The sequence below is a fragment of the Rhinoraja longicauda genome, chromosome 15, assembly GCF_053455715.1.
Source record: "Rhinoraja longicauda isolate Sanriku21f chromosome 15, sRhiLon1.1, whole genome shotgun sequence".
In the NCBI taxonomy this organism is placed as follows: Eukaryota; Metazoa; Chordata; class Chondrichthyes; order Rajiformes; family Arhynchobatidae; genus Rhinoraja; species Rhinoraja longicauda.
Genome location: NC_135967.1, coordinates 41,582,326 through 41,635,625, shown reverse-complemented (window position 1 = coordinate 41,635,625; position 53,300 = coordinate 41,582,326). Strand labels below are relative to the sequence as shown.

Sequence of the window (53,300 nt, the reverse complement as noted above, 5' to 3'; positions counted from 1 at the left end):
CCAAGTCGGCCGACCTGAGGGACCTGGAGTTAGAGAGGGGGTTTAGAAGATTTTTGATGTAGGGGGGGGAGTGTCCATTTAGGGCTTTATAAGTGAATAGGAGGAGCTTGAAGTTGATTCTGTACCGTACAGGGAGCCAGTGGAGAGAGGCCAGAATCGGGGTGATGTGGTCCCTTTTACGGGTACCCGTCAGGAGTCTCGCTGCGGCGTTTTGGACCAGTTGCAGGCGGGACAGGGAAGATTGGCTGATCCCAGTGTATAGGGAGTTGCAGTAGTCTAGGCGGGAGGAAATGAAAGCGTGAATGATTTTTTCTGTGTCGTCGAATTGGAGGAAAGGTTTGATTTTAGCTATGGTTCGAAGTTGGAAGAAGCTGGCTTTTACCACAGCGTTGACTTGCTTATCAAATTTTAATGCAGAGTCAAATATCATGCAGTCTGAAGAAGGTCTCCTTGGTCCATTCCCTTCACAGATACGGCCTGACCCGCTGAGTTCCTCCAGCACTCTGTGATTTGCTCCAGATTCCAGCATGAAGAGTTCCTGGTCGGTGTCTCCATTTAACCTGGCATCATGTTCAGCCAAGATAGACACAAATTGCTGGAGTAAACTCAGCGGGACAGGCGGCATCTCTGGAGAGATGGAATGGGTGGCGTTTCGGGTCGAGAGCCTTCTTCAGACAGAATGGTGATGTGTGCTCAGTCTGAAGAAGGGTCTCGACCCGAAACGTCACCCACTCCTTCTCTCCTGAGATGCTGCCTGACCTGCTGAGTTACTCCAGCACTTTGTGAATAAATACCTCTGACGTTTAACACATTCTGTGGCCCCAGCGAGTTGCAAACGACGCCGACTTTCCACTTGTGTGTGTTGTGTGTGTGTTGTGTGTGTGTGTGTGTTGTGTGTGTGTGTGTTGTGTGTGTGTGTTGGTGTGTGTGTGTTGTGTGTGTGTGTGTTGTGTATGTGTGGTATGTGTGTGGTGTGTGTTGTATGTGGTGTGTGCTGTGTGTGTTGGTGTATGTGGTGTGTGTGTGTGTGTGTGTGGTGTGTGTTGTGTGTGTGTGGTATGTGTGTGGTGTGTGTTGTGTGTGTGTGGTATGTGTGTGGTGTGTGTTGTGTGTTGTATGTGGTGTGTGTTGTGTGTGTGTGTTGTGTGTGTGTGTTGTGTATGTGTGTGTGTGTGTGTGTGTGTGTTGTGTGTGTTGGTGTGTGTGTGTTGTGTGTGTGTGTGTGTGTGTGTGTGGCGAGGAGTTAGAGGGGTTGGATCAAGAGTCAGTCTCGATTGCAACTTGTCGCTTTCGCTTTGAGCAGCGGCTGCCGGAGCCACAGCTACAAGGGTCTGCGCGCAACGCCAGAGGGGGGGAGAATGGACCATCCAGTCTACCATGGAAAGATTAACAAAGAGACATGCGAGAGACTTCTGGGCAGGTGTGGCAAGGACGGCAGCTACCTGCTGAGAGACAGCGAGTCCATGCCCGGAGTGTTCTGCCTGTGTGTGCTGTGAGTACTGTTACCTGACTCCCCAAACTCGCTGTTGCATCCACCTGTAACATCTAGACTCCCTCTCCCTCTCTCTCCCCTGACTCTCTGTCTGGAGAAGGGTCTCCACCCATTCCTTCTCTCCAGAGATGTTGCCTGTCCCGCTGAGTTACTCCACCAGCACTTTGTGTCTATCTTTTCGGCGTGTAACCAGCATCTGCAGTTCCTTTTATTCACAAAATGCTGGAGTAACTCAGCAGGTCAGGCAGCATCTCGGGGGAGAAGGAGTGGGTGACGTTTCGGGTCGAGACCCTTCTTCAGCTGTTCCTTTCTACACACCCACCTGTACCAAATGGGCGAGAAATCACCCCTCTCAATACCTTTAATAGGCACCCTGCCGCTTGCACAAGAGCTCAAAACGTTGATTTATTCACAAAATGCTGGAGTAACTCAGCAGGTCAGGCCCTGCTGAGTTACTCCAGCATTTTGTGAATAAATCGATTTGTACCAGCATCTGCAGTTATTTTCTTATAGCTCAAAACGTTGACAGCGCTCATGTAACAACATATTTTTTCATAAATTCATAAGTTCTATTGCAGAATTAGCCCATCAAGTCTACTCCGCCATTCAATCAAGGCTGATCTATCTCTCCCTCCTAACCCCATTCTCCTGCCTTCTCCCCCTAATCCTTGACACCGGTACTAATCAAGAATCTGTCTATCTCTGCCTTAGAAAATGTCCACCGACAGCCTCCTGTGGCAATGGATTCCACAGATTCACCACCCTCTGACTTTTTTTTCCAAGGGTTTAAGAGGAAAGGGTAACAGCCTTCAATTATAGACAGTGTACTTTGCTAACTCAGACCCGAAGAAGGGTCCCGACCCGAAATGTCACCCATCCTTATTCTGCAGAGATACTGCCCGACCCGCTGAGTTACTCCAGCACCTACAGAAACAAGTAGAGAGGTACATGGATAGGACATGTTTAGAGGGGTATGGGCCAAACGCAGGCAGGTGGGACTAGTGTAGATGGGACATGGTGGCCGGTGTGGGCAAGTTGGGCCGAACTATCTGTTTCCACACTGTATGACTACCACACTTTGAGACTGTCTTTGGTGTAATTCAATGTCTGCAGTTCTGTGTTTCTGAAGATTTCAATTAGTTATGGTTCTTTCCCTTTAACTGGTGTGCCTGCAAAGTTTCACTGTACATTTAGATTTTCAAGTGAAGCAGTTCATTCACTTCATTCACGGTTGGTAGAGTTGCTGCCTTACAGTGAATGCAGCGCCGGAGACCCGGGTTCGATCCCGACTACGGGTGCTGTCTGTACGGAGTTTGTATGTTCTCCCCGTGACCTGCGTGGGTTTTCTCCGAGATTTTCGGTTTCGTCCCACACTCCAAAGACGTGCAAGTTTGTAGGTTAATTGGCTTGGTAAATGTAAAAATTGTCCCTTGTGGGTGCAGGATAGTGTTGATGTGTGGAGATCGCTGGTCGGCGCGGACTCGGTGGGCCGAAGGGCCTGTTTTCGCGCTGTATCTCCAAAGTAAAAAGTCCCTGGTCATTGCACTGGGACAGTTGGATTTGATGCTTCTTTGAGGTCTTTGCAATACGGTCCTAGTCAGATTACGTTTTACTGTAACAGGACTTATAGTTTGGTTCTAATTACAAAATAAATAGTGTTTGAAGTTACCCATTGAAACAGATGCAGACTCATCGGATCATAAGTTCATGAATTACAGGAGCAGAATTAGGCCATTTGGCCCATCAGTCTACTGTCATTCAATCATGGCTGATCTATTTTTCCCTCTCAACGCCATTGTTACATTAGGGAAAAAAGTATGTTTGGCCCGTTATGTTTGTGCTTTTTTCTGGAACATTCTGTCAACCCCTTTCTTCTATAATACACTTCGGTCTGCTTAAACAAAATATTACAATTGCTTTCGTGGAATTGTGTATTTAATGGAAATGTCAGATGAATAAAATAGGAACATGTTCCCAATGTTGGGGGAGTCTAGAACAAGGGGCCACAGTTTTAGAATAAGGGGTAGGCCATTTAGAACTGAGATGAGGAAAAACTTTTTCAGTCAGAGAGTTGTGAATCTGTGGAATTCTCTGCCTCAGAGGGCAGTGGAGGCCAATTCTCTGAATGCATTCAAGAGAGAGCTGGATAGAGCTCTTAAGGATAGCGGAGTCAGGGGGTATGGGGAGAAGGCAGGAATGGGGTACTGATTGAGAATGATCAGCCATGATCACATTGAATGGCGGTGCTGGCTCGAAGGGCCGAATGGCCTCCTCCTGCACCTATTGTCTATTGTCCATTGGAACTGAACTGGATTTTGAAGTATATTTGCGAAAATGTGACGATTTTCATTTAGTGTTGATGAGAAAGATTTGTAAGGTCTACAGTATTGAGATAAAGTGGAACATGTGTATTGGGGCTCAAAAGGACACAAAGTGCTGGAGTAACTCAGCAGATCAGGCAGCATCTCTGGAGAATATGGATAGGTGACGTTTTGGGTCAGGATCCTTTTTCAGACTTAGTCCCAACCCGAAACATCACCCATCCATGTTCTCCAGAGATGCTGCCTGACCCGCTGTTACTTCAGCACCTCTAGTCCTTTTGTGTAAACCAGCATCTGCAGTTCTTTATTTCTACAGCAGTAATTGGGCAAACTGATCTCCAGCAGAGCATGTTTTCAGTTTCAGAAGCCGACAGACTTGTTTTTCTAAGACTGTACATTAAAGGAGAAAAGATTTTTTGAAAAGCCGCATGTAGTTAGGCACGAGGTAATGGTAGAAGTCACCGAATGGCCAAAAAGATAACCAATCCATTTACACACCGAAGATAGAGTCAACACGCTGGAGTAACTCAGGGGGTTAGGCAGCATCTATGGAGGAAAAGAACAGGTGACGTTTCAGGTCGGAACCTTTCTTCAGACTGAAAGATAGAGGGGGTGTGGGGCAAGGGCGATGGGGGGGGGGGGGGGGGGGGGAGGGAATAAACTGGAGGCGAGAAAAAGCCACAACAAATCAAGGTCGGCAATAGATGACCTCTGGAAGGGTGGTGCCTGTAGTGGCCTATTGTTGGCTGGGAAGGTGTGATAACAAGGTGCAGGCAGCACAGTGGCACAATGGTATTGCTGCCTTACAGCGCCAGAGACCCGGGTTCGATCCTGACTACGTACAGAGTTTGTACATTCTCTGTGATGGCCTGGGTTTTCTGCGTCCGGGTGCTCCGGTTTCCTCCCACATAGCAAAGATGTGCAAGTTTGCAGGTTAATTGGATGCGGTAAAAATCGTAAATTGTCCCTAGTGTGTTGGATAATGCTGTTGTAAGGGGTGGTCGCTTGTTGGCGTGGACTCAGTGGGCCGAAGGGACTTGTATCCACGCTGTATCTCTACAGACTAACGACTAATCAAGAGGGACACAAGGATGGAACTGGCAGGAGCTTTACACCTCAACAGGAGCCCCAGCCATCATCCCCCCAGACCTGGGTTGACTTTAGATGCAAAGTGTTTGAAACCGAGATCCAAAGTCAAAAGATGGACACACAAGATAGACATAAAAAGCTGGAGTAACTCCGTGGGGCAGGCAGCATCTTCCGGTCGAGACCCTTCTTCAGACCCAAAACAGTGGAGTAACTCAGCTATGGAGGGCGTGCAGCGTAGGTTCACTAGGTTAATTCCCGGAATGGCGGGACTGTCGTATGTTGAAAGGCTGGAGCGATTGGGCTTGTATACACTGGAATTTAGAAGGATGAGGGGGGATCTTATTGAAACATATAAGATAATTAGGGGATTGGACACATTAGAGGCAGGAAACATGTTCCCAATGTTGGGGGAGTCCAGAACAAGGGGCCACAGTTTAAGAATAAGGGGTAGGCCATTTAGAACGGAGATGAGGAAGAACTTTTTCACTCAGAGAGTGGTGAAGGTGTGGAATTCTCTGCCTCAGAAGGCAGTGGAGGCCAGTTCGTTGGATGCTTTCAAGAGAGAGCTGGATAGAGTTCTTAAGGATAGTGGAGTGAGGGATATGGGGAGAAGGCAGGAACGGGGTACTAATTGAGAGTGATCAGCCATGATCGCATTGAATGGCGGTGCTGGCTCGAAGGGCTGAATGGCCTACTCCTGCACCTATTGTCTATTGTCTATTGTCTATTGTCAGGCAGCATCCCGCTGAGATACTCCAGCATTTTGAGTCTATCTTCGGTATAGACCAGCATCTGCAGTTCCTTCCTACACATTAAAAGTAAAACAAAATGAAAGAGTCATACAGTGCTGAAACAAAGTCAATCAACCCACCATGTTGTACTGACTTTCAAGTATCTATCTATACAAACCCCATTTGCTTGGTTTTGATCCTTAGCCTAGATTTTTAGATTTAGAGATACAGCGCGGAAACAGGCCCTTTGGCCCACCGGGTCCGCGCCGCCCAGCGATCCCCGCACATTAACACTATCCTACACCCACTAGGGACAATTTAAAAAAAAACATTTGCCCAGCAACTAGAATGTTCAGTCACTGTATGAAAGCACATCGTTTGGTGCAGGTTAAAGCCAACTAATGCAATCTAGTAAAATAGTTTATATTTTGAAGCTACCTTTTGCAAAATGTTATTTTCATTGATTTTTGTTTGCATGCTTGGTTGCTGTAGTCTTACCTGAAACAGTGGCCATGTTTACAATTTTGAACAATCTTTAAATTTAAAGATCATCCTTACAAAACAATATTTAGATTTTTGAGATCATGAAGCTTCACCTGCATTAATCTTCAATCGGGTACATGGATAAGAACAGTTGAGAGGGATATGTGTTAAACGTGGGCAAATGGGACTAGCTTAGATGGGGCATCTTAGTTGGCGTGAACGAGTTGGGCTGAAGGGCCTGTTTCCATGCTGTATGGCTCTATGACTATGATGCTGGTTTGGATTAGACACCCCCTGATCAGTCGTACAGAAAACATGCTGTAGACATGAGCACACTAACCTTTCATAGCAAGGGTCCTGACCTGAAACGTCACCCATCCATGTCCTCCAGGGATTCTGCCTGACCTGTTGACGTATTGCGCTTTGTGCCTTTTGTTTGTAAACCAGCATCTGCAGCTCCTAATTTCTACATTCTAAACTTTCATAGCGATTCACTTTTAAGTTTCACATTCATCGTTAACACTAACTTAACAAAATAGATCATAGGTTCACTCTCATGCTGAAAAGAAGTACATTTGCACTGCCTTAAAGAAATATATACAAGTATCAAAAAAAAAATTACACATGTAGTAAGTCTGCACGTCACTTCAGCTCTTGGATTTCCTAACATTCTTTTAAACATTTAGTTAAGTTTAGTTTATTAATAATTATAATAATAATAATAATAATAATAATGCATTACATTTATATAGCCCTTTTCTAAACACTCAAAGACGCTTTACAGGGTTTACTAAAACATAGAAAAGAAAGTAAATAGATAAATAAGTAAATGAACAGAAAAGGAAAAAGAAGGTGAGGTGACAGTCAGTGGTTGAAGGCGGTGCTGAACAGGTGAGACTTCAGTGATGTTTTGAATGTGGTGAGTGAGGAGGAGTCTCTGACGGTTTGGGGTAGTGAGTTCCAGAGTGTGGGAGCAGCGATGGAGAAAGCCCTGTCCCCCCAGGATCTGAGTTTGGTCCGGATGGGGAGGGACAGGAGGTTAGCAGCAGCAGAGCGGAGGGTACGGGTTGGAGTGTGTCTGTGGAGGAGGTCAGTCATTATTGTCACGTGTACTGAGCTACAGTGAAAAGCTTTTGTTGCATGCTAACCAGTCAGCGGAAAGACAATGCATGAATAGAGTCAAGCCATACACAGTGTACTAATTCATGATAAATGGCATAATGTGAATAATGTTTACTGCAAGATAAAGTCCAGTAAAGCCTGATCAAAGATAGCCTGAAGGTCTCCAATGAGGTAAATAGTAGCTCAGATCTGCTCTCTAGTTGTTGGTAAGATAACAATGGTAAGATGTTTTCAGTTAAGCCTGTGTGTGTATGTGTGTCACTGTGCACCTGCTTATGATCTGTCTAACGAATGTTCCTTTCGTTAAAAGTTGAGGACGAACTGTTTGATCTGTAGAACAAAGTGCCATGTTTCTAAATTTGTCAAAGATGCAAAAGCAGGTGGCAAGTTGAACTGTGAAGAACATGCAAGCAACTGGAAATTTAAATTGATCAGGTATCTCAGTCAACAAAGTCAATGGGGCTGACTTTCAGAAGTAGATTTGCTTCATTTATTTGCCACTAATACATTGTACGTTTGAGCTACCAAATAAAACGGAATTTCTGTCCACAAGAGGCTGCGTAATGTTAAATAAGCAGTTAAGAAAGTTGTTGAGAGAGTACAATGTGGGAAATGTGAGGTTGTTTAATTTGGTTGGAAGAACAGAAACAATAGGTAGATTTTCTTTAGAAGGTAGGAAGAAGAAGGGTCTCCATTCCTTCTTTCCCTGTGCCGCTGAGTTACTCCAGCATTTTGTGTCTATTTTCGAATGTGATTGTTGGTTGTGTTTGTTGTATTATAGCAGTGACTACACTACAGATGCATGATTCTGATCAGACAAAATCAACTAAACAAATCTTCTGCAACTATCAGAATTTACATGAAACATGTATATTAGTAAACAAAGTTCAATGGATTACTCATAAAGAATAAATCAGAAGATTTACAAGGATTTTGCCAGGACTAGAGTCTGGGCTATAGGGAGAGGTTGAGTAGACTGGCACTCTATTCCTTGAAGTGCAGGAGGATGAGGGATGATCTTATCGAGGTGTATAAGATCAAGAGAGGAATAGATCGGATTAGATGCAGAGAGTCTCTTGCCCAGAGTAGGTGAATCGGGGACCAGAGGACATAAGTTTAAGGTGAAGGTGGAAAGATTTAATAGTAATCTGAGGGGTAACTTTTTCACACAAAATGGGTGGTGGGTGTTTGGAACAAGCTGCCAGAGGAGGTAGTTTGAGGCAGGGGCTATCCCAAAGTTTAAGAAACAGTTAGACAGGTACATGGATAGGACAGGTTTGGAGGTATATGGGCCAAACGCAGGCAGGTGGGACTAGTGTAGCTGGGACATGTTGGCCGGTATGGGGAAGTGGGCCAAAAAGCCTGTTTCCATGCTGTGACTCTATCAAAGCTATCTTCAATTTTACTTCTACCGTTAACCTTTAGCCAAGATATCATTGGGTAAGACTAACCCTTAAAAATTACCACAGGAAATATAGATTCTGTAAAGAAGGCGGGGATTAGATGATGGAATATTTAAATTTAAAAAATATTTACAAATTTATAGCCTGTGTCTAATTTTATATCCATTCCATAAGATACCAAATTGCTATTATCTATTATACGTAAAATTTATGGTTTTGATTAAAATTCAATCACAGTTGTAAAATATATTTGTAATATCTAGTTCTAATAATCCACGCACTTCATCTTGTATCGTAAGTTTTTTAAGTGTTGGTTTTCTAAGTCTGGTGTTGAGTTCATTCACATAATGAACATATTGCCACAAATGAAGTTCCTCGTATGTTGCAAAACATACTTGGCTAATAAAGTATGATTGTGATTGTGATTGTGATTGTGATTGTGATATTTTGTTAATTTTGGCTTACACAGATTTACAATGAAACAGGATATTCGGACAATATCATAAGTTCATAAGTGATAGGAGCAGAATTAGGCCATTCGGCCCATCATGTCTACTACGCCATTCAATCCTGGCTGATCTATCTCTCCCCCTCAACCCCATTCTCCTGCCTTCTCCCCATAACCCCTGACACCCGTACTAATCAAGAATCTATCTACCTCTGCCTTAAAAATATCTACCTCTGCCTTAATCGTTCTTGTTGAAAATCATGGGCTTGTCCCACACTGTTTTAATCCTTATCCCTGACAGATTATTCACCTTCCTGTGTGTACTTAGCCAAGGTGTCCTCAGTTGCAGCTGCATTATCAGATTCAGTTGCTGCTTCAGGTGGTGAGTTTTGCATTCTAAGCAATTATTGTACAATTTTTACATTTACCAAGCCAATTAACCTACAAACCTGTACGTCTTTGGAGTGTGGGAGGAAACCGAAGATCTCGGAGAAAACCCACGCGGTCACGGGGAGAACGTGCACACTCCGTACAGACAGCACCCGTAGTCGGGATCGAACCTGGGTCTTCGGTGCTGCAAGTGCTGTAAGGCAGCAACTCTACCGCTGCGCCACCGTGCCGCCCTAAATGGGGAAGCATATTTTCTTCATCAAACCTTTATAAACTTAAAGATAGCTATCACAATTGTTCCTCTTCTTGTCGTTTCTTCTGAGAGAAACTAACATTTCTCAAGAGCTGAAAATGATTGCCAAGGTCAGCATTTACTGCCCACCTAACTGCCCGTTGATTTGCTGCAGTCTTTCTGGCCAAGTTATTTCCCGTGGTGTGATAGTATCCGGAGTTGCTGGGCTGATGATTTAGTTCTAAATCAGAATGGCGTGTGACTTGGAGAACCAAAGATAGACACAAAATGCTGGAGTAACTCAGTGAGACAGGCAGCACCTCTGGAGAGACGGAATGTGTGCGTTCCGGGTCAAGACCCTTCTTCAGACTGAGAGTCAGGGAGGAGGGAAACTAGAGGGATGGAAGGGTACAAAGAGCACGTAAGTTGTGAAAAGGACAGATCAAAGCAGACGACGATCACGGTTCATTGTTGGCTGAGGGGAAGGTGACAACGAGGCATACAAATAGTAAAATTAATCAGGAGGACAGTGAAACTGGTCGGAGAACTAGGATGGGGGAGGGATGGAGACAGAGAGGGAAAGCAAGGGTTTCGTGAAGTTAGAGAAATCAAGATTCCTGCCAGTGGGTTGCAAGCTGCCCAAACAAATTATGACTGAGGGAACCTGGGGATTGTGACGTTCTCAAAGACCAACTCTCCTTGTTCTTCATACAGGTGCAGTCTGTACGGAGTTTGTACGTTCCCCCTATGACCGCGTGGGTTTTCTCTGAGATCTTCCATTTCCTCCCACACTCCAAAGATGTACAGATTTATACGTTAATTGGCTTGGTGTAAATGTAAAAGTTGTCCCTAGTGTGTGTGTGTGTGTGTAGGATAGTGTTAGTGTGCGGGGATCGCTGGTCGGTGCGGGCTCGGTGGGCCGAAGGGCCTTTTTCCGCGCTGTATCTCTAAACTAAACTAAAAGTCCAAAATCCACAATGAATTTGGTTGGAAGATTAGGACTTCACCCTTAGTTTATGGACGGACTGTCAGGGATAGGTGACGTTTCGGGTCAGGACCTTTCTTCATTCTGCCGATCTTAAACGTCACTTATCCAAGTTCCAGTACTCCGGAGTACTCCAGCACTGTATGCCTTTAGTGATATTCTATGATGATCCCTACAGTGACAATTCCAGTAGTGTTATTCCTGGCGACATAGGCTGAATGATAAGCAAGATACAAGTGTAGAGGCCATCAATAGAAGTTATTTACCTTTTAAAATTCTGGAAGAAACATTTAATCAGAGAATGGTTAGAATGTAAAACTTACCTGGAGTAGGAAAAGCATTAAGGCTATTCAGGAGATATCGGAGAAGTTGAAGATTACCTGAGGGAAAGAAATGGGGATACATTTTGATGAAATTGAAATTGCCCAGTAGTTGGTTTAGGGACTTTCTATTGGATTAAATAGATTGAACAAGGCAAAACTTTCACAAAATAAACTAGGTGTGGTTGACAGCTTGATTTAACCCCTCAATCCTTCCTGTTTTAGAGTTGAAAGCACAGCGTGGGCCAGGACTTGGGCTATAGATATACACTATCACTCTCCACATGGTGAAGAATAGTTTTATACAATACTTATCACATTCAGCCACCCAAATCAAAACAGACAAAAGTTAATGGGAGTGTTGTGTAGATTATATATCTTGATTAGACTGCGTGATTTTAACATTGAATAACCAAAATGGATGTTGAGCATAATTTGTATCTGGTCGATCATTTAAATGTGTGTCTTGTACAACTTGTACAACTTGTGATCTTTCATTGTTGCACCTGTGCTAATTATTGTAATTCAATCATTTAATTGTTCCGTTGTCAGTACACATGGTAATAAAACACTCTTGACTCTTGACAAATGAGAAAGTACTTCATGAGTGTAGTACAATTGGAGATGCAGGTATAGGGTGGTCTGCAGCACTGGGGTTCTGCAGGGAACAGTGCTAGCGCCATTCTTGTTCACCCTGTACAATGCGGACTTCAAGCACAGCTCTGCAGACTCCTACCTACAGAGGTTCTCTGACGACTCTGCCATCATCGGCCTCATCGCGGGCGACGAGGACAGGGCGTACAGAGAACTGATCAAGGAGTTTGTGGACTGGTGCCAGCGGAACTGCCTTCGGGGAAAACCAGGGAGATGGTGGTAGATTTCTGCAGGTGCAGCCGGGTCCTCCCGACACCGGTGAACATCCAGGGAATGGACATCGAGAGGGTGGATTCTTATAAGTACCTGGGTGTCTACCTCAACAATAGACTGGACTGAAAACACCGATGCGCTATACAGAAAGGGCCAGAGCAGACTTTATCTGCTAAGGGGACTCAGGTCCTTTGGAGTGCAGGGGACAATTAAACATAGTCTTAAACAGTCACCACAATGGCGCATGAGAATCCCCAGGCACACAGCATAAGCAGAGACCCACAGCCACCAGTTCAATGTCTGGGCCGCACACATGCTCCTTCACCGTGATGTGACCAGAGTTGTTCCGACCGCTGTTTCTGCAGTCCCTGTCCGCCCGAACAGCCAGAAAGCCGTCCACACTCGCACCAGACTCCGGGATGTCCTCATGGTGCCATGTCCCCGCTAAACACTGAGGTCACTCCACTCACTGCACTCTCTCCGAGTCCTCACCAGCACAGGCCACACGTCCATTTTGTTTTTTCGGCGACCTCACATTCCCCACTGTGACGGAAGGCAGATAACGTAGACCTCCTTTCCTCCTTTTCTCCCTCGGTCGGGGCGATCGAAACATCCGCAGTCTGGGTGATCGAAGCTCCTGTGATCGGGGCGATCGAGGCTCCCGTGATCGGGGCGATCGAGGCTCCCGTGATCGGGGCGATCGAGGCTCCCGTGATCGGGGCGATCGAGGCTCCTGTGATCGGGGCGGTCGAAGCTCCTGCGGTTGGAGCTCATTCAGTCGATCCCTAACAGTGGAGCCGCCAGCTCCACGATGTCAAAGTCGCAGTGCAGACGGAAATATGATTAAAAAAAGTCACATCTCCGTAGAGGAAAGAGATAAAAAAGGTTTCCCCCAATCCTCCATCCCCCCCCCCCCCCCCCCCACCCTCACATAATACAAAAACTAAAGGTACACTAAAAACATACAAGTAAGCACAGTAAACCCAGTAAGCAAAAGAAGAAAAAGACGATACAGGCTGTTGGTGAGGCTGACTTGTACAGCACTATTCATGTTGTGCTTGGCCTGAGAGTTAACCATTTTGGGTGCATAAATCTGTCAATTCCAGAACTAAGGTTTCATACATATGAAGCTCAAATCCTTCAGAATGTTACTATTGTTGGAAATTTAAACAAAAAAAGTATATAAATTGAAAACTGAGGACTTGCTGAAAACTCTCTGGTTTGTGATTTGTGTTTACTTGTATGTTTTTAGTGTACCTTTAGTTTTTGTACTAATTCCCACCAGTCTGCTCTTTTAACATATTGACTGCTTTTTCAAACTCTTTATTATCGGGTGAATGCACGGGATCGTTTCCCCACGGTCGGGCAATCAAGAACTTGAGGACACAGGTTTAAGGTGCAAGGTGAAAGATTTAGCAGGAATCTGAGCGGGGCACCTTTTCATACTGAGGGTGGTGGTATATGCATTAGCTGACATTTGGGGTCGAGACACTTCTGTGGTTTATTGTTCCCCACAGTTTCCTGTTGGCAATAGCATGGGTTCATTATGCGGCCTCCATTTCTCAACAATCTACATCTTGTTGATCTTTAGCTGGTCTACTTGCCCACTAACTACAGGACTGTTATATAATCACAACCGTACATATTATACACGGCCGTACCTAGTGATTGTAGGAACGAACTGCAGATGCTGGTTTAAACCGAAGATAGACACAAAATGCTGGAGTAACTCAACGGGACGGGCAGGATCTCTGGAGAGAAGAAATAGGTGACGTTTCGGATCAGCGCATTTGGACAGCAGTAACAGGATCTTTCCAAGTCAGCACGGGTTTGCAAAGGGGGAATCATGCTTGACAAATGTTCTGGAATTTTTTGAGGATGTAACAAGTAAAATGGACAAGGGAGAGCCAGTGGATGTAGTGTACCTGGACTTGCAGAAAGCGTTTGATAAGGTCCAACACAGGAGATTAGTGGGCAAAATTAGAGCACATGGTGTTGGGGGGAGGCTATTGACATGGAGAGAAAATTGGTTGGCAGACAAGAAACAAAGAGTAGGGATTAATGGGTCTCTTTCAGAATGGCAGGCAGTGACTAATGAGGTGCCGCAAGGCTCGGTGCTGGGACCGCAGCTATTTACAATATGCAGTAATGATTTAGATGAAGGAATTACAAGTAACATTAGCAAATTTGTAGATGACACAAAGCTGGGTGGCAGTGCGAACTGTGAAGAGGATGCTATGAGGATGCAGGGTGACTTGGACAGTTTGGGTGAGTGGGCAGATGCATGGCAGATGCAGGATAAATGGGAGGTTATCCACTTTGGTGGTAAGAACGGGAATGCAGATTATTATCTGAATTGTGTCAGGTTAGGAAAAGGGGAAGTACAACGAGACCTGGGTGTCCTAGTTGCTGAAAGTAAGCATGCAGGTACAACAAGCAGTGTAGAAAGCTAAGGGCATGTTGACCTTCATAACGAGAGGAGTTGAGTATAAGAGCAAAGAGGTTCTTCTGCAGTTGTACAGGGCCCTGGTGAGACCGCACCTGGAGTATTGTGTGCAGTTTTGGTCTCCTAATTTGAGGAAGGACATTCTTGCTGTTGTGGGAGTGCAGCATAGATTGGATCATCTCTGTGAAAAATGCCCTCTTTACCAACATTCCCAACATTGTAAATTCTGCGTTCTGAAGTAGTACATCAATTGGTCGTATTAGATCTTTGCATCTTGTGATTGTATTACTTCCAACTTGTGGTTCGTCAAATTGTAACCCACTCCTCATTTGTGGTTTCCGTTGCATTGCATTGCAAGCGTCGCCAATCCGATTATTTCTTTCATGCACGGACGCAGTCAATTATTGAGTCTGCTGCTTCACCTCAAATCTATCATCGTCATTACAATTGTACCCGGAAAGGTTGCCAGATAGTGATTCAACGATCTGTCTGCTTGCATTACCTCCAGCTGGCAGACCAGAGGCATTCGAGTGCTGTGCACTCAGATTCAGACCCGCAACCAGTGGCTTTCATTTAATGCCGTTCATTCAGTCGACCAAAGAAAAATACATGAAAGGGCAGCACAGCGGCGAAGAGCTAGAGCTGCTGCCTTACAGCGCCAGTGACCCAGGTTCGATCCCGACTACGGGTGCTGTCTTATTATTTATTCTATGAATAATAAAATTCGACACATTATTGCCACATTAATAAAATATAGTTTAGTTTTATTATTGTCACATGTACCAAGGTACAGTGAAAAGTTTATTTATTGCGTGCTATCCAGTCTTCGAAAAGGTTGTACATTATTATAATCAAGCCGTCCACAGTGTACAGATACAGGATGAAAGGTATAACGTTTAGTGGAAGATAAAGTCCTGTAAAAGTCCGATTAAAGATAGTTCGAAGGTCTCCAATGAGGTCGGGACTGCTCTCTGGTTGGTGGGGGGATGATTTAGTTGCCTGCTAAAAGCTGGTAAGAAACTGTCCCTGGACATTAAAGAAACAGTTAGACAGATACACGGATAGGACAGGTTTTGAGGTGATATGGACCAAACGTGGGAGGTGGGACTAGTGTAGCTGGGACATGTTGGCCGGTGTGGGCAAGTTGGGCCTGTTTTCACGCTGAATCACTCTATGCCTCTATAATAAATTACTGTTCAAAAGCCCACAGGACATTTGTAGGCAGGGATGAACAAGGTGATTGATGAGGGCCACTCCTCTGACACAGACCACTTGGGATATATTTTTAAACGTTTTCTACAGAAATATATTTAGAAACATAGAAACATGGAAAATAGGTGCATGGAAGAGGGCATTTGGCCCTTTGAGCCAGCACCACCATTCATTGTGATCATGGCTGATCATCCACAATCAGTATCCTGTGCCCACCTTCTCCCCATACCCCTTGATTCCACTAGCCCCTAGAGCTCCCACCACCCTTTGTGTAAAAAAGGTTAGCCTTCAGGTTCCCATTAAATCATTCCTCCCTCACCTTAAACCTATGCCCTCTGGTTCTCAATTCCTTTTTTACTCAATCTATTCTGATCTATCTTGATTAGTACGGGTGTCAGAGGTTTTGGGGAGAAGGCAGGAGAATGGGGTTAGGAGGGAGAGTGATTCATTCAGCCATGATTGAATGGCGGAGTTGGTTTGATGAGCCGAATGGCCTAATTCTCCGATCACTTATGATCTTATGATCTCGTGATCTAATTAATAATGAAGTAATCGATGTGTGGTGGCGCAGCGGTAGAGTTGTGGCCTTACAACGCCAAAGATCCGGGTTCGATCCTGACTACGGGTGCTTGTCTGTACGAAGTTTGTACGATCTCCCCGTGACCTGTGTGGGTTTTCTCCGGGTGCTCCAATTTTCTCCCACACTCCAAAGACGTACAGGTTTGTAGGTTAATTTGCTTTGGTAAAATAGTAAATTGTCCCTAGTGTGTAGGATAATGTTAATGTGCGGGGATCGATGGTCAGCACGGGATCAGTGGGCAGAAGGGCTTGTTTCCGCGCTGTATCTCTAAACTAAACTATCTCTGAGCTAATCTGAGCTAAACCTGAGCCAATTCATAAACAACATATAAGTAATCCCCTTTAGGCATACAGAGTTATGAAGGCTCAACTCAAGGGCTCCCCGACACATGAGCAAGCTGCCATAATATTGTCAGCTACTGAAGTTTTAGTTTCAGTTTAAGAGACACTCGGAGAACGCGCAAACTGGATCAGACTTCACCGGTTTCATCTTGCACTAAACGTTATTCACATTATCACCTTCATCATGTATCTATACACTGTGAATGGCTCGATTGTAAACATGCATCGTCTTTCCGCTGACTGGTTAGCTTCTGCTATTGAGGGCGTGCAGCGTAGGTTTACTAGATTAATTCCCGGAATGGCGGGACTGTCATATGTTGAAAGACTGGAGTGACTAGGCTTGTATACACTGGAATTTAGAAGGATGAGAGGAGATCTTATCGAAACGTATAAGATTATTAACGGGTTGGACACGTTAGAGGCAGGAAACATGTTCCCAATGTTGGGGGAGTCCAGAACAAGTGGCCACAGTTTAAGAATAAGGGCCATTTAGGCCATTTAGAACTGAGATGAGGAAAACCTTTTTCAGTCAGAGAGTTGTGAATCTGAGGAATTCTATGCCTCAGAAGGCAGTGGAGGCCAATTCTCTGAATGCATTCAAGAGAGAGTTGGATAGAGCTCTTAAGGATAGCAGAGTCAGGGGGTATGGGGAGAAGGCAGGAACTGGGTACTGATTGAGAATGATCAGCCATGATCACAATGAATGGCGGTGCTGGCTCGAAGGGCCGAATAGCCTCCTCCTGCACCTATTGTCTATTGTCTATTGTTCTGTTTATTTAGCTCCGAGTAAGTCAGGAAACGGGGTACTGATTGTGGATGATCAGCCGTGATCACAGTGAATGGTGGTGCTGGCACGATTGGCTACTCCTGCACCTATTGTCCATTGTCTATTGAGTTCATGTTTCTGAACTTTTCGTATTCATATTTCCTGTGTTAGTTTTTCCTGGTCTGAGTGGGCTTTCTCCAGTCAGATTGGTTGTAAAGAAATAGTCATTAGCCCTGCTTCCACTTGACGTAAGTCTTTCGTAGAAGGCAATGCGTTCAATTATATCTTTATGGATCGATAGGATCAATCTTTATAGGATGTACAATATCATGAGAGGAATAGATCGGGTAGATGCACAGTCTCTCTTGTCCAGAGATGATGAATCGAGGACCAGAGGACATAGGTTTAAGGTTAGAGGCAGGAAACATGTTCCCAATGTTGGGGGAGTCCAGAACAAGGGGCCACAGTTTAAGAATAAGGGGTAGGCCATTTAGAACGGAGATGAGGAAGAACTTTTTCAGTCAGAGAGTGGTGAAGGTGTGGAATTCTCTGCCTCAGAAGGCAGTGGAGGCCAGTTCGTTGGATGCTTTCAAGAGAGAGCTGGATAGAGCTCTTAAGGATAGCGGAGTGAGGGGGTATGGGGAGAAGGCAGGAACGGGGTACTGATTGAGAGTGATCAGCCATGATCGCATTGAATGGCGATGCTGGCTCGAAGGGCTGAATGGCCTACTCCTGCACCTATTGTCTATAGACAACATACATATTGTTTATTGTTTACACACAGTCGGAGACATTTTCTTTAGTTTGAGATTAATTTCAAATGTTTTCTACAGAAATTTATTTTAGTTTAGGGATACAGCATCTAAACAGGCCATTTGGCTTGCTTGGGCCGAATGGCCTCCTCCTGCACCTATTGTCTATTGTCTATTGTATCTCTAAACTAAAATAAAGCCACCAAGGTGGACAAAAAGGGTGAGGGTAGTTTTCGTTAATTTAGTTTATTTTAGTTTAGTTTACTGTTACGTGTGCCAAGGTTAGTTTATTTACGTAAAATTGGGGAATTGAATGTCCATACAGTTGGGTTTAGTTTAGTTTAGTTTAGTTTAGTTTAGAAATATAGGATGGAAACAGGTCCTTTGGCCTACCGAGTCTGCACCCACCAGCGATCCCCACACATTAACACTATCCTACACACATTAGGGACAATTTACATTCATACCAACCCAATTGACCTTCAAACCTGTAGGTCATTGGAGTGTGGGAGGAAACCGAAGATCTCAGAGAAAACCCACGCAGGTCACGGGGAGAACGTACAAACTCCATGCAGACAGCACTCGAAGTTGGGATCGATCGCGGGTCTCTGGCGCTGTAAGGCGGTAGCTCTATCGCCAGGGCACTGTGCCGCCCAAGGTTGGAAGCTACCTAAGTGGAATATGAGATGCTGTGTCTCCAGTTTGCACGTCAACAATTTAATGTGAAGTGGCACCTTGTCTTTTACTTAGGGATTACGTGCTTGAACGGCAGAGCATAATTCAAAAACACGTACATTAAACGTACACACGACTGAACCGTCAGCAGTAAACTTGAGCGCACTTGTTCCAAAAATGCCACCGTGTAAATCAAGCTTTGCTGTTAAAAGAACAGCCGCATTATTTCAAAAACGCATAAATCAAACGCACTAAAATGCGAGGCGCCTGTGTTTAGCTTCTGCTATCAACCATTTCCAAAGTTCAGCGGTTTATTGCCAGTGCAGAAGAGGATAACCTCCTTATTGTGATAAACTGGGCAGTTTTAAGATCAGTAGTGTCCTCAGACAGTGAACTTGATGTATCATAAAGGCCAGACTCTGAAATACATCAAAAACAAGGTATAAATGTCCCACATGGGGATCCCCCATAGTTTCCCCCTTGTAAATATATTTTAAATTTCAGTTACATGGAAACATAGAAAATCGGTGTAGGAGTTGGCCATTCATCCCTTCGAGCCAGCACCGCCATTCAATATGATCATGGCTGATCATTCAAAATCAGTACCCCCTTCCTGCTTTTTCCCCATGTCCCTTGATTCTGTTAGCCCTAAGAGCTATATCTAACTCTCTCTTGAAAACATCCAGTGAAGAGGAAGGAGGTTCTGCAACGTGAGTTTAGAGAGTTAGGAAGAAGACTGAAAAGCAGGACTTCTAGGGTGGTTGTCTCTGGATTGCTTCCTGTAACTCGTGCCGGTGAGGGCAGGAACGGGGAGATAGGGAATCTGAATGTGTGGTTGGGGGGGGCTGGTGCAGGGAGCAGGGATTTAGATTTATAGACCACTAGGATCTCTTCTGGGGTAGGGGTGACCTGTACAAAAGGGACGGGTTACACCTTAACTGGAGGGGGACCAGTGTTCTGGCAGGCAGGTTTGCTAGTGCTACACGTGTGGGTTTAAACTAAATAGTTGGGGGGAGGGGTTGACAAATTGGGAATATAAAGATGGAGTTAAAGGTGAAGTGAGTACAGGAAAAGTTACAAAAGACTCCCGAATTAATGGGAAGGAAAGTTCAAGAAGGGATAAGAGAGTAAGGTCAGGGGCAATGTTAAAGTGTAAGAGAGGAGGTGAATACCGAAGTTAAAGTGTTGTAGATGAATGTGCGAAGTAAAAGAAATAAAGTGGATGAGCTCGAGGCTCAGTTAGACATTGGCAAGTATGATGTTGTGGGAATTACAGAGACATGGCTGCAAGAGGACCAGGGCTGGGAGCTGAATATTCAAACATATCCAAAAGACAGACAGGTGGGCAGAGGGGGTGGGGTAGCTCCATTGGTAAGAAATGAAATTCAGTCCCTTGCGAGGGGTGACATAGAATCATAGAGTCAGTATGGATAGAACTGAGGAATTGTAAGGGTAAAAAGGGAGTTATCTACAGTCCCAAACAATGACCTGGATATAGGGTGCAAGTTTAAATCAAGAGTTAAAATTGGCATGTAGCAAAGGTAATGCTACGGTGGTTATGGGAGATTTCAACATGCAGGTAGACTGGGAAAATCAGGTTGGTACTGGACGCCAAGAAAGGGAGTTTGTGGAGTGCCTCCGAGATGGATTCTTAGAGCAGCTTGTACTGGAGCCTACCAGGGAAAAGGCAATTGTGGATTTAGTGTTGTGTAATGAACTGGATTTCATAAGGGAACTCAAGGTAAAAGAGCCATTAGGAGGTAGTGGTCATAATATGATAAGTTTTAATCTACAATTTGAGAGGGAGAAGGGAAAATTGGAAGTGCCAGTATTGCAGTTGAGCAAAAGGGGACTATGGAGGAATTAGGGAGGAGCTGGCCAAAGTTGACTGGGAAGAGACCGTAGCAGGGATAACAGTGGAACAGCAATTAAAAGTATTTCTGGGAATAATACAGAAGGTGCAGGATCAGTTCATTCCAAAGAGGAAGAAAGATTCTAAGGGGGTAAGAGGCAACTGTGGCTGACAAGGGAAGTCAAGGACAGTATAAAAATAAAAGAGAAGAAGTGTAACATAGCAAAGATGAGCGGGAAGCCAGAGGATTGGGAAACTTTTAAAGAACAACAGAAGATAACTAAAAAGGCAATATGGTGAGAAAAGATGAGGTACGAAGGTAAGCTAGCCAATAATATAAAGGAGGATAGTAAAAGCTTCTTTAGGTACGTGAAGAGGAAAATAATAGTTATGACAATGTGGGTCCCTTGAAGACAGAAGCAGGTGAATTTATTATGGGGAACAAGGAAATGGCAGACGAGTTGAACTGGTACTTTGGATCTGTCTTCACCAAGGAAGATACAAACAATCTCCCAGATGTTCTAGTGGCCAGAGATCCTAGGGTGATGGAGGAACTGAAGGAATTTCACATTAGGCAGAAAATGGTGTTGGTAGACCGATGGGACTGAAGGTTGATAAATCCCCAGGGCCTGATGGTCTGCATCCCAGGGTACTTAAGGAGGTGGTTCTAGAAATCATGGATGCATTGGTGATCATTTTCCAATGTACTTTAGATTCAGGATCAGTTCCTGTGGATTGGAGAGAAGCTAATGTCATCCCACTTTTTAAGAAAGGAGGGAGAGAGAAAACGGGAAATTATAGACCAGTTAGCCTGACATCGGTGGTGGGGAAGATGCTGGAGTCAATTATAAAAGTTGACATAGCGACACATTTGGATAGCAGTAACAGGATCGTTCGGAGTCAGCATGGAGTTACGAAGGGGAAATAATGCTTGACTAATCTTCTGGAATTTTTTGAGGATGTAACTAGGAAAATGGACAAGGGAGAGCCAGTAGATGTAGTGTACGTGGACTTTCAGAAAGCCTTTGATAAGGTCCCACATAGGAGATTAGCAGGCAAAATTAGAGCACATGGTATTGGGGGTAGGGTACTGATATGGATAGAAAATTGGTTGGCAGACAGGAAACAAAGAGAAGGAATTAACGGGTCCCTTTCAGAATGGCAGGCAGTGACTAATGGGGTGCTGCAAGGCTTGGTGCTGGGACCGCAGCTATTTACAATATACATTAATGATTTAGATGAAGGGATTAAAAGTAACATAAGCAAATTTGCAGATGACACGAAACAGGGTGGCAGTGTGAACTCTGAGGAGGATGCTAGGAGGATGCAGGGTGACTTGGACAGGTTGCGTGAGTGGGCGGATGCATGGCAGATGCAGTTTAATGTGGATAAGTGTGAGGTTATCCACTTTGGTGGTCAGAATAGGAAGGCAGATTATTATGTGAATGGTGTCAAGTTAGGAAAAGGGGAAGTACAACGAGATCTGGGTGTCCTTGTTCATCAATCACTTAAAGTTAGCATGCAGGTACAGCAGGCAGTGAAGAAAGCTAATGGCATGTTGGCCTTCATAACAAGAGGAGTTGAGTATAGGAGCAGAGAGGACCTTCAGCAGTTCGGACCCTGGTGATACTGCACCTGGAGTATTGTGTGCAGTTTTGGTCTCCAAATTTGAGGAAGGACATTCTTGCTATTGAGGGAATGCAGCATAGGTTCACTAGGTTAATTCCCAGGGTAGCAGGACTGTCATATGTTGAAAGACTGGAGCGACTAGGCTTGTATACACTGGAATTTAGAAGGATCAGAGGGGATCTTATTGAAACATATGAGATTATTAAGGGATTGGACACGCTAGAGGCAGGAAACATGTTCCCGATGTTGGGGGAGTCCAGAACCAGGGACAGGGCATTTAGAACGGAGATGAGGAAAAACTTTTTCACCCAGAGAGTTGTGAATCTGTGGAATTCTCTGCCTCAGAAGGCAGTGGAGGCCGATTCTCTGGATGCTTTCAAGAGAGAGCTAGATAGAGTTCTTAAAGATAGTGGAGTCAAGGGGTATGGGGAGAAGGCAGGAACGGGGTACTGATTGTGGATGATGAGCCATGATCACAGTGAATGGCGATGCGGGCTCGAAAGGCCGAATGGCCTCCTCCTGCACCCATTGTCTATTGTCTATAATTGGCCTCCGCTGCCTTCTGTGGCAGAGAATTCCACAAATTCACAACTCTCTGGGTGAAGAAGTTTTTCCTCATCTCAGTTCTAAATGGCCTACCCCTTATTCTTAAACTGTGACCCTGGTTCTGGACTCCCCCAACATTGGGAACATTTTTTCCTGCACCTAGCCTGTCCATAAGGATTCTATATGTTTCTATAAGATCCCCTCTCATTCTTCTAAATTCCGGTGAATACAAGCCCAGTCGACCCATTCTTTTATCATATGCCAGTCCCGCCATCCCGGGAATTAATCTTGTGAACCTACGCTGCACTCCCTCAATAGCAATAGTGTCCTTCCTCAAATTTTGGTGACCAAAACTGCACACAATATTCCAGATGTGGTCTCACCAGGGCCCTGTACAACTGCAGTAGGATCTCCTTGCTCCTATACTCAAATCCTCTTGCTATGAAGGCCAACATGCCATTTGCTTCCTTCGTTTCCTGCTGTACCTGCATGCTTACTTTCAGTGACTGATGTACAAGGACACTCAAGTCTCGTTGCATCTCCCCTTTTCCTAATCTGACACCATTCAGATAATAATCTGCCTCCTTGTTCTTTCCACCAAAGTGGATAACCTCACATCTAGCAACATTATACTGCATCTGCCATGAATCTGCCTACTCACCCAACCTATCCAGGTCACCCTGCAGCCTCATAGCATCCTCCTCGCAACTCATACTGCCACCCAGCTTTGTGCCATCCGCAAACTTGGAGATGTTACATTTAATTCCCTCATCTAAATTTTTCATATATTTTGTAAATAACTGGGGTCCCAGCACCGAGCCTTGCGGCACCCCACTAGTCACTGCCTGCCATTCTGAAAAGGACCCGTTTATACCTACTCTTTGCTTCCTGTCTGCCACCCAGTTCTCTATCTATGTCAATACCCTTCCCCCATGTTCCCATGCTCACTTTCAGAAATATCTGTCGTTGAAATTCTCATGAATTTCTTATCAGTGATTACTTTACAAGCTGGTACGTGAAGTGCCCACTGAAATGTTTGCTGTCCACCAGTTTCATGAGCCGCATGCTTGAAAGGCTTTATCATGTTCACTTTGTCAACCCTCGAACCACAGGAAGAGCAAAAATGCTGAGATGGAGGAGATTGGGTGGAGACAAAAAGTTAACGCGCCGACTGGGAGGAGTGAGTCGATGGGCGGCGCGGTGGCGCAGCGGTAGAGTTGCTGCCTTACAGCGCCGGAGACCTGGGTTTGACCCTGACTACGGTTGCTGTCTGTACGGAGTTTGTACTTTCTCCCCGTGATCTGTGTGAATTTTCTCCGGGTGCTCCGGTTTTTCCCCCACTCTCCAAAGACGTACAGGTTTGCAGGCTAATTGGCTTTGGTAAAATTGTAAATTGTCCCTGCTGCATGCTGGATAGTGCTTGTGTACAGGATGGCTGGTCGTCGCAGGCTCGGTGGGCCGAAGGGCCAGTTTCCGCTCTGTATCTCTAAACTAAAATAATGTAGAAGGTAGACACAAAATGCCGGAGTAACTCAGTGGGTCAGGCAGCATCGCTAGAGAAAAGGACTAGGTGATGTTTTGGGGCGGTACCCTTCTTCAGACTGAAAGATAGAGAAGGCAGGAAGATAGAGAAGTATAGAATGCAATAAAACCAAGTTCAAGAACTTTGCCAAGAGAGTGGAAGGGCATAATTTCTCTCGTCGGGCACCTCGGATCCTACCAAACTGGAGTGAAAGGAGACTCTAGGGAGGGGATGAGGAGGAATTTCTTTGGTCAGAGGATGGTAAACCTGTGGAATTCCTTGTGGAGGCCAAGCCGTTGGGTATTTTTAAGGCGTAGATTGACAGATTCTTGATTAGTCAGCGTGTCAGGGGTTATGGGGAGAAGGCAGGAGAATGGGGTGAGAGGGAAAGATAGATCAGCCATGATTGAACGGCGGAGTAGTCTTGATGGCCGAATTCTATTCCTATGACTAAAGAACTTATGAAAACAAATCATGTTGAATCCTGAGGGATTATCCAAGAAGATGTCCTTTTACGGCTCGATAATCAGAGGACATAGGTTTAAGGTGAGGGGAGAAAGATTTAATGGGAACCCGAGGGGTCATTTTTTTAATGCAGAGGGTGGTGGGTGTATGGAAGGAGCTGCAGGAGGAGGTAGTTGAGCAAGTACTATCGCAATGTTTAAGAAACATTTAGATAGGTGCATAAATAGGATAGTTTTAGAGGGATATAGGTCAAAAGCAGATAAGTGGGACCAGTTTAGATGGGGCATGTTGGTCGGAGTGGGCAAGTTGGGCCGAAGGGCCTGTTTCCATGCTGTATGACACTATGACCCTATGACTCTTTGGCTGTTGAGGTCACAGCTACCCAGTTAAGTGCTCACATCTGTGAGATCTTGCAACTGATCAATAGAGTAACACGTTAAAACTGGCAGAGAATGATGTTGCACAGTACAAACTTATACCACCGTTCTGGAAAGGCCACAATTGAAGATGACTGTGTTTCTTGGACATTTATAACACCACTGTGCGGGTGTCAGGGGCTGTGGGGAGAGGGCAGGAGAATGGGGTTGAGAGGAAAAGATAGATCAGCCATGATTGAATGGCAGAATAGACTTGAAAAATCCTCCTCATGACCTACAAAGCCCTCCATAACCTGGCCCCATCCTACCTGACTGACCTCCTCCATAGACACACTCCCACCTGCACCCTCCGCTCTGCTGCTGCCAACCTCCTGTCCCCCCCCATCCGGACCAAACTCAGATCCTGGGGGGACAGGGCTTTCTCCATCGCTGCTCCCACCCTCTGGAACTCACTACCCCAAACCGTCAGAGACTCCTCCTCACTCACCACATTCAAAACATCACTGAAGTCTCACCTGTTCAGCACTGCCTTCAACCACTGACCGTCACCTCACCTTCTGTCTCCTTTTTCTGTTCGTTTACTTATTTATCTATTTATTTTCTTCTCTATGTTCTAGTAATCCCTGTAAAGCGTCTTTGAGTGTTTGAAAAGCGCTATATAAATGTAATGCATTATTATTATTATTATTATTAAATGGCCTAATTCTGCTCATAGAACTTATGAACCTATGAACCACTACAATGTCACAAATCTGTTTTTCTATGGAAGAAGATTCACATAAAAAAAACATCTGATAAAAAATGTGAAATTAATGCGTCGTGGCTGTTTTACTTTGTTCTTTAAACAACTGCCATTTGAGGTAATTAAAACTCTGTTTTCTATCTGACAGATGCTCCAGTTCAGTTTACACATACCGTGTCTTCAAGACACCGACAGATTCATGGACTGTTGAAGTAAGAGAAAATTTACTTTTTAAACAAACGTCGGCAGCACTGTTTCCATTCAGTTTGGAGAGCTGGTCTCTCACTCTCACTCTCACTCTGTGTGTGTGTGTGGGTGTGTGTGTGTGCGTGTGCGTGTGTGTGTGACAATGCTAAATGTCGTTACTTGTAAGATTTTTGCAAAGCATGACTGGCTAACCCTTGTGGGGAGTAGGCAGGAACGGGGTACTGATTGAGGATGATCAGCCATGATCTCATTGAATGGAGCTAGCTCGAAGGGCCGAATGGCCTACTCCGGCACCTATTTTCTATGTTTCAACGTAAGAACAGAGTGAGGCTGCTTTCTGCAGACCTGGTAGTTCTTGTCCGGGAGAGTGAAAGGCTTGGATAGAGTGGACGTGGAGAGGATGTTTCCACTAGTGGAAGAGTCCAGGGCCAAAGGTCACAGCCTCAGAATTAAAGGACGTTCCTTTCGGAAGGAGAAGGAGAGGAATTTCTTTAGTCAGAGGGTGGTGAATCTGTGGAATTCATTGCCACAGAAGGCTGTGAAGGCCAAGTTAGTGGATATTTTTAAGGCAGAGATAGATAGATTCTTGATTAGTACGGGTGTCACGGGTTATGGGGAGAAGGCAGGAGAATGGGGTTCGGAGGGAGAGATAGATCAGCCATTATTGAATGGCGGAGTAGACTTGATGGACGGAATGGCCTAATTCTGCTCCTATCACTGACGACTTTACAACCTCCTCTCACTGCCAGCAGCAAAGTTTCAATTATAGGAATGTATTTCAATCATTGGTAAACCACTGTGAACCAAAAATTACTTTTCGAATACTGGTGGAGTGGACTTGATGGGCCGAATGGCCTAATTCTACTCCTATCACCTATGAACATGAACTTATAAAGTGTGGTTACTTGCATGGTTTTTGCAGAGCCCTTGTGATTAGATCAGAGTGAGACTGTTTTCTGCAGACCTGGTATTTCTTGTCCGGGACATAATTGGCCTGTTGGATTTGACAAGCAAATATTTTGTCCGTGCATTAAAGGCTAAAGATGACCTAACAAGGGTGCTTAAGGTTTAGACTTTAGTCTTTAGAAATACAACGTGGAAACAGGCCCTTCGGCACACCGGGTCCGTGCCGACCAGCGATCACCCCGTACACAAGCACTATCCTACACACGAGGGACAATTTACAATTTTACCAAAGCCAATTAACCTACAACCTGCGCGTTTTTGGAGTGTGGCAGGAAACTGGAGCTCCCGGAGAAAACCCACGTGGTCACAGGGAGAACGTGCAAATTCCGTACAGACAGCACCCTTGGTCAGGATTGAACCCGGGCCTCTGGCGCTGTGAGGCAGCAACTCTACCGCTGCACCACCGTGCCGCTTGGAATTATTTACACAAATGCATCTTGATCTTCCTCCTAACTGCGGCCCCACCCAACATGGCTTGGCCCAATAGCAATGAAATGATCCAAGATGATACTTTATCAATATTAGAATGGTCTAATTGACCATGATCTCATATCATTTTGTTTGACCCTGATAATATAAAGCAATAAAATTAAATTATGAACGTAAAGATAGACTAAGATTCAGAGCTTATGGTTTGAAGTTTACCTTCAGCAACTTTGCAATTCATTACTGAGCTAAACATATATCCACTGGCTTAATTCTTACTCAAATTTATCTCTTTAATTCATGCCGTGAATTCGCTGTTTCTATTAATCAGTCCTATTTATCTTCCCATTATAATGCGGCTTATTTAAATTCTGTGAGTAGATGGGGTAAAGGGCAGAATCATTTAATATGCTTCTGGAGAGCCGAGGGACAGTGGGGATTTTCAACTCAATAAATAAAGATGCGAAATAACTTGTTGGTGGAAGTTATTGCGTGTTGAGCTTCCACTGCATATAACGCCGGGGAAGTCTGTAGACAATAGACAATAGACAATAGACAATAGACAATAGACAATAGGTGCAGGAGTAGGCCTTCGAGCCAGCACCGCCATTCAATGTGATCATGGCTGATCATTCACAATCAGTACCCCGTTCCTGCCTTCTCCCCATACCCCCTGACTCCGCTATCCTTAAGAGCTCTTAGGAACTGTACCATTGCAGTAGATGATATTAAAACAACAAATACAGGTTACTTACTTCATCTGGTTTTTGCCGATATTTATGTTCCACATGAAACTAACTTCCACCCTCAACATGAACGTCAATTTTCATTCTCTTTAAACTATTCCCCAAAATATTTACGTAAAATACCAAGTGCTGGAGTAACTCAGCGGGTCAGGCAGCCTCTGTTTGTTTTACTCAAGGTTCCAGCATCTGCCGTTCCTTGCACTTTGTGTTCCACTCTAGATTCCAGCATCTGTAGTTCTTTGTGTCTCCAAAATACTTTCTTAACTGTACCTTAAATGTTTCTCTTTTTTTTTCAGTTCAATCATGTGTTGGTGGGTTTTACATTCCAACTGCCCCCTGGGTACATTTTTCCCGATCCACCTTTGGACTGAATCTTATTGATCATGTAGTATGAAGAGGAAAATAACTGCAGACGCTTGATTAAATCGAAGGTGTCACAAAATGCTGGAGTAACTCAGCGGGTCAGGCAGCATCTCAGGAGAGAAGGAATTGGTGACGTTTCGGGTCGAGACCCTTCTGAAGGAATGGGTGACGTTTCGGGTCACCCATTCCTTCTCTCCTGAGATGCTGCCTAACCCGCTGAGTTACTCCAGCATTTTGTGATGCCTTCGATGTAGTATGAAGATATCTTTGGAGGCGAATGTAGGCGAATAAAAAAATATTACTGACTATCTTACCCTTGTTACTTTCATTTTGGGTATTCATTTTGGGTATCAACTCTCATGCAGAACCCGATCTTAACATCAGAAGAAGGGCCCCAACCCAAAATGTCATCTCTCCATTTCACTGATGATTTCCTCCTCTTTACTCAAGGTTGCGCCATCTGCAGTCTCTTATGTCTCAATCTGATCATACTGCAGCTGTTTTCTTCTGAGAAAGACGAGCTGCTTAGTCATTTCTGGTGATAATAATCACATAGTTGACCTGCGTGGGTTTTCTCCGAGATCTTCGGTTTCCTCCCACACTCCAAAGACGTACAGGTATGTAGGTTAATTGGCTGGGTAAATGTAAATATTGTCCCTAGTGGGTGTAGGATAGTGTTAATGTACGGGGATCGCTGGGCGGCACGGACTTGGTGGGCCGAAAAGGCCTGTTTCCGGCTGTATATATATGATATGATATGATATGATATGATATGATAGTTCTGGATTCAATCTTTTTTTAGCAGCCTCTCGGTAGCACTGTACTTGAGGTTTAGTTTTAGAGACATAGCGCTGAACCAGGGCCTTCGGTCCACCGAGTCCGTGCCGTGTAACGATTACCCGCACACTAGTTCTACCCTACACAATAGGGGCAAAGTACAGAAGCCAATCATCCTGCAAACCTGCATGTCTTTGGAATGTGGGAGGAAACTGGAGCACCCGAAAGAAACCCACACGGTCACGGGGACAATGTGCAAACTCCATACAGACAGCACCCATAGTCAGGATCGAACCAGCGTCTCTTTCGCTATAAGGCATCAACTCTGCAGCTGTGCCACTGTGCCACCCCTATGCCACTGTGCCACCCTTCATTCTAAACATGCAATGTTTTTCCATTCAAATTTCTCATGTAACTTTCATTTAGAGTCATGGAGTGATACAGAGTGGAAACAGGCCCTTCAGCCCAACTTGGCCACCACTGCCAACATGTCACAGCTACACTAGTCCCACCTGCCCGCGTTTGGCCCATATCCCTCCAAACCTGTCCTATCCATGTGGAGCAACATCGTAGAGTAGGAGGGCAGGAGAAATCACAGAGGGGGAGCAGTGAGAGAGCTCCCTATCCATGTCCTATCCATGTACCTGTCTAACTGTTTGTTAAATGTTGGGATAGTCCCAGCCTCAACTACCTCCTCTGGCAGCTCGATCCATCCACCCACCACCCTTTGTGTGAAAAAGTTACCCCTCAGATTCCTCTTAAATCTTTTCCCCTTCACCTTAAACCCATTTAATTTGATCGCAGTCTTGAACTGTGGTCTAGCATTATAAGACCCTTGATGCAAACATTTAAAATCTTGTGATAACTAACCAGGGTTGTTGTATGATTCTGCTTCCCTTTGGTGAAGTTCGCATCATTCAAGTCCGTTCAAAACAAGTTGGGTTTATTGTCATATGAGCAATCACAGTGAGTTACAGGTACAATGAAAATCTAGCGTGCATCAGTATCACAGGCACGTGAACTTGGACAACCTACAAAAACACAAATTACACATAAATAAATTACACCCCGGGCATGGGGGACTACCGTGAGGGAGGGGGGAGGGTGGGAAGAACAAAGGGGGACCTGGCGCGGGGGGGGAGTTTGTAAGTTTGTAAGCGCCCTTTATGTGGCGATTATTTGCATACACATCTTGGGTATGCAAGCAAAGAATTTCACTGCGACAATAAAGTATTCAATTCAATTCAATTCTGCAAGACTGTAAAAAGATAAAAAAGGCTGCAAAAAAAAATTAGATATTAGTGCAAAGCACAATTGGAAAACAAGTACAAGGTAGTGCAAGGGATGATTCATAACGTTCTGTTGCTGAGGCAGGGCTAAGATTGTGCAGGTCGGTTCAAGAACCTGATGGTATCCCACATTACCCGGACCGCGCGTTGTGGGATTTCAGGCTTTCTACTTTCTGTCCAACGGTGGGTGAGGCCACATTTAGAGTACTGTGTTCAGTATTGGGCACCATGCTATAGAAACATAGAAACATAGAATGCCCCTTCGAACCAGCACCGCCATTCATTGTGATCATGGCTGATCATCCACAACCAGTAACCTGTGCCTGCCTTCTCCCTGTATCCCTTGATTCCACTAGCTCCTGGAGCTCTATCTAACTCTCTTTTCAATTCATCCAGTGAATTAGCCTCCACTGCCCTCTGTGGCAGAGAATTCCACAAATTCACAACTCTCTGGGTGAAAAAGTTTTTTCTCACCTCAGTTTCAAATGGCCTCCCCTTTATTCTTAGACTGAATAGGAAAGATGTTGTCAAGCTGGAAAGGGTGCAGAGATGTTGTCAGGACTCGAGGGTCAGAGCCATAGGGGGAGGCTGCTTACAACCCAGAGGCATGAATATTGACTTCTCCAATTTCAAATTACCCATGCATTGTTTGTATCATTTTTTTGTATCCGCTCATTATCACCTTTTCCACAGCCGACAATGGACCATTGTGGACTCCAGCTTTTCTTTATCATCATTGCTGGCTTTGATTTGTGCTTTTCATAACTATCATTCATCTGTTCTCTGTACCTTTTTTGATTAGTACACTTGTCAGAGGTTATGGGGAGAAGGCAGGAGAATGGGGTTAGGAGGCAAAGATAGATCAGCCATGATAGAATTGCGGAGTAGACTTGATTGGCCGAATGGCCTAATTCTGCTACTATTCCTTATGACCTTATGACCTTATGACCATTTCATTCCTCCAGTTTCCCTTTCCCTTGACTCTCAGTCTGAAGAAGGGTCCCGACCTGAAACGTTACCTATTCCTTTTCCTCAGAGGTGCTGCCTGACCCGTTGAATCACTCCAGCATTTTGTGTCTACCCATCATCTTATTCCTTTTTAGTTCCAGTTAACTGTGGAATCTTTTATCTCGCTCCGTGACCCTGCAACTGCAGGATTAGCCGCAAGTAATTTTTATTTCACCAGCCCATTTCTGCTCCGCCTTTCCGATCATTGTCAGCTTATTATTGATCCTGGATCATCACAATGTTAACGTAACTCTGTGAATAACATGGGGATTGTTGCTTGTCTTTTATTTTGTGTGCGAGCTAACAATTTTTAACTTGCAGGGAATTTCCAATCATTTCCAATCAGTGTTCAAGATGAAGCAAAAATGGAAGTAAAAACAGGAAGTGTGAGAAGGATTACATTTTTATCCTGACTGTTTCAATTTCAAGTCAAGTCAAGTCAAATTTATTTGTCACATACACATACTCGATGTGCAGTGAAATGAAAGTGGCAATGCCTGCGGGTTGTGCACAAAAAGAATTACAGTTACAGCATATAAATAAAGTTAATAAGTTACTAAACATAGCACAAAAAGTGTCGACAAAAATTTAGTCTCTGGGGTTATCAAAGTTGACAGTCCTGATGGCCTGTGGGAACAAGACTCCTACATTGTTTTCACTTCCTTCTTTAACTTAACAAAATATATTTTTTTGCTAATTTGTAATAGTGGTCAACATTTCCAGCAGCACAGCCGCAAAACGGTAGAGATACTGCCTTACAGTGGCAGGGATTCGGGTTGGATCCTGACCACGGGTGCTGTCTGTATGGGGTGTGCAAGTTTTCCCTCTGACCGCATGGGTTTTCTCCGGGTGCTCCGGTTTTCTCCCACACTCCAAAGACGTGCAGGTTTGTAGGTTAATTGGCTTCTCCAAATTGTCCCTAGTGCGTAGGATTAAAAAAAACTCGGTGGGCCCAAGCACCTGTTTTAGACAATAGACAATAGACAATGGACAATAGACAATAGACAATAGGTGCAGGAGTAGGCCATTCGACCCTTCGAGCCAGCACCGCCATAAAATAAACTAATATCATTATTCTTGGAAGTATCTGTACATACATCTACATGTGCTCTATTTGTTCTAAAGCTTTTGTATCTTTTCCAAATGTATCGAAGAAATTGTACATGAAAAGAATATTCGACGTCAACTTTTCTCCTCGAAATGGGTGTCATTATCTCCATGAATTGTGGAATTGCATGAAATAATACAATACTATACAATACAATATATCTTTATTGTCATTGTACAGGGTACAACGAGATTGGGAATGCGCCTCCCTTACGATGCAATAAATCAATTAGCTAGTCAGTATTCATTTAAACAACCCAATGAAACAAATTAGAACAGTTTTAAAACAGAATAAAGTGCAAGTAGGTCTGTGCCGGTTCACTGTGCGATGTGACCATCCGGCTCAGCAGGACCGGTTCGTAGCAGCTATGGCCCTGGGGATGAAGCTGTTCCTGAGTCTGGAGGTGCGGGCGTAGAAGGCCTTGTATCGTCTGCCCGATTGTAGAAGTTCGAACAGACTGTTGAAGGGGTGTGAAGAGTCTTTGTGGATGCTGGTGGCTTTTCTGAGGCATCGTGTGTTGTAGATGCCGTCTAAGGCTGGTAGCTGTGTTCCGATAGTCTTCTGAGCTCTATGGACTACCCGCTGAAGAGCTTTCCTCTCTGCCTCCGTGCAGCTGAAACCATTATGAATGTGGTCTGAGCAGGAGATTGACACGTTGTAGGATGCGACTAATGAAGTAAGGCCATCATTGGCCATCAACGATATTTGGTAGAATAACCATTAGGCCAAAATTTTGTGAGATGTAAAATATGGCTCGTATTAATGTTGCAGTTTTGGAGAGATGAGGAATATAGCTGGGTCTAATCTGAGCTTGGCTTACTTCGAGGAAGCCATAGCTTTAGAATAAAAGGATGCACCTGTAGAAATAGATGAGGAGGAATTTCTTGATGAGAATTTCTGCAGAGATTCTTTCCGTAGAAATGAGGGTGGTGAATCTGTGGAATTCATTGCCACAGAAGGCAATGGATATTTTTAAGGCAGAGATAGATAGATTCTTGATTATAAGAGTGTCATGGATTATGAGGAGAAGGCAGGAGAATGGAGTTGAGAGGGAAATATAGATCAGCCATGATTGAATGGCAGAGTAGACTGGATGGGCTAAATGGCCGAATTCTGCTCTGACAACTAATGAACCAATGAACTTTACTTGTTACTAAATTCTCCTTTTCTTTCTTTTCTCATGTATTCATAGACAGCGGCTGGAGTCAATAAGAGATTGTTTCGGAAGGTGAAGAATTTAATTGCTGCCTACCAAAAGGAAGACCAAGGTTTAGCAATACCCTTATTGTACCCATTGTACAAGCAGAAAGGTATCAAATATCCTTCGCTAAACTGAATTCTTGGCTGAACTGATTGAAAATAATATTATTCTTATCCATCCAAATGCATTTTTCATACAAGTGTGTCTTGATTGATTGATTGATTGAATGATGCAACATGCAACCAGGCTCTTCAGACCATCAAGTCCATGCTGACCATTGATCGCCCATTCACACTAGGTCCAAGTTATCCCACATTCGCATCCACACCTTACACCTACGGGCAATGTATGGTCCCTGCCTCAACCACGTCTTGTGGCAGCTCTTTGCTATTGAGGGCGTGCAGCGTAGGTTTACTAGGTTAATTCCCGGAATGGCGGGACCATCATATGTTGAAAGACTGGAGCGACTAGGCTTGTATACACTGGAATTTAGAAGGATGAGAGGAGATCTTATCGAAACGTATAAGATTCTTAAGGGGTTAGAGGCAGGAAACATGTTCCCAATGTTGGGGGAGTCCAGAACAAGGGGGCACAGTTTAAGAATAAGGGGTAGGCTATTTAGAACTGAGATGAGGAAAAACTTTTTCAGTCAGAGAGTTGTGAATCTGTGGAATTCTCTGCCTCAGAAAGCAGTGGAGGCCAATTCTCTGAATGCATTCAAGAGAGAGCTGGATAGAGCTCTTAAGGATAGTGGAGTCAGGGGGTATGGGGAGAAGGCAGGAACGGGGTACTGATTGAGAATGATCAGCCATGATCTCATTGAATGGCGGTGCTGGCTCGAAGGGCCGAATGGCCTCCTCCTGCACCTATTGTCTATTGTCTATTGTTCCATATACTCATCATCATTTATTACTCCTATTATTCTAGATGTCTGGTGTTCAGTGTTCATTTTTTTTAATGTTGAATGATTCTTGGGGCTGATGATATTTCACATGTTGCAGTCGAGCTGCAAATGCAAGCTGTTGTGGTAATTGCTATTGGCTTTGCTAGTGATCGTTCTGTGCGATAGCTGCTCTTTGCAACTTTCTCAGTGGATGCAACTGCATGGTGACCAAGAATGCTAATATGAGCTAAGTTCAATCTCTTTCATCTTAATAAAATATATCAAAATAATCTTTATCCGGAATAAAAATTGTAGATAAAGCAAGAACGTTGCAAAAATTCTTCCGACATTCTCGGAGGCTATCCATACATTGACTAGTGTGGTATCGTAGTGTTCACAGAATATCATTAGGCTTGCAGCGTAGGTTTACTAGGTTAATTCCCGGAATGGCGGGACTGTCATATGTTGAAAGACTGGAGCGACTAGGTTTGTATACAGTGGAATTTAGAAGGATGAGAGGGGATCTTATCGAAACGTATAAAATTATTAAGGGGTTGGACACGTTAGAGGCAGGAAACATGTTCCCAATGTTGGGGGAGTCCAGAACCAGGGGCCACAGTTTAAGAATAAGGGGTAGGCCACTTAGAACAGAGATGAGGAAAAACTTTTTTAGTCAGAGAGTTGTGAATCTGTGGAATTCTCTGCCTCAGAGGGCAATGGAGGTCAATTCTCTGAATACATTCAAGAGAGAGCTAGATAGAGCTCTTAAGGATAGCGGAGTCAGGGGGTATGGGGAGAAGGCAGTAACGGGGTACTGATTGAGAATGATCAGCCATGATCACATTGAATGGCGGTGCTGGCTCGAAGGGCCGAATGGCCTTCTCCTGCACCTATTTTCTATTGTCCATTGTCTATTACTCCCGGCTCCTTTGCCACTCGCGGTGGATGTAATGCTGAGACTCTATAAGGCCGCATTTGGAATAGTGTGAGCAATTTTGCACACCATATCTGAGGAAGGATGTGCTGGCTCCGATGAGGGTCCAGACGAGGTTTACAAGAATGATCCCAGGAACGAGTAGGTTAACCTATGAATGAGCGTTTGTCAGCACTGTGCCTGCACTCGCTGGAGTTTTAGAAGAATGAGTGGGGACCTCATTGAAACGTACAGAATAGTGAAAGGCTTGGATAGAGTGGATGTGGAGAGGTTGTTTCCACTAGTGGGAGAGTCTAAGACCAGAGGTCATAGTCTCAGAATTAAAGGGCGTTCTTTTAGGAAGGAGAGGAGGAGGAATTTCTTTAGTCAGAGGGTGGTGAATCTGTGGAATTATTTGCCACAGAAGGCTGTGGAGGCCAAGTCAATGGATATATTTAAGGCAGAGATAGATGGATTCTTGATTAGTACAGGTATCAGAGGTTATGGGGAGAAGGCAGGAGAATGGGGTTAGGAGGGAGAGATAGATCAGCCATGATTCAATGGCCTAATTCTGCTATCACTTAAGATCTTATGATCATGTGACCCTCCCTGGGGTGATATCCCTTCCTTCGTTTGAGGGGCGTCTCTACCGGACGCTGCCCCTCAATGTCCAGCCGCAGAAGGACCCTAGAGACTGTGGTCCTCCCCCACAGAGCCTTGGCGTTGGCTGCACCGAGCTTCAGTGCGTCCCTCAGCACGTACTCCTGCAGTCCACAGCAGGCCAGTCGGCAACATTCCCCCACGGACATCTCGCTCTGCTGGGAGCTCAACAGGTTTTGGGAAGACCAAAGAGCGTCTTTCACCGAGTTGATGATCTTCCATCAGCACTCGATGTCCGTCTCCAAATTCTCCCTGGGAACAGTCCATAAATCAGAGAGTCCTCTGTTATAGAGCTGTTCCTTGCATCCTTCCCCAGACTCTCTTCACAAATCCACACTCTGCGAAGAGGTGGGAAACCGTCTCCTCTCCAAAGCAGCCGTCCCGAGGGCAGTGTGCGCTGGTAGTGAGGTTCCGACGGTGCAGGAAGGATCTGATCGCCCATCTTTTCTTTTCTCTTTCATGATCCAGCTTAGAAAATGTGGCCAGAGGCACAATTCAGATGAAGCATTGACCAGATACATCGCATACTTTCTGCTTGAGAACACATATTTGAACTAGACTAAGCTTCTGCAGAAATATTGGACAGTTTATGGACTAACCTGATGGTAATTTAAGAATACTGTACAATTTTGTTTGCTGACATTGTTATTATCCTCATTTCCGCAGGCACTGTAAAAGAGGAAGATTATCAAATGATGAAGAGTGCAGAATGATGCCTGTGTTTTCAAAATATCAACCTGAATTTTGACTGAATTTATCAGTAGTGTTTTATGTATAAGTACATTACAACAGTCAATTTGCACACATCTTTGCTGATCATTGACTGTCATACCCACTATTCATCAATATCATTTTCAGTGTTTTTTAAATTTCAGAGTACCAGGTGCTTAATATGCAATTAGTCCTTTCCAAACTAAGTTTGAAGAATATATTCCGTCCTCTATCAGTATACTTTACGAAAAAAAAGGAATCTTAATTTTTCACTTATTTATTTATTTTTGCTTCAAACTTGTTTTTTGAGAAGGGACATCTATACGTTCTATATTGTTTCAAGGCCAGCTGCCGTGAAGAGCTGTCGTATATGGCCCAAAATGGAACAATGAAGTTCTTACTTGCAGCAGCCCAATAGATAAGCAAACACAGTACTCTGTAGTTTGGTAGTAAACACCAAAATTCAGGATTTTATTTTCAAAGGCGTATTTTTTAAAATAAAAACAAGAACCCTGTTTCACTTTCCACATGTGCTACTGAATGTTTGTAGCATTTTCTGTTTTATATGTGAATAAACCTTTTGGTACAGTCCAAATATCTGTGAATAGTAATGAACAGTGTACAAAAAACTTTCTCTGAATAGATGGCACCTTGAATTTATTCCTTGATTTCTTGGTGAATTGGATTCTAATGACATTCCTCCAATGTACTCCTGTACTGCCAAGACTGAGTAACCAGTCAACTTCTCTCAATAACAATAATGTAGGTGCAAATGGCCAATTTAATGAAATGTTCCTGATCCCATCACAAGAGAGCATGAGTTAGTTTTCAATGACATTCAGCAGAGTTCGAGGGCCTGAGCTACAGGGAGAGGTTGAGCAGGCTAGGGCTCTATTCCTTGGAGTGCAGGAGGATGAGGAGCAATCTTATAGAGGTGTACAAAATAGATTGGGTAGCCTGCTGCCCAGAGTAGGTGAATCAAGAACCAGAGGACATAGTAGGAACCTGAGGGGTAACTTTTTCATGCAAAGGGTTGTAGGTAAATGGAATGAGCTGCCAGAGGAGTGTAGTTGAGGCAGGTACTATCGCAATGTTTAAGAAACATTTAGGCAGGAACATGGATAGGATAGGTTTGGAGAGATATGGGCCAAATGCAGGCAGGTGGGACTACTGTAGATGGAACATGTGAGCAAGTTAGGCCAAAGGACCTGTTTCCACACTGTAAGACTCCATGAATTTATGACTCTAGTTCTTATGTGGTCACTCAGTGATTTACTTGAATCATCGGTGATCGCTCAAAGCCGAGTATGATTGTTCTCCGCGGTGGGTCCACTCGGTGGGTCTTGAGATGGCGGAAGAGGCCAATACTGGAGCCACAGACATTATGTCTCTCCGCGAGGAGACTGGTGCACGGACAGCCTTTGACAGAGACAGACCCGGGTCCAACGGCATGGACTCCACCACGGTTGGGAGTCTCTCCCGGCTGCAGCTTTCATCCGCCCTCTCGGCCGTCCACTTGAGCTCCACTTGTTGACCAGGCTCCATCCTCTGCCGTTGAGGTCTTTTTCTTGGGGGGGCTCTTTGTTCGGTAATGTCTCCATTGACATGCCCACCATGGGTGACCCTGTCTGGAGCACAGCTCCAGACTGTTTAGCTCTCAGGATCTCAGGCACACCCAAGCATCTCCACCATGACAAGATGGTGACCATTCGAGACGTTTAATTGAATACATAGATACATAGATGCTCAATGCAAGATGGCGCCCAACCCAGGCAACTCTTTGTGTAGCTAGAAGTGGATCTGCAATCACACAATTACAACCGCTCCTTACTGTTAAACCTCTACCGATACAGCAACATATCCCTTTATCATGTATCTCTACACGGTGGACGGTTCGATTGTACTCATGTATTGTCTTTCCGCTGACTGGTTAGCACGCAACAAAAGCTTTTCACTGTACCTCGGTACCCACAACAATAAACTGAACTCAAAGATAGCGAAGATAGATACAAAAAGCTGGGGTATCTCAGAGGGACAGGCAGCATCTCTAGAGAGAAGGAATGGGAGACGTTTCAGGTCGAGACCCTTCTTCAGACAAAGTAACATTTCATTATGAGCCGAAGCTATCAACAACATCAAGCTTCTAGATTTTCACAATGACTCTCCCTTGAATATCATTGAGAAATATTAGAGATTAGAATAAATTAGTGCAAGTATTTATGATCAAGAAAAAATTCTACCAGTACTCCCTTCTAGTACTTACGACAATCAAAGAAAGGGTATCTTGTCAATTAACATGTAAAGAGTCCTGAAATATGATAATGCATAGGAAGCTGACACTTATGATAACTGCTACAGTGATTTTTTAAAGAATATTTGTTTCTATGAAACACACTTGATACATTTCCTGATTTTCTTTGAAGTCTAAAATTTTGGTTGTTTAAAATGTGTGTGATTCACCAATAATCGTGTTCTCTTTCTTTTGTAATCGTGACAGCCTTTCATCCAAAGTGTGAAGTTTGATGATACAGTGTTTTTTGTTTGATTAATGCATTGAAATTATTTGGTTGAACATTAGAGGTTTGGCAAGATTTTGCTTTTGCATTTTTCATCTCAGGCAGGTCAGTTGTTGTTCCGAAAAAGTGTTAAAAAAAACACAAAGTTAGTTGTAAAGTTAAAAGAAAAATGAATGAATGAATGATACTTTATCGTCACATGTGATAAGTCAAAGTGAAATTCTTTGTTTTGCATACCCAAGCTATGCAGAGAGTTGCCATGTAAAGGGCACTGTCAGAGTTACAAAGTATCCCATTTTAACACAAACCATCACATAAAATCACACGAGGAATTGATATATTTTTTCGTGTAATAATTATTTTGGATTTTCCGGAAATCTCCAGAAAGAACTCTTGAAGTCCAGTTCTATGGATGCTAGAAGCCGCTGTTGAAGTAAAATGTTGACATATTTTTGCAGATCTTTAACTACTTAGAGTGACCTGAATGTGATCAACCATTCTTGCATCCATCCAGCAGCTATTGAATAATAATTCTGACTAGGTACGGGTGTCAGGGGTTATGTGGAGAAGGCAGGAGAATGGGGCTCAGAGGGAAAGATCAGCCATGATTGAATGGCAGAGCAGACTTGATGGGCCAAATAGCCTAATTATGCTCCTATCACTTAAGAACTTATGAAGTTAGGTGCTCTGGCTGATTTTAAAGGTGTCATTTGCCAGCATGGGATATTCAGATGAATTTTAACGGACTAACAAAGCAAGTCTCGAAACGCTGGAGTAACTCAGCAGGTCGGGCAGCATCCCTGGAGTACGTGGATAGGTGAGGTTTCGGGTTGGGACCCTTCTCCAGGAACACACCAACCTCTGACATGATGGAGAACAAAGAACAACAAAACCAGCCTGAATCTTTCTGGCTTATATTGATACTTTATTATCACATGTGACATGTCAGAATGAAATCTTTCCTTCTGCCTACCATACACAAGGTATGCAAAGAGTCACTATGTATAGGGCACCAACAAAGTTACAAAGTATTAATTACAGTCCTCAATGGTCCCTCTTTGTTCTCTCAGTGCCCCAACCATGCTAGCCCCCCCTTGTATATATGGGTATGCATAGAGCCTGTACATACTCAAAGACTTTGCCTTTATTGCCATTGCCTTTGTCTTTTGTACTAAACCAATAGTGTGCAACACAGTTGTACAACCTTCATAGTTAAAACAAGTAAGGAAATACATTCTGTCAGACAGGTACTAAATGTTTATTTTTATATCATAGATTTCATTAAGTAATGTTAAGTGTTCTTTGAATTTCTCCACGTGAAACAAAATAAAAGTATTTTCAACCTAAACTGCTGCTGCTTTCTTTACCTTCCGCGCATATGACATTATTCCAATAAGCAAACGAGCAAAAATACTGCAGTTGTCGGAAATTTAAAATAAAAACAGAATACACTGGAGATGCAGGGATGGTCAGGCAGTATGTGTGGATCTTATCGAGGTGTTTAAAATCGCGAGAGGATTAGACGTACTGTCTCTTATCCTGAGCGGGGGAATTGAGAACCAGAGGGCATAGACTTTGTAGTTACAATGCTATCAATTCAATTCAGAGGGATTTATAGACTTTAGGGTACAGAGTGGAAACAAACCCTTCATCCCACTGATTCTGCCTTGACCAACGATCGGCCCATGCACTCGTTCTATCCTACACACTATGCACAATTTTACCGAAGCTAATTAACCTATAAACCTGTAGATCTTTGGAATGTGGGAGGAAACTGGAGCACACACGATCACAGGGAGAACGTACAAACGGCGTACAGAGAGGACCCGTAGTCAGGATCGAACCCGGGTCTCTGGCGCTGTAAAGCAGCAACTCTACCGCTGCACCATCATCCTTCCCTAATCATCTCTGGAACCTTCTGCTTAATATATTTCCTTACATTTCCTTTGCGCTTTATTTAAATCTGATAGTTCTGCATTTTTCGACAATTTGTGTTAAAATACCAAAATCAGACCATTTGGGCGGCACAGTGGCGCAGAGATAGAGTTGTGGCTTCACAGCACCAGAGACTCGGGTTCGATCCCGACTCCAGGTTTGTAGCTCAGTTGGCTTGATATAAAATGTAGAATTGTTCCTTGCGTGTGTAGGGTACTGTCAGTAAGCGGGGATCGCTGGTCGGAGCAGACTCGGTGGGCCGAAGGGCCTGTTTCCGCGCTGTATCTTTAAACTAAACCAAACTAAACTATAAATGCCTTGTAATTGGATTTCACCAATTGTTTGTCTGCTAAATCAGTGATACGTTTTGCCCGAGTGACAAACTGGGGGGCACCAATCCATTGAGGGATCCTCACTATAAAAAAAATATATATCTTGTTTCACTTTCAAAGTTTAAAAAAAGACTTTCACTTTCTTAGATGATATTTGCAGGCTGCAGACTGCAAACAGGCTGTAGGTAAGTACAATAAAAGGGATGCTCCATATTGCTGTACAGTGAGACTGGATTCCTCAACTGGCCCCACTAACACCCTGTACACCTGCAACGAAACCTCCAGCATTGCTTCTCATTCGCATGGTGTCCAGTGGGGGACCAGGAGAAGGCCTTCGACAGGATATCGCACACGTACATGAGGGACGTGCTCTCCAAAATGGGCTTTGGGGAGGGAATCAGGAAGTGGATACAACTGCTCTACTCTGATATCTGTAGTGCAGTCCAAATTAATGGGTGGGAGAGAGACGCCCCTCCAAATAAGGGATATGTATGTAAATGTATGTAAATGTCTAAGTAAATGCCTGTATTGAATATGTAACCTCCGGAAATGTCGGATGGGTTTGTTTAAAAATGATGTTTTGTAAATGATATTTATTACTTGAATAAAGTATTTTTTGATTAAAAAAAAAAAAAAATGGTGTCCAGTCAGAGAGTGGTGAAGGTGTGGAATTCTCTGCCTCAGAAGGCAGTGGAGGCCAGTTTGTTGGATGCTTTCAAGAGAGAGCTGGATAGAGCTCTTAAGGATAGCGGAGTGAGGGGGTATGGGGAGAAGGCAGGAACGGGGTACTGATTGAGAGTGATCAGCCATGATCGCATTGAATGGCGGTGCTGGCTCGAAGGGCTGAATGGCCTACTCCTGCACCTATTGTTTATTGTCTATTGTCTATTGACTTATGAAGTGTTTTGCTAATGTATGCTCACAGAACCCACAAATTTAGCTTAGTTTAGAGATACAGTGCGGAAACAGGCCCTTCAGCCCACCGAGTCTGCACCGACCAGCGATCCCCGCACATTAATGCTATCCTACGCACACTGTGGACAATTTACATCTATATCAAGTCAATTAACCTACAAACCTGTACGCCTTTGGAGTGCGGGAGGAAACTGAAGATCTCGGAGAAAACCCACGCAGGTCACGTACAAACTCTGTACAGCCAAGCGCCTGTCGTCAGGATTGAACACGGGCTCTGGCGCTGTGAGGCAGCAACACCATCGCTGTGCCACCGTGCCACCCTTTAGGAGTTCTGAAAGTGGAAGTCCACCATAATTTGTAGCCCAGTGTTATTGTTATCCCACAATACGCTGGGCATTTTTGCAAGGCCCTAAAACAAAGGGCATTTAGAACAGTTTATAGGTTAGCACTTGCAATGAAGTAGCTACACATCTGGCAACAACTGTATGCTTTAATTTGGATTGCAAAGCATAGGATCCATGGTCATTATTATTCTATGCCTGATTCAACGTGTAGAAATATTCCAGCACACATTATATTTTTCAGTTTCTGCGGCAACATGATCAGTCGACGGTGAAAAAGCTTTTTTTTTTTACCATCCATTGATTCCAAAAATATGTTAAAACCCTTTGCTTCTGACAAGTTCCAGTTAGCAGATGTGGAAACAGGTGCAGGAGTAGGCCATTTGGCCCTTTGAGCCAGCACCGTAATTCAAAATGATCATGGCTGATCATCTAAAATCAGTACCCCGTTCCTGCTTTTCTCCCCAAATCCCTTGATTCCTTTAGCCCAAAGAGCTAAATCTAACTCTCTCTTGAAACCATCCATTGAATTAGCCTCCACTGCCTTCTGTGGTGGAGAATCCCACAGGTGTGGAGCTTGTAAAAGATTTAGGTCGGCAATGGTGAGTGCAATATTGTAATCTTCATAAAAGAATCAGGATTGTTTATTGACCGTAGTACAATACAGGTGTACTGTAGGGAGCATATTGACGGGTTGCATTAAGGCCTGGCTCAGCAACTCGAATGCATGGGGACAAAGAAGATTGACGAAAATGGTGAACACTGCCTGGTCCATCATCTCTCCACCATCGAAGGTACCTACAGGGGTCGCTGCCTCAAAAAGGCAGCCAGCATTGTCAGAGACCCACAAAGAGACCTGGCCACGCTCTCATTTCACCCCTGCCATCGGGAAGAAGGTACAGGAACCTGAAAACTAATGTCCAGGTTCAGCAGCAGCTTCTTCTTTACAGCCATCAGGCTATTAAACACTACAAACTATTGAACTATAGAGTCACAGAGTCTTCCAGCGTGGAAACAGGCCCTTTGGCCCAACTTGCCCACACTGGTCTGAAGAAGGGTATCGACCCGAAACGTCACCCGTTAATTCTCTCCTGAGATGCTGCCTGACCTGCTGAGTTACTCCAGCATTTTGTGAATAAATACCTTCGATTTGTACCAGCATCTGCAGTTATTTTCTTACACACTGGCTAACATATCCCAGCTGCACTAGTCAAGTCAAGTCAAGTCAAGTTTATTTGTCACATACACATAAAAATGTGCAGTGAAATAGTCCCACCTGCCTGCGATTGGTCCATATCCCTCCAAACCTGTCCTATCCATGTACCCTTCTAAATGTTTCTTAAACATTGGATAGTACCTGGCTCAACTACTTCCTCCAGCAGCTCGTTTCATACACCTACCACCCTTTGTGTGAAAGAGTTACCCATCAGGTTCCTATTAAATCTTTCCCCCCCCACCTTAAACCTATGCCCTCTGGTTCTCGATTTCCCGGGCTCTGGGCAAGAGACTCTCACCCTCCTGCGCTTCAAGAAATAGAGTCCTAACCTGCTCTACCTCTCTCCATAGTTCAGGCGGGAGGGACAGAGGAACTATCTAAAGTTGGAGAAGTCGATGTTCATACCGCTGGGCTGCAAGCTGCCCAGGCGAAATATGAGGTGTCTGTCCCTCTCTTCCCCTCCTCCTTCCCAGATCTCCCTCTATCTTCCTGTCTCCACCTATATCCTTCCTTTGTCCCGCCCCCCTGACATCAGTCTGAAGAAGGGTCTCGACCCGAAACGTCACCCATTCCTTCTCTCCTGAGATGCTGCCTGACCTGCTGAGTTACTCCAGCATTTTGTGAATAAATGCCTTTGATTTGTATCAGCATCTGCACTCTAGTTGTTGATCGGATGGTCCAGTTGCCTGCTGGGAAGAAACCGTCCCTGAATCTGGAGGTGTGCGTTTTCACACTTCTGTGTCTCTCGATCTGATGGGAGAGGGGAGAAGAGGGAGTGACGTGGGGGGGGGGGGGGGGGGGGGGGATGCGACTGATCCTTGGTTCGGCTGCTGGCCTTGCCGAGGCGTGAGGTGTAGCCAGAGTTCGTGGAAGTGAAGATGTTTTTGCCTGATGGTGTGGGCTGGAAGAAACTGGCCCTGAACCTGGAGGTGTGCGTGCACTAACTCCTCAAGATGAAAAGGAACCAAAAGTGAAAGACACAGCTGTGGCAAAGTTTCTACAGCAAAATAGTAATCGACTTGTGAAGCAGACCGTCTGTACAGGTGATGGACACAAAACTTCAGGGAGCTTCAAAAGGAACAAGAGAAGTCTCCGACATCTGAAGAGATTCATGGTTATTACATTTTATGAATAATTAATATTGATTTATCATGAAAGAGAGTGATTATTGAATGATTAAATTAAATGGACACTGACTGCTGCCAGATATAGCTGTCGAATCCTTCATCAATTCTGATTCTGAAATCAAACTTGTCATCTTCCATGGATGCATGGGGATGCAAGGAACGTTTGACAAATCAGGTTTGATTTCATGGTTAAAAATAACTCTCCTCTCCATAATCTAAAAAAATAACAAACTGCCTGCCTGGCAGTTGAGATTAATTTATTCATTCACAGGATGAAGATACCACGATAGAGCTGGCCATTATTAACTGTTCCTGATTTCCTCTTGGGCAGTGAAAACAACACGTGTTGAACAGATGATAGAAATAGAGTCATGTTCATAAGTGATAGGAGAAGAATTAGGCCATTCGGCCCATCAAGTCTACTCCGCCATTCAATCATGGCTGATCTATCTCTCCCTCCTAACCCCATTGCCCTACCTTCTCCCCATAACCCCTGAAACCCGTACTAATCAAGAATCTATCTATCTTTGCCTTAAAAATATCTTTTCCTTGTGCTATCCAGTCTGCGGAAAGACAATATACGATTACATTTGTGCCATTTATGGTGTGTAGATACATGACAAGGGAATAACGTTTAGAGCAATGTAAAGCCAGCAAAGTTTAATCAAAGATAGTCCGAGGGTCACCAATGAGGTAGATTGTAGCTCAGGACTGCTCTCTGATTGTGGTAGGATGATTCAGTTGCCTGATAAAAACTGGGAAGAAGCTGTCCCTGAATCTGGAGGTGTGCGCTTCCACAATTTTGCCGGACGGGAGAGGGGAGAAGAGGGAGTGGCGAGGGTGCGACGTCCTTGATTATGCTGCTGGCCTTGCCGAGGCAGTGTGAGGTATAAATGGAGTCAATGGAAGGGACTTAGATTAAACACAAAATGTTGGAGTAACTCAGTGGGCCAGGCAGCATCTCTGGAGAGAAGGAATGGGTGACATTTCGGGTCGAGACCCTTCTTCAGACTGATCTTCAGGCTAGACCGGCAACGTCACCCGTTCCTTCTCTCCAGAGATGCTGCCTGTCCCGCTGAGTTACTCCAGCATTTTGTGTCTATCTTCGGTTTAAACCAGCATCTGCCGTTCCTACACAGACTTAGAATAAAGTTACTGAATATTTTTTTCTATCAATGCACCATGTCCAAAGATTGTTCTCTTTTCAATAATCTTAACAATTAATCTAAAATGTAATAATTGTACCATACCATTCCTTTGTCTGACAATAATGCTCTGCTGTATTTAATTTAAATTAATGTTGAATTAATTATCTGCCACTCACAAGCATCTAAATATGCTTGACATTATTATCATTATCAGCTCCTCTCTTTGTTATCCTAATTGAAATAAAATAAAATAATTGAAACAGCAGGAGCAAAAATTTAGCAGTTAAGGAATTCAATTTTGGATAGATGTTGGAAAGTACTAAACCATGAAGTTCAAAAGATGTTAGTTGTTTCGTTGGCTGTGTGGAGTTAGCTAGATTTAGCTCAGGCAACAGTGGTGCAGTGGTAGAGTTGCTGCCTGACAGGGCTTGCAGCACCAGAGACCTGGGTTCGATCCCAACTATGGGTGCTGTCTGTATGGAGTTTGTATGTTCTTCCCGTGACCTGCATGGGTTTCCTCCAAGATCTTTTGTTTCCTCCCACATTCCAAAGACTTTTGTAGGTTTGTAGGTTAATTGGCTTGGCGTATGTGTAGAAAAATTGTCCCTAATATGTGTAGGATAGTGTTAATGTGCGGGGATCGCTGGTCGGCGCGGACCCGGTGGGCCGAAGGGCCTGTTTCCGCGCTGTATCTCTAAACTAAACTAAACTAAACAGAGTAAGACTTATATAGAACATAGAATATAGCTCAAGGAACTGGAACAGGCCCTTCAGCCCACAATATTTGTGACAAACATGATACCAAGCTTGTTTCTCTTAAAACTACATAGAAATACTATCTACCACATTGGTGACCCTCGGACTATCTTTGATCGGACTTTACTGGCTTTACCTTGCACTAAATGTTATTCCCTTATCATGTATCTGTACATTGCAAAATGGCTCGATTGTAATCAAGTCTTTCTACTGACTGGTTAGCACGCAACAAAAGCTTTTCACTGTACCTCAGCACGCGTGACAATCAATTCAACTAAAAATTATCTCTCTACAACTGTGGCATACCTTATTAAATACTTTGTGGCGCGTCGGTAGAGGCCCGAAATAAAGGCAAGGAGCCAGGTATCTTGGCTGATCGTCCACAATCAATAACCCGTCCTTGCCTTCTCCCCATATCCCTTGATTTCACTAGCCCCTAGAGCTCTATCTAACTCTCTCTTAAATCTATCCAGTGATTTGGCTTCCACTGCCCTCTGTGGCAGAGAATTCCACAAATTCACAACTCTCTGGGTGAAAAAGTTCCTTCTCACCTCAGTTTTAAATGGCCTCCCCTTTATTCTAAGACTGTGGCCCCTGGTTCTGGACTTGCCCAAAATTGGACACCTTTTTTCTGCATCTAGCTTGTCCAGTCCTTTTATAATTTTATATGTTTCTATAAGATCTCTACCCTATCTAGGACCTACTTCCTTCCTCCACTACCTTTCGACACAAGACTCTCTGAAAGTAAAGTCCAATTCCCATCATAAATAGGCAATCTCATTTTTTAATCAGTGGCACCTAGCTGTACACTGCCCTACAAGAAGAAACACCTTTCCTCGTTTCGCCCTGTCAAGACTCATCAGGATTGTGTAGTTTTCAATCAAATCCCCTCTCAGTCTTTTACATTCCAACAGGTTGAAGCCGAGCCTGTCCATTCTTATCTCCTTATCACAGGCTTCACCCGACCCACTTGGGCATCATCTAGTAATACTGCACGGCTTCAAATGTGGTTGCATCCATCCTTAAGTAAGGACATGGACACTGCACACGGAGGTTTGGTTTAGAGATATAGCGCAGAAACAGGATCTTTGGCCCACTGAGTTTGAGCTGACCATCGATCACCAGTACACTAGTTCTATCTGATACTCTAGGGACAATTTTACAGAAGCCAATTAACCCTACAAACCTGCACGTCTTTAGAATGTAGGAGGAAACCGAAGCACCCAAAGGAAACCCACTCGATCACAGGTAGAAAATACACACTCCATACAGACAGCACCTCTGGTCAGGATTGAACCCGGGTCTCTGGCGCTGAACGGCAGCAACTCTATCACTGCTTTGATGGTTACTGAAGAGTGATTGATGAGTCCAGTATTTCAGGACTGAAGTACTTTTGAATTGATTCCTCTAACATTAAGCAATAAACGAGTTAAATTTGATAATTAATTTATGTAGTAAAGAAGGGTCTCGACCCGAAACATCACCCATTCCTTCTCTCCAGAGATGCTGCCTGTCCCGCTGAGTTACTCTAGCAACTTGTGTCTATCTTGATAATTAATTAGTTGCACCTACTTATTAACCCTTTGCCAATCAAACACGAGGGTACCCAGATCCTTCCACATCTCAGAACTCTTCAGTTTCTCACAGTTGACAAAGTATGCTTCAACATTTTTTTTTCTTTGTAATGTGGACTTTTTCCACATATTAGTTTAGTTTAGTTCAGAGATACAACGAGGAAGCAGGCCCTTCGGCCAACCGAGTCCGCGCCGACCAGCGATCCCCGTACACTAACACTATCCTACAAACTCAGGACAATGTACAATCTTTACCAAAGCCAATTAACCTACAAACGTGCACGTCTTTGGAGTGTGGGAAGGAAACCAGGGCATCCCAGGGAAAACCCACATGGTACAAAAAAGACAGCTCCTGTAGTCAGGATCGAACCCGGGTCTCTGGCGCTGTAAGGCAGCAACTCAACCGCTGCGCCACCATGGCGCCTCACGTTATATTCCATTTGCCATATTTCTGGTCACTCACTTCATCATTCTGTGTCCCTTTCTAGCCTCCTTATGTCACCTTCACAAGTGATTTTGCTTTCTATTTGCATCGTCAGCAGATGTAGTGGCCAAACCTTCATTCATTCTTTTATATAAATTGTAAAAGTTGAGACCCCTTTGCTAATAGCTATGGCACACCACTCTTGCCAGCTGGAAAGAGGACCATTTATGCTTAGGAAGGAACTGCAGATGCTGGTTTAAACCGAAGATAGACACAAAATGTTGGAGTAACTCAGCGGGACTGGCAACATCTCTGGAGAGAAGGAATGGGTGACGTTTCAAGTCGAGACCCTTCTTCAGATGGGTTTCGACTCAAAACGCACCCATTCCTTCTCTCCAGAGATGCTGCCTGTCCCGCTGAGTTACTCCAGCATTTTGTGTCTATCTTCGGACCATTTCTACTTCCTCCCTATTTCCTGTTACTTTGCCAAATGTCAATCCATTTGATATGTTATTTCTTCCACCATGAGCTGTTATTTTCTACAATAACCTTTGATCTGATACCTTATTTAAGACCTTCTGATAATCCCAGCACAGTATATTCATTGATTCTCATTTATCCACAACACATGTTATAACTTCAAAGAATTCCAATAAGTTGGTCAAACATCATTTTCATTTTGCAAAACCATTCCCTGATAATCATCTAAATTCTCTGCTATAAAATCTATAACAAAAGCTTCCATATCTTGGACGAGACCATGTTCTTGCTTAATCAAGGTGCCCTCGATGAGGAGCTAACCAAGATCGATCATTGCATAGGATCACAGAAACCGTCCTTGGGGCCTCTGTATCCGCACTATCCATCAAACACCCAATTAAACTAATCCCCCTCTAATCTTACTTTATTCACCCACTTTCACATCAAATCCCTACACAATCTCGAATACACACCAGACGTAGTTTTACAGCAGCCAATTAATCTACAAACCAGCGCTTCGTTTGGGAAATAGGAAGAACACTGAGAACTTGAGCGGCACGGTGGCGCAGCGGTGGAAATGCTGCCTTACAGCGCCAGGGAACCGGGTTTGATCCTGACTACGGGTGCTGACTTTGGGAGTTTTAGACATTCCCTGGGACTGCGTGGGCTTTCCCCGGGAACTCCTGTTTCCTCCCACATTCCAAAGACATGCCGGTTTGTAGGTTAATTGGCTTTGATGAGATTGTAAATTGTTCGTAGCTTGTGCAGGATAGTGCTAGTGTATGGGACCGCTGGTTGCCGCAGACTCGGTGGGCCGAAGGACCTGTTTCCTCAATGCATGTCTAAACAAAAATAACTAAGAGGAAGTGTTTGCTGTCACAGATACGGACAGTAGCGAAGGTGTAGGATTGACCCAGGTCACTAAATCTATGAGGCAGCAGCTATATTGGCTGTAGCACTGTACCAACATATTCACTAAAGAACCAAATAGAGTCATAGAGTTGTAAATCCCAACCAAGGGCCCTCCAGGCCACTACATCCATGCCGATCCTTTTGCCCATCCACACTAACCCCATTTGCCCACACTGGGTCCATATCCTTCTGAGTCTTGCCTATTCAAGTACCTATTTGGATATCTCTTTAATGTGATGACTGTATCTGTCTGCAACACCTTCTCTAGCCAGTGTTTTGTAAAACTGTAGCGTAATGTCCATACTTTTATATTCTGTGAAAAGATACACAAAGTGCTGGAGTAACTCAATGGGCCAGGCAACATCTCAGGAGAACATGTATAGGTGACATTTCACAGAGTGCTGGAGTAACTCAATGGGCCAGGCAGCATCTCTGGAGAACACGTTTTGGGTCGGGACACTTCTTCAGATTTTTACTTTCTATGCTCTGACCGATGAAGGCAAGCATGCCTTGTACAATCTTCACAACTCTATGTAGCTGTGCTGCCACTGTCATGGAACTATGGACTTAGACACCAAGGCCCCTTTGTTCATCGAAATTCATGAGTGTCCATAATTTACAGCCTGTCTCCTATCCCTAGTTGACTCCCAAAATGTATCACCTCACACTGGTTGGGAATAAATTCCATCCATTAATATTCCACCTAATTTTCATCTTGTATCTAGCTGTATCTGAGACAACTTAGATTCAGTGTATCTTTACTTTCTGGACTAGCCTTTGAAGGACCTGATCTACAATAATGACTAAAGATCCCATCTTATGAGTTTACTGAACGGGATCTCCAGTTGATTTTGGGAAGTCTTAAAAATAATTAATAGCACTTGTATTACTTAATAGTATTGGATATTCAATTTCTAATGAATTATATTAGAAAATTCTCTATTGGATCCCTTTTTGAAAACTGGCACAATAATTATTGAATACTGCATTAATAACAAGTTATAATTCAACCAACCTCACTTGGCAACTTAAGGCCACGATTGTTGAATAGATCAAAATTTCACAAAAGCGCAAGTTACAAATGGCAATACCACTAATTTTCTGCTGATGGCAGCACAGAATGTGAAGTTGGGAACTAATTGTTTTTGTGTCAGGCTTCCAAGTGCTTTAAAATTATTGCAGTCATTATTGCAGCCACCCGTCCTTTTATTCTGCTTTGGAAGTATCAGGAAATGCAGTGAATATCAAAGGCTCCCAGACATTTTTTGGGAACAAATACATAAATTTCCCATAATAGACACAAAATGCTATTTGAAAATTTCCTAAATGAAAGGAAGCATTCAGGTACAGCAGGCAGTGAAGAAAGCCAATGGAATGTTGGCCTTCATAACAAGAGGAGTTGAGTATAGGAACAAAGAGGTCCTTCTGCAGTTGTACAGGGCCCTAGTGAGACCGCACCTGGAGTACTGTGTGCAGTTTTGGTCTCCAAATTTGAGGAAGGATATTCTTGCTATTGAGGGCGTGCAGCGTAGGTTTACTAGGTTAATTCCCGGAATGGCGGGACTATCATATGTTGAAAGACTGGAGCGACTAGACTTGTATACACTGGAATTTAGAAGGATGCGAGGAGATCTTATCGAAACGTATAAGATTATTAAGGGGTTGGACACGTCAGAGGCAGGAAACATGTTCCCAATGTTGGGGGAGTCCAGAACAAGGGGCCACAGTTTAAGAATAAGGGGTAGGCCATTTAGAACTGAGATGAGGAAAAACTTTTTCAGTCAGAGAGTTGTGAATCTGTGGAATTCTCTGCCTCAGAAGGCAGTGGAGGCCAATTCGCTGAATGCATTCAAGAGAGAGCTAGATAGAGCTCTTAAGGATAGCGGAGTCAGGGGGTATGGGGAGAAGGCAGGAACGGGGCACTGATTGAGAATGATCAGCCATGATCACATTGAATGGTGGTGCTGGCCCGAAGGGCCGAATGGCCTCCTCCTGCACCTATTGTTTATTGTCTATTGTCTATTGCTGGAGTAACACAGCAGAACAGCAGAACAGGCACCATCTCTGGATAGAAGGAATGGATGATGTTTCGGGTCGAGACCCTTCTTCAGGTCATCCACTCCCTGCACACAAAGGGGCAATTTACAGAGGCCTGTTAATCTACAAACCCGCACGTCTTTGGGATGTGGGAGGAAACTGGAGCACCCGTAGGAAACCTGTGTGGTCACATGGAGAGCGTGCAAACTCCACACAGACAACAGCTGAGGTCAGGATTGCACCTGCGTCTCTGGCACAGTGTGGCAGCAGCTCTACCAGCTGCGCCACTGTGCTACCAAGTTGTTGGGAGATTAACAAGCGGGGGTGAAGGTTTCATCCAACATGGCGGCTTTTGTCCACCAGCTTAGGTGCTAAGACTTTGCCCTGTGTACGTTATCTGAGAAATAGGATGTACAAATGGTTAGACTGCGGGCACAGAAAAGAGCAATAGAGTGGCCAAGATGCCAGCCGAAAACCTGGGCTCAAGATCACATAAGACGTCTGTCATTGTGAGCTCGGACAATGCCGTTCTGCTTCTAGG

General features: G+C 44.2%; 1 protein-coding gene across 1 annotated transcript; it reads left to right on the top strand.

Moving 5' to 3' along the window:
• Positions 1 to 1,343: 1,343 nt before the first annotated feature.
• Positions 1,344 to 40,880, top strand: LOC144600429 (SH2 domain-containing protein 1A-like). Its single transcript, XM_078412019.1, has 4 exons — positions 1,344 to 1,492; positions 25,937 to 26,000; positions 33,871 to 33,988; positions 37,002 to 40,880. Exons 1-4 carry the CDS (start codon positions 1,359 to 1,361, stop codon positions 37,046 to 37,048), a joined length of 363 nt encoding a protein of 120 aa, XP_078268145.1. The 5' UTR covers positions 1,344 to 1,358; the 3' UTR covers positions 37,049 to 40,880.
• Positions 40,881 to 53,300: the final 12,420 nt, after the last annotated feature.

Coding starts and splice junctions, on each gene's coding strand:
- LOC144600429 (XM_078412019.1), top strand. CDS start 1,359: ATGGACCATCCAGTCTACCATGGAAAGATTAACAAAGAGACATGCGAG. Junction 1,493..25,936: donor GTGTTCTGCCTGTGTGTGCT/GTGAGTACTGTT, acceptor TCTATCTGACAG/ATGCTCCAGTTCAGTTTACA. Junction 33,989..37,001: donor CCCATTGTACAAGCAGAAAG/GTATCAAATATC, acceptor TCATTTCCGCAG/GCACTGTAAAAGAGGAAGAT.